The sequence below is a fragment of the Populus alba genome, chromosome 1, assembly GCF_005239225.2.
Source record: "Populus alba chromosome 1, ASM523922v2, whole genome shotgun sequence".
Taxonomy (NCBI): Eukaryota; Viridiplantae; Streptophyta; class Magnoliopsida; order Malpighiales; family Salicaceae; genus Populus; species Populus alba.
In genome coordinates this window covers 13043781-13115869 of record NC_133284.1, presented here as the reverse complement: position 1 = coordinate 13115869, position 72089 = coordinate 13043781, and the positions used below count along the sequence as shown (strand labels likewise).

General features: G+C 30.4%; 5 protein-coding genes, 1 long non-coding RNA gene and 2 other non-coding genes across 14 annotated transcripts; 4 read left to right on the top strand and 4 right to left on the bottom strand.

The window, feature by feature from the left end:
- Window positions 1-5281: 5281 nt before the first annotated feature.
- On the top strand, window positions 5282-6972 carry LOC118039272 (AT-hook motif nuclear-localized protein 23). The gene has a single exon (XM_035045933.2). It carries the CDS (start codon window positions 5605-5607, stop codon window positions 6499-6501), a length of 897 nt encoding a protein of 298 aa, XP_034901824.1. The 5' UTR covers window positions 5282-5604; the 3' UTR covers window positions 6502-6972.
- Window positions 6973-19171: 12199 nt separating this feature from the next.
- On the bottom strand, window positions 19172-19552 carry LOC118039179 (uncharacterized). Its single transcript, XM_035045797.1, has one exon. The coding sequence runs from the start codon at window positions 19550-19552 to the stop codon at window positions 19172-19174; it is 381 nt and encodes a 126-aa protein (XP_034901688.1).
- Window positions 19553-29484: 9932 nt separating this feature from the next.
- On the top strand, window positions 29485-32621 carry LOC118039270 (mitochondrial carnitine/acylcarnitine carrier-like protein). Of its 7 annotated transcripts, XM_035045929.2 has the most exons (5): window positions 29485-29503; window positions 29825-29937; window positions 30031-30115; window positions 30860-31251; window positions 31864-32621. In XM_035045929.2, the coding sequence occupies exons 4-5, from the start codon at window positions 30860-30862 to the stop codon at window positions 32360-32362; spliced, it is 891 nt and encodes a 296-aa protein (XP_034901820.1). In that variant the 5' UTR covers window positions 29485-29503; window positions 29825-29937; window positions 30031-30115; the 3' UTR covers window positions 32363-32621. The 7 variants fall into 7 exon arrangements, with proteins under 7 accessions (XP_034901820.1, XP_034901819.1, XP_034901817.1 ...); XM_035045928.2 differs by lacking the exon at window positions 29485-29503 and having other exon boundaries at window positions 29705-29937; window positions 30031-30110; window positions 30849-31251; XM_035045926.2 differs by lacking the exon at window positions 29485-29503 and having other exon boundaries at window positions 29705-29937; window positions 30849-31251.
- An 8357-nt stretch (window positions 32622-40978) lies between these two features.
- LOC118039269 (abscisic acid receptor PYR1) lies at window positions 40979-42257 on the top strand. The gene has a single exon (XM_035045924.2). The coding sequence runs from the start codon at window positions 41238-41240 to the stop codon at window positions 41853-41855; it is 618 nt and encodes a 205-aa protein (XP_034901815.1). The 5' UTR covers window positions 40979-41237; the 3' UTR covers window positions 41856-42257.
- Window positions 42258-50764: 8507 nt separating this feature from the next.
- Window positions 50765-54658, bottom strand: LOC140955065 (uncharacterized). Its single transcript, XR_012168758.1, has 2 exons — window positions 54152-54658; window positions 50765-51010 (listed from the first exon to the last, which is right to left on the bottom strand). It is a non-coding gene; the product is annotated as an uncharacterized lncRNA (long non-coding RNA).
- On the bottom strand, window positions 52392-54157 carry LOC118039267 (protein HAIKU1). The gene has a single exon (XM_035045923.2). The coding sequence runs from the start codon at window positions 53863-53865 to the stop codon at window positions 52888-52890; it is 978 nt and encodes a 325-aa protein (XP_034901814.1). The 5' UTR covers window positions 53866-54157; the 3' UTR covers window positions 52392-52887.
- Window positions 54659-65464: 10806 nt separating the features above from the next.
- On the bottom strand, window positions 65465-65549 carry TRNAM-CAU (transfer RNA methionine (anticodon CAU)). The gene is given in 2 exon segments: window positions 65465-65500; window positions 65512-65549. It is a non-coding gene; the product is annotated as a tRNA-Met (tRNA).
- Window positions 65550-65625: 76 nt separating this feature from the next.
- Window positions 65626-68187, top strand: LOC118039266 (uncharacterized). The gene is made up of 4 exons (XR_012170294.1): window positions 65626-65815; window positions 66738-66826; window positions 66967-67055; window positions 67150-68187. It is a non-coding gene; the product is annotated as an uncharacterized protein (transcript).
- Window positions 68188-72089: the final 3902 nt, after the last annotated feature.

Genomic DNA, 72089 nt, shown 5'->3' with positions numbered 1-72089 from the left:
AAGTGACGACTCCTCAAACAAACAAATAAAATGAAAAATCACCATAGACGTCGTGCAGGGGACATGTGACACTATCAATTCACTTTCTCTCTACAGATCATTGGATCTTCATATATTGGTCGAACAATTTCCATTCACGAGTCAAATTATTGAAAAAATTTGTTATAATATGGTTAATGGACATGTTTTAGGCCAAAATAAAAATGAGGTTCACTCACATTTAAAGTTAAGACTTTATTAAAAATATTCTCCAACATAAGTTTTATACATCAAATATTAACATTTTAAAAATTAATTATGGATGAATAAAAAATTAATTTTAAAAAACTTCTAATTAGCAAAATTCTCAAGACTAAAGCCATATCCCACATTGAAAGGTTATAAACATTTTTTGTAGCTTGTACATTGGTGTCTTTAAAAGTAAAAGCTAGACCTACAGGGTAATTAAATCTTTTTAGGGAAGAGGCTTAGGCAATGTGGGCTTTGTATAAATACATACAAGCTTTAGGCTCAGCTTGGAATTGGGTTAATTGTATAATAATTCTTGGGTTAGAAAATTATTTTTTATTTGTTTATAATTATTTACCTTTCCAAATTTATTAAACCTATCAAGATTATTGTTGTTTTTTTTTTTAAAAAAAAAAATGTTGTTGGATTAGTTTTATTTAATATGCCACGAATTTTTGGATAGTTTTTTTATTTTCAAATTTAAATTGAAAAATATGAAAGTGTAATAAATTGATTCTAATTAATTTAAATTATTTATGCATATATGACCTCTTTTATAAATAGCAGTGGGGACTTCATCATTTTGACATGGAAATCTTTGTATTCTCTGTCTTTTGCCTTCTTTTATTCTTTTGCTCTCGAGCTTTATGTCCTAAGAGAATAATTTGATAAAGATTCTTAGTTCGTAAGGCTTGATTAAAAGTGTATATATTATTTTAAAGTAGTATTGTTGGAATCTATAGGAATAGATGATATAATCCTTGATAAACAATTTTCTTTCCTGATTTGACCTGAAATTCTGTAAGTATTTGTTTTTTATCCATCGTTCTATATTTTTTATTTATTTCTTGTTTGGTACATGTATATGTTATATGTTTATAATTATGAAAAAATCTCGATTATACTAAACAATTCTAACAGGTTTATTATATCCAATGTAAACTAGCTCCTAAGAATACGAACTCAAGAAGAAGAAACAAAGCCTAAACCTTTTAAAAAATTGAAAGAAATATTAAAAACAGCTTAATTACTTCACCAAAACATTATACATATTCCGGATAAAAAAAAAACATTAGACATGCCCATTAAATAAAAATCTTAATTGTTAATCAAATAGTTTATTCTTTGCGAATCTTGAGATTGGATAATTGAGCACCCATTGTCATCCTTAATTTATTAGATTGAGTTTAATTGAGGTGTGAAGTTATATAAATCAAGATATCAAGGTCTTCATACAAATTGATTGGACTTTCTCTATTAAGTATTTTGGGTATGGCAAATATATACGAAATTACAGGATAGAACACATTTATCAAGTCAATTAATTATATAATATTAGTTATTATGCTGTGGTTTTTCTTTTGAAAGCATATTACTATGCCTTTTCATTAAAAATAAATAAGTTCTACTATAGTATCTCTCATAAATGAACCATGCATAATCTATTTGGAAATCATACTTCTCGAAACTAGAATTAAATTTATCCCTTGCACGCGCGTGCATACACACTCAAAGCTTCCAGGGCTGATAAAACACTCAATAAACCAATATTAAAAAAAAGCAAAATACATCCTAAACTCACTTATTACACCTTCATAGGCTTAAGCAGCTGATAAATGAGTTTGTTATTTAAATTATTATTCCAGATTCAAATAATAGAGGTTACCGGAATAAAAACGTGTATGCATTCTAATAAATGGCTAATGAAAAACAGCTTAATCTGTTCTCCAAAGGGTAATGTAAAAAGAATTTATAAAAATTATCAATTTATACCGACTCAAACATGATGTATGTTCTCTGAAAATAAAAAAAAATTGATATGTGTTGTCGCTCATGTGGCATTGAGCCAGTCAAAGAAGTTGGCCGCTGAAAGGAGAAGTAAGAGGGCCGTCCAGGTCAGGCAAGAGTGGGACCCACGCGCCGCAGCAAGGTCTCCCACTTGCCCACTCCCCTCTTATTTTTGTGCTTATTTTCCTTTTAAAAACAAAGTTATTTGTCTGTTTCCCAACGTACCCACGCCCGGTCAACTCTGTGCGTTAACCATAGTTAATTAGCTTAGCTAGCTTCACCATCAAAGTCCAAACCCCCATGACCAACAGGGCAACATCTGTCAGCTAACCCCACCCACACACTCTCCTCCATCTAGGGTTCGTTTGCTCAAATGTTTATATATCATATACAACATCAATTATATGCCATTCAAACATTCTTCGTATGTCGCGTGAAACACACGACCAATCATAGTGCTTTCTCTTTGAGCATTCGCATACCATCTTGCTTTTTGCGTATTTTTCTTTTCCCATCCAATTTTTATATTATTCTCCACCATTTGAGTTCATTCTCTAGTAAAACTTAGGATTTTTAAATCATAAGATTGCAGATTCAACATTTCTCGATACTCTTTAGTGGCTGCCACAAGGTTAAATGCGTATTTATTCAGCATGTAATTAGAATATGCCATAGACAACGAGGATAAGGATTAAGTCATACACATAAAAAAAATTAAACAGTTGAAGTTCAAATTGATTCCTTAATTATATATATATAAAAAACAACTCTATGTTGTACAAATAAGCTCTCAAAATTTTCAAGGGATCCATAGCTTAACGATTTCTTCTAAAGAGCTTGAAGTTTAAACTTTGTAAGGAATGAAGTATATTAAATTTGATAACTGAGATTAGATTTCATTTAAAAAACTTAGATTTTGTGATGGATGACTCATTATTATTATTTTATTTTCTTGTATTTCTTTTATATGAGATAGTTTCTATAAAATAGATTTAATAGAAAATTATAATAGAAAGAGTTTGGAAAATTTGTGACTTAATCAAGGACATCAAAACAATATTCTTCATATATATATATATATATATATATATGGGAAGTAGGATTTTACAAGCAATTGGAAGAGCACTGATGTAATTAAAATTTTCCAATCCAAAATTAAAAACCTTAAACGATGCCTTGTTCAGATTTAATAAAGAAAAGGTGAGTGGCACGTTGTTTGGTTGACTAGGCTCTGTTTTGATAATTTTGATTGATCGAGTTAACAACTTCAAACGATAAATATAGAGCTACAAACCTTAAAATTTAGCAAGGTTAAATCCAAATGAAAAGTGGACAGTCCCTCTACCAACTTCAAGTGGTCTCAGACGATGATGACGTTAAAATTGCTCCGACGAGGTCTTGAAAGTGAGCAACTCAATCAACTCCGACAATGCAACCATCATGCAAAACCTTATTTGTTTTTCATGTGTTCACACACAAAGGCTCCTCAATTGATTCTTATCAAGGATTTACAACACTTTCCTCAAGATTAAAAGGTCTGAAATGGATTCAATGCCTTCCAAAACCTTAACAAAACCCTATAAATACCCCCTTCGAGATTAAAAGAAAGGGTTGAAAGAAAAAAGAGAAATAAGGAAAAAATATTGACAAAAAAACTAAATGTAAAGGTTTAAGAGGCTAACATAAACTTTTCTCAAGTTTGTAAGAGACAAAACTTTCCTAATAAAAGAAAAGAGAGTGAAATGGCCATGTGTTCATATTAAGCTATTAGAGCGGTCAATAAGTCCTTAAACTCTGATAATTGATATTTGCACAGTTAAAATATAAAATTTATGAGTAAATGACTTATCAAGTGTTATCAATTCATTCTTATATGTTTTCTCATGACATAAATAAGCAAAAATTAATTATCCAAGGAATTGGTGCAGTTCCAATAGGCCTGAGTAAAGAGACATAATTTAGGTTATTGACATCAAAGCCAAGGTTTATTCTAGGGTTATCCAAATAGAACAAGAAGATAGCTTGATTATCAATCACATGAGATAATATATCAATAGATAAAGAGGTAATTCAAATACTCATTATTAGTTGATCTTGTTGAATCTAATGTAGGTAATTCAAGTTTGGTATGGTAATGGATTCATTTTTTATGATAAGAAGAGTAAGTGGACATGATTTTAATCTATTAACAAATCTATACAAGTCTTGCATAACGAGAAAAGACTTTATTTGAGTCTAATAGAACAAGTAATTTCGATTCATTTGTTTTAGATATATATAATGATAGGCATTCATGAAGTGGAAGCAATGGGAATGCTATTGTAGTTTTCTAGTCACTTAGGATGGAAAGAGTAAGCTATTGTTCTTGATTGCTAAAAGTGCAAGAGAGATTGTCTAAGAAAATCATAGAAGCTATTAGGCAATAGGTTTGATACAATATAAAATCAAGGAAAAGGAAAAGAAGAATGAGAATTTGATAGAAAATATTATATTGTTGCTGTGAGTTTTTATTATTAAATTCTACATTACGGTATGCGCGGGCGCGCTAACTCTAATACAAATTATAGAAATTTGATACAATTTAGAATCAAAAAAGTATATAACATGAAAATTATTTCTATATAATTTGTTGTATGGTTATGTAATCTTTACCTTTCATTAGTTTTGGACTCTAATAATCTAGACCAAAAAAAAAAAAAAAAGGATAATGATCAAATAATGCTATATTTAAAGTAGACAACCTTAAAGAAAATAAATGAGCAGACAATTCTTGAGTTGATAAAATAGCATGGACTCTCCTCATTCCTTTAACCTCCTCTCACTTATCTTGCATTTACTATATTTGTATTAAAATAGCATACATTTTTTTTAATATAATGCTAAAAAATTGAATTGAAGTTAAAAGAAAGAATCACCTTGATATATATTTGAAGGAAAAAAACGTATACACATTCTATTTTTAAAAGAGCAAAATGTGTATAAATAGTCTTTTTCATAATAGCTTAGATAATTTTTTTTTCATATATTTATTCGTATATAAAATATATAGTTAAGAGACATGCATGTCAACCAAAAAAAATTACTTTATGGATCTCATCCCACCCTTAGGAACGCTATTGCGTTTAATCCCACCCTTTTAGAGGAGAGTGAAACTTGAATCCACCATTCCCGTATACATTTCTTGAAAGAAAAAAAAAACATAAAAAATTCGTCAACAAACCATTATTCTATGCATATATTTAAACTTTAGGTTGTGAGAGAAATGACTGCGTTTTAAGTCTTTGTCCCCTCTTTCCTCCATCCTTCTTCCCTTTCCTTTCTCTGTGTTCTCTGTCTCTCTCTCCTGCCCTCTCCCGTTGCTGTTTATTGTTTCCAAAAAATACATTTAACTTCTCTCTATATATTCATATCTTTATCTTCGAGTCCCGGTGCTCCCCTTTCCCTTTCCTTTTCTATTTTCTTTATAATTTCCGCTCTCCTATATCCTGTTTCAATATTAAACAAAACCCAAAACAGTTTTTAATCATCTAAAATATTTATTTTTCTAAAAAAATCATTTCCTGTTTTTTGTTTGCTTTTGATGTTGGCATGGCCGGTTTAGATTTAGGCACTTCTTCTCGTTACGTACACCAGCTCCACCACAGACCTGACCTTCACCTCCAGCACCAGCCTGATCCTGAAGACCACGATTCCAATAGGGCTGGAGGCGGTCTTGGAGGTGGCAGTGGTGGTCACTTTTCTACTGACCACCACCACGATGATGGTTCGCACCAAGGTCTTGACCTTGTTGCTGCCGCGGCTAACTCCGGGCAAGAAGACTTAGTTGGCCGTAGGCCTCGAGGCCGTCCACCTGGTTCTAAAAACAAACCGAAGCCTCCTGTTATCATTACTCGCGAGAGTGCCAACACACTGCGTGCCCACATTCTTGAAGTAGGAAATGGGTGCGATGTATTCGAGTGCGTGGCTAACTACGCGCGTAGACGGCAGCGCGGGATTTGCATACTGAGCGGAGCAGGGACAGTAACAAATGTTAGCATCAGGCAACCAGCTGCAGCAGGAGCTATTGTGACTCTCCATGGCAGATTTGAGATCTTATCTCTGTCTGGATCTTTCTTGCCACCTCCAGCTCCACCTGGCGCAACGAGCCTCACAATCTTCCTTGCTGGGGGACAAGGCCAGGTGGTGGGAGGAAGCGTGGTAGGAGAGCTTACCGCAGCAGGGCCAGTTATAGTGATTGCAGCATCCTTCACAAACGTGGCATATGAGAGGCTGCCTTTGGATGAGGATGACCAATTGCAGATGCAGAGTGGTGGTGGGAGTGGAGGTGGTGCCGGTGGTGGTGGTGTTGGGAATAGTCCTTTTAATGAATCGGGAGCGCCTTCTGGGGGGCTGCCGTTCTTTAATTTGCCGCTTAATATGGCCGCTAACGTGCAGTTGCCAGTGGATGGATGGGGAGGGAACTCAGGCGGTAGGGTTCCCTTTTGAGAGAAATAATCAAATAGGTTGCTGGTGATTTCGTGATCTGTGATATTATGGAAGCCGAGTGAGGCAGTGTTGGATTGGAGCGGCTTGCTTTGGTTGGCATTAATGGGCTCGTTGAATCATAAAAGGTCAGAAAAATTCATGGATTATCAGTACTCGAGATCATGATCTTGTTACTTCTCCTTCTTCTTCTCCTTCTTGATCTTATGGTGATGTTTCTAGGGTATAACTTCTTTCTTTCTCAGTCATTTCTTCTCCTTTTCTTTTTCTTTTTTAGTTTCTGATGGTTCCTGAAAATAGTCTCCTTTTTCATTATGAAACTATCTTCTTCTTTATGAGAAATGGTTTGAGGATGTATTGACTATCTTAATTGAAAACTCCAACTTACTTAACTTTGGTGATGCTGATATACATCAACTAGGGTTTCTTTCGATTTTTCTCTTTTTATTTCAACTTCCTCTCGGATCTCAACTAGGTTCGTTTTGTTGGTTATATGGTAACATATACAACATGGTGTGTTTTTTTTTTTTTTTTTTTAACCACTTTGAGATAAATCTTGGATATTTGGTAACATGGGATTGTGTCTTTTGCATTGTTTTTAGGAGGGAATAAATATGTTAGTATTAAAAATAAAACAAGGGTTTTTAATTAAAACATGGATTCCTTTCATTGGATGTCCTTTTGTGGTTAACCCCCATGAGCTACATTAATTTTCTAGCTGACTTTCTTGAGCTAGTTAGTTCTCTTGGGAATAAGCTCTATATATAACTAATTTCCTGTAATAAATACAACTTTCCTGTCTTCAAAATCTTTTTGACATAAAGGACATAACAAAAATCCTGGAGCTTGTTTATTAGCAAGTTTGTAGTGCTAAAACTACTCCCCTTTGAGATATACATAAGTTTAGAGACAGCAACAGGGATTGGTGATTTATTAATCATATTTTATATGTTCTGCTACCAACAAGGGTTTTGTTTTTTAAGATAAAGCAACTCATTATAGCCCTTCTCCTGCAACTAGATTTACCCTTATATGGCTCGGATTCCCTGCCTAAATATATCTTTTATCAAGCCCATACGGATCTATTGGATGTGTTGAATATACACATACCTGCTGATGCAGTTTGTGTGTGTGTGTGTGTGTGTGTTCATCTCTCTAAATTCACAAAGATATTCAGATTGCAACAATGATCTTATGGTGAACTGCTCAGATTCTAATGCTCCTTTTATAGACAGCTTTAGACATCCGAGGCACCGCAAGATTTTTGCTTCTAAAATTGAAGGTTCTCGATCCATTGTTTTTTATTCCTCACACTTGGTAAACAACATACAAAGAGCTAGCAATCGGTCAAAAAAAGCTTTGTCTCTGCCACTGTAATCAAATTTCGATTTTTTGGTCATCTTATCCATGTCTGGTCTATAAGGAAGAACTTCAGTTTTCTTTCCCTAAAAACTAATACAGTTCGTCGAGATATAATTACTTGTGTTACAAAATATGTTGAATTATCTTGCAGCTCCTTACCCTCATGCTCCTTTTACATCTACATTGAATACCAGGCTACTTCACTTCCAAACTAGTTGCATGTCCCCCATATATTTGCGTGGTAATGATTATAATTTCCGAATCTTTTGTTTGGGATTTATTTGTATTTTCTTTTTATCTTGGGTTTTTTTTTCTTTTTAGTGATGCAAAACATTTTTTTAGGTATTGGTTACTTTAATCAGCCATTAAATTGGAAGGCTAAAAATTATAATTTCTTTTATAATGGCATGAAAGTTAGATGCATAATCAAAGTATGTGTACGTACAAAGTTTGACAAAACTTATTTTACTCTGATTCAAAGAAATACTGGAGCCTATTGTAAAAAAAGAAAGAAAAAAAAAAACAGAAACAAATTTGGTACACAAAAAAGATTTAGTGTTAAAAAAAACTTCACCATGCTCAGTTTGGACGTTTCCTAAAATCTCTTACAATTTATACCAAATTATAAAGGATCTAGTTAGAAATCTAGTTAACAGAAAATAGACAGTTAAATCATCTATCTTTCATAGATTTTTAGATTGAATGGCTCCTTGGATGAAAATTGGATTTTCAGTTCTCCTGTTCAATATTAAAACCACACAGATTAAGAAAAAAAAAAAACAATATCTTAATGCGTTTGATGTCTAGCATATATAGTTTATCATGTTACAAAAAGAAAAGTAGAAACAGATTTAATATAAAAAAATTCCTAGAAATTAAAAAATTCAATCTACTTAGTTTAGATCAAAGTTGTCAAAAACACTTTTTTTGACACAACGCGGAATATACAACATAAACTCGAATCATAAAATCGTAAGTAAAATATTTTAACTAATTATATATTAACAATTTCAATAAAGTAGTAATTAACAATATAACATGATTAAAATAAAAATAAAATAAATAATAGAAAAGTCCAAACACCTTTATTTTATTCACATTAATTCCTCTACTTCTTGGACAAATTGACCCACTTGTTTCGTTATTTACAAGAAATGAGTTCCTTCAAATTTGATAATCATTTAATATTAATTACGTTAAAGGTCAAGCATGTCAATTTATAACTTTTATTTTATATATTTGTCAGCTAAAACAAAGTAATATATCAATTGATATGTTAATAGTTTACATGAAAAATCATAAAGAATGAATAAGTATTATAATTTTACGGAAATAAAATCCACAAATAACTTTTATTGTTAAAAAAATTATAATAATTATAGTCTAAATTAAGCCCTTGATTATCAAATTGCACAAGTTTTGCAAGATATAAATTAAAAATAATAAAAATGTTAAGGTGTAGATTACCAAAATGCACAATATTATATTTTTTTCAACTCGTAAAATCGGTTCGATTTTACTAGTTTTTGAGTTTTGATCCGATTTAATGCTTAGATACATGTTTACTTGTAAAATTGTAAAATTTTAAAAGTCAACTCGTTTTTTTAACAACATTGATTTGGATGAAATATAAAATTTTTTCTAAATGATGGTATAATTTCCCCAAAATATAACGGATCTGGAAATGAAATTTATATAGAAGGAAAAGACATCCAAATATACTTAATTATAAAAAAATTATAATGAATGGCTTATTAGCTGCTAAGAATTATATTTATAAGCCCACATGCTTAACAAAATAAATCTATATAGAATATTCAAATTATAAAAATCATATAACATTAACAATAAAAAATATATTTTTATTTGATCAAAAGGAAAATGAATCCTGTATAGACTAGTTATTTCTGCATTGATCAAAATTTTGGATTTTTGAAACATATCTAATCTAATAAAAATGAGTTTTTCCTTTTAATTTTAAATGAACATTTGAAAACCTTTTAATTCAAAAATTGATTGCTGAGTTGATTATTCAAAACTCTCAACTCAATATATAGATCTCAGATATATGGATGGGAACATTATCAAAACTCACAAGGAGAAAGGGTATATATATATATGCATCATATACTTTGTATACAAAATTCCAGATTTGATAGAAAAGGCATAAGAGAATTCGCTATACAAAAGCCCCATTAATTAAAAAATTCAACCTGCTTATTTTTTAAAGTTAAATGAATAACTTTGAAAATAGACATTTAGGTCTATCTCTTACAAATTTTTTAGATCGACTGGCTTCTTTGATACTTGAAATCAAAATTTTAAACTCATCAAATGATAGAGACAAAACTAAAGTTGCTAGAATTAGGAGAGAAAGTTTCATCTTCTTCTTTTTTAGCTGAAGAGTGAGAGAGAGAGTCACGGAGAAAATACTGGTCTAAAAGAAAAACATCCACACACATAGAGTTTAAAGGTAACAATAATCTTTTAAGGTGATAGTGACACTATCCTAAAGAAAACAATACCTATTTATCTTCTTCTTCTTCTTTTCATTTTTTAGTTAATATCATAATCAATAGGGCTTTTGGTTTTTCTAACATCTGTACTTGGGTCATACGTTAATTGTTGCAAGTAAAATGTTTTAATTTCTATAATAAATAATATTAATTTATAGATTAGGATTTTGCTCCATTATGAAAATGAATCCACTCAATTATAAAAGACGAACATTTAATTTATATGAATCAATGTATATCTTTAAGGCACATGTTAATCGTAATAATTTTTTTTTCCTTACCAAGTTACCACATGTCATCAACTAGTTAATTCAAAGCCAAAATCCTCTAGTTTACAGGTTCATGATACACTATAGATCCAAATAAAAAGAAAATTAAACATAACAAAAGATATTCAATTTGTAGAGAATTATTTGGTATTTTTATTAAACTAATCCAATTGATCAATCTTCAAATCTCTCGATAAGATTTCTTACCTAACATAAGTTTACAATTAATTGTATGGGAGTTGTCCTTACATGACCCGGTTGACCGGTAAAAAAATTTTGAAGATAATATTGAGAAAAAAATAATGAAATTGATAAAAAAAAAAAAAAAATCAACTCAACCCCTTATCTAGCTTGATTTTAGAATTAAACTAAGTAGAAGTTGATCTAATATAATCAAGTCGACTTGATCGATTAAAAGGTAAAGAGAGTCTAGGGATGAAATTGAGAATAAAAAATAATGATATTGATAGAAAAAAAAAAATGTCATGATCCAGCTCATATATTTACCTAATATGGATTAAAACTAAACCGTGTGCGAGTTTTCTTAACATTATCCAATTAATTTAGCCGGTTAAAAAATAATCTGGATGAATATTAAAAGTAAATAAGAAGATGAAAATAAGAAAAAAAAAAAAAACAATGATGAAGTTGAAATAAAAAATTGGTTGGAGATGGAGAAAAAACCTAAATTGAAAAAAAAAATAGAAAGAGAGATTCACATGTTTTAGTAGAAAAAGATATAGACTATGTTGGTGGATATTTAACAATATATTTAGACAAATTAACTAATTTTCTAACTAGAGCTTTTTCTTTCTTTCCTTCCTATATAAATTTGTATTTGATTGATATTTCTTTTAATTTAAAAATTTGTATTGCAAGTATGCACCATGTTGTATTAAAATTCTAATTATAATTAGAAAAGCAAATAAGAGTGGTAGAGTTTCAATTGAAAACCATTTTGGTAATGAATAGGCTCATATACCATATTAGAGAGCTATTTATTTAAAATTTAGATTTGTCAAGTGAGTTCAAAAGATATAATTTTGTTACATTCACATATTTTTTAGTATTAGAGAAAATATCTCATATCCAACAATTAAAAAAAAAATAGCACTAAAAATATAAAATCGAGGAAGAGTCATATACTCCAAGACTTGAGTCATTTATATAAAAATCATACTAGATAATAACATTTAATATGATTTCATAATCTCAAAGAGATCCAATAGCCTAACAAAGATCTAGAGTGCAAGTTACTTGACAATACCAAAAGGATGAATTACAAGTGAAGGCGCGAATTGGAGAAACATATCCCAAATGGAATAGTTAAGCAAACTAACACTAAAAATATAAAATATCACGACGCCAAATGCCTTGCCATTGTAGCCTCCTGAAAAGACAGTAGTTCGCAAATTTCATGATTAGTAAATTAAATGAATATAAGATTGACCTTCAGCAGTTTCTTCATCAGTTGGGTTAATTTGCTTTAGGAAATTGACTTGAATATAATTGTGTGTGTGTGTGTGTAGATGTGATGTGTGAAAGACTTTATTCTCCATTGAAAATCTTGATGCTCGAGCTCCATGACGGATGAACTAGTGCTTGCCATATCCAATGAAACTCATATTGAACATTGGTGAAACGAATTCTCATAGTGCTTATCTATGGAGAATTAATTCATTAGATTCCTTAATGCACTTTAGTTTAGAATATGCCTCTAATAATCCTTTTAGTGCCTTTCTGGTCACCTCATGTTAGATTTTACGAGGCAGTGAAGACTGTGAGCGACGGAAGAATTTTTAAATATACAGAGTTATATAATATTAATGACTTGCTTATATATATATATAAACAAGTCATTAATATTATATCTGAGAAGCTGGTACAATGTTTTGATGCTTTCACCTATCTTATTTTAAAACAATTGCCCCTTCCCCTTGTTTTCAGTTGTAGATGATAAGATTAATTTATACATGATATTAAATTAATCTGTATTTGGTTGGGTCATCTAGCTGCTACTTAATTTGTCTGTATCCACGCCTTTGGAATCTTTGGACAATATAAAACCAGTCTTATTTTAGATAATCACGTACCGACGTAGTCCAAAACAATTATATCGCCAGTTAACCTGAATTACTTCAGCGGTACCATGAGATGGCAATATTGTGGGTTTTTTATTTCACTCAAAGAACTTGAAAGGAGTAAAAGGCAAAGTGTTTTGAAAAATTATTGGGCTGAAGTTTGGAGAATCTCATCAATTCGCATAAAAAATAAAAATAAAATATTTATAATATTGGTTTGAAAAACCACACATGAAGAAAAAGCCTGACTATTTATTACTACAAGTTTTAAGGTTATAACATAATTGATAAGACTTCAAGCATTGACCAATCATTATGGGAAAATGAGGTTACTTTTTTTTTTTTTTTTTCATTTTTAACTGTTACCTTTTATTGATATCGATGATCATGATAGTGAAAATTAGAAGCAATATTTACAAGGAGAAATTCTTTGATGATTTGAGAGGTAATTAGGACATGAAGTTCTAAATTAAAAAAAAAAACGGTGGGGGGGGGATTATTAACAAAACCCCTTGATTGAAACATGAGCTGACCGGATCTTTAGCTCACTTAATACAATATAATATGAAATTATATTTGATTCTAAGTTGTCATCTATACATACATACATATATATATAGGTAATCAAGAGTAGTTGAATTTCATAAGGCATCAAGAAAACATATTTTATTTTTATTTTTAATTGATTCATGTATAAAAAATAGCCAAATATGATAACAACTTGTTTGTGGTTGGTGTGCTGTGATCATGGCAGAGGCCACAACGATGATGATGACAATCTACCATTGAGATTGGTTTTCTTGAATGACTTTAGGGTTTAATTTTAAAATCATGTCTGACTGATCTTTTATCGTTCCTAATCAAGATATTCACATTTTTTAAATGTGCACACAGTGATCACAGTATCTATCCTTTTGCTCATTTTATGCAACCCATAATTAAGCACACACAAAAAAAAAAAAAAAAAAAATCACTAGATAGATGTTAACTATAATATTTCTAGCCTATGTGTCATGATCACGACATGAAAATGATTTTGAGATACATGTGTTAAGAGATTAATAATGTTGTTCAGACATCTTATAAACGGTACTTAATTAAAAGATCTAAAACCTACCATGATTAAAACAAAAGTGACTCAAAAGCATATGGCAATAATATAAAGCTAATAGACCAGATGAATCAATCAATCAAGGGAAAAATCTTGACAAATTAGCTGATGCAAGAAAGCAAAAACCACAGACCACGGATTCCTTTAATTCATGTGCTTAATGAATGCATCGATGGTCATCTCTTACAAAGGTGAATGTTTACTTCCAGTTAATGTTTTCTTCACATGGATATGAATCCTAGATCTTGTGATAATAGATCTCCTTATTATGTATTTGTTAAAAAATAATATAAATTATATTTTAAAATTTTATCTAATAGTTTAAATTATTAGATTAAAATGATTATTTAACATGGTATCAAAACTTTAATATCAAGTGATCACGAGTTTTAATCTTATCATTCTTATTTATTTGATAAAAATTAAACATAAAGTAAAATAAATCTATGCAAGTTTCAAGTCTAAAAAGTTTTCACTTGAAGAGATATGTTAAAAAATAATATAAATCATATCTTGAGACTTCACCTAACAATTAAAGCTATTGAATTAAGATGATTTTTTGATAATACCAATGATGACCGGTAAGAAGAGGTTCTCTGGAATGCATCTACTGAAAGAAATGTGCTAATTATTAATTGAGTTATGAAGTTTTAGGGAGGCAAAAATGAATTTGAACATAATTTGATCATTATGGAGCAGTGAATAAAGGGATGAAATTGTTTCATTGGCAAAGATAAATATAATATTTACTCATTCTCGTTTCAACTGATCCTTGATCAAACCCAACTCTTTCCAGGGAGGAGAAGAGTTAAAAGAAGAGGGATGCCGCTGAAATTTATAGAAGGGGAGTGTCATTAGCTGTTTTCTGGTTTTGCAAGCTCAGGGAAGGGCCTTTTGGCATCTCTTTATTATACCACAGGGAAACAAACAGTGGAACTGACCGGAATCGCAACACCATGGACTTCGTGTTTTAATGGGCTAATTATTGAACGTGTTCAAATTTATCTGAACTAGGCCCAGGTCCTTTTTCTGTTAAATTAAACAACCCATATACCACTAGTTTCTTGTGATTTTAATTAATATTATACAATAATTAATTAAGAGAATATCAGTAGGAGAGATAAGATTTCATGTTGAAACGCATAATTAGTTTAGGCAGGCAGTGCCATGAGGATTTTAGAGTCTCTTTTTAATCAAATCTATAAAATAACCATGGAAAATCAATTTTATTTTTATTTTTTTCATTGAGAGCTTAATAAACTAAGTTTGGGGTGGACGAGACCGTTACTCCTTTAGGACTTGGGACCTCTGTCTACCCATCGTCGACACCGATCCAGTCCAAAGGCAGCCTTTCAAGATCCCTATCAAAAGTTTGGATTGTCACCAAATTTATTTTTTATTTTTGTTTTTTTAATTATTATTTTATTTATCTTAAATCATTTTATATAATTATTTTTTTAAAATTCTATCTTTGATGTTTTCTTTTATATATAATAATCTGAGTCACGTGTTTAAAAAGTTAAGGTTAGTTGATTTTTTTTTTTCTGGTTTTGTTTTTTTTTTTTTTCATTATTTAACATTTTTTTTTAAAAGGATTCTCTTTGTGCTTTTCTTCAAAAACATTTCTATTTGGGTTTTTCTAATTTCATAATATGAACCATAGGTTTTACAAGTTAACTTAGGTTGATTTATCCCTTTATTACCTAGGTTATATTTATCGCGCTACCTCAAGTTGACTCAATTGATTTTTTCTTGTCTTTTGATCTGATTTTATACTTAGAAAGGCTTTTTTACAAGTTATTTGGATTATTTTTTTTAAAAAAAAGAAAAAATTGTTCATTTACTATTATTGTTTATTTTTTTATTATCTAATTAAAAAAAACCAATTTATTAAACTTAATCAGGACTATGATCCAAGTTGTTTGTTTTTGTTATTTCTTTGAAACGTGCTTGTGGCGTCTAAACTATTTTGCCTTTTTCTTATTTTTTATTTAAATTTTGGTTTTTGTTTAATTGATACTTTTTTAATGATTTTTTTAATATTTTGTATTTTATGTTTCAATTAATAGCCCTCCTCCATGATTTATTTATTTTGCTTATTTAACCTTTTTTTTAATTAAATATTTTAAAAATTATTTTATATGTATTTAATTTCTGAAGATATTATTCTTACTCATTTATAATTTTTTTATATTCGATATAGATAGAATTTATTTTTAAAAAAATAAAAAATATTTATTTTTAGATAATATTTCTAATATATGTAGCCTTGCATAATATTTGTTTTTTTCTTTTTATTTTTTAATTAATTTCATGTGTGTGTCTATTTTTATTATCATTTGTTTAAATAAAAAATTGATTTTAATTGACAAATTCAGTAAATATAAATAGGTAAATATCTTATGTTAGGAAATCAAATATTTTTATCTACTTCTGTCTCTTAATTTTTTTTATTTTCTTTGTAGTTATCTTAATGACTTTATTTATTTATTTATTTATACATATAATTCTTGATTTATTTAATTAGATATTTATATAAACTTTTCAATTTACACAAATATCTAAAAATACATGTTAGGAAAAAGATACGATCTGGAGCACGGATAAAATAACTAGTTAAGTAATACTTTAAAAGGCTATAGCTTTCACACGCCTTTTACTTTCCTTTCTTTAATATTTACTTATTAATATATATATTATATAATTATAATTATAATTATATAATTGTTTTTTTCTTTTTTTTCTTTTTAATTTTTTTTTGTTTTTTTAATGAATTTTTTTTTTTGATTTAGTTTGTTATTGTTAATTTTTTTTTTATTTAGTTATCAGATTTTCATAATACGAATCTCGAGTTTAATGAGTTAACCTGATTTGACAAGTTAACTTGGGTTTTTTTTAATTATTTTTTTCATTTAGTTTAGTTTGTTAAAGTTAATTTTTTTTCTATTTAATTATTAAACTTTCATGACATGTATCTTGGGCTTAACGGGTTAACTTGGTTTGATGGATTAACCTAGTTAATTTTGGGTAAACCCGTTATTTTTTTTTCTATTTAGTTATCAAACTTTCATGACACGAATCCTAGGTTTTACGGGATAACCTGGTTTAAAGGGTTAACCCAATTAATTCAATTTTTTTATTAGTTTTTTTCCTTCCTGTTGATTTTTTTCTTTGTTTTTTTTAATTAATCTATTTAATTATTATATTTTTATGACACGACCTTATAGCCAGACCCACATCTAATATTCTTGGATCCGATGTTGCAATCAAGCTCACTTAAACTTGTGTTATGCAAGTTTAATATTATTATTAATATTATAAAATATTACTCTTAGGTCAGACGTTGCAACCAAACTAAAATTCTTGGGTATAGCTTTGTAAAAAAATTCAAGATTTTTAAATCTTAATTTTTTTTATAAAAAAAAATAATCCGTGGCATCGTACAGGTCATATAACCAGTGTATAACTATAACTCGTCACCTGAAATCCTTTTTGTTTTAAATGAAGGCAGATCCTGAAAGCAAGGTTATAAAACTAAAAGCCTTTTTTTTTCGATATTTTTGCTTTCAGTTCCAGAATTTAGAACGAGTAAGTGCACATGATTTTCAAAATATAGCAAAAAGGAAGCTTTTAACAATTGGTTATTAGAGAACTTTTTAACAAAATTATTCAAAGAATAACCATTGCCACTTAAAGGTAGTTTTTAGCCAACTTTTGCACAATTAGAATAATTTACTTTAAGGTTGGTTTGATATTTAAGGAGATTTCTTCTCTGTTTAGATTTAGATTTTGGAGTCAATACCCAAGGTATATAATTATTATATTTCTATGAAAGCACCAGCCGACATGAGGTGCGCCATTAAATTTATTTTGAAATGAACTTACTCTTAGTTAACAAATAAGCTAATCTAAAAATACCTTTATAGTGTGTGTATCTTATTGGCTTTTGATGGGCTCTTAAAAGAACATCTAGCAGACTAGCACCATGCTCCTTTTTTATATTGCTACTGAAATAACTTTTAAAAAATCTAAAAGGAAAATAATGCTTTTTTTTTTCTTTTTTGGAAAGAAGAAATAATGATAAACATATGGGTTCATTGAGTAATAAACTCACAACAACACTGTAAATTCATTGATAATTAAGAGCAAAAAAAAAAAACAGTAACATCTTAAATCTCAGTGGATTGTTTCTCCATTTATATGAAGGTATAACCCTACGTATTTATTGATCTCACTTTCATTCATGTAAGTGGTAAATATTGAATGAGCTCTCCGAGGTTTTCTATCTAAGGTTATCGCCGTCCAAGATGATGGGCTTCTCCTTTGCCACCATCTTGTTAATTCAGAAAGGCCCTTTTGCAAGGTGGGCACTGGGTAAGCCCAAACAACAGAATGACTGAAATTGAAGTCCACCTGCAATTCCTCTTTTTGCATCTGGGAACGTTTGTCAGCAAGAAACAATCTCGCTCGTAGCAATATTTCCTGTCAATCTTTCTCCAATGTCACCGACTTGATAAGGGCGAGATAAATTTATGTAACCTAACCAGGTTCTTCTGAAAGCAACATTGCAGCAAAAATAAAACTAGAATATCAACTGATACTTGATATCTTTCGCTCCAAATCTCTCTTTTGTGACCACAGCGAAAAATTCGTGTTCTTAGCATTATTTTGTTTTGTGATTTTGAATTTGCAACTTCATGTCATTGCATGAGATTGATGGTCCGCATTTAGTGTAATCGATTAGGGATTAGGGATAGATAGAAAGCTTCATAGAATATGAAAAATGAAACAGATATCAAAGTCAATAACGTGAATTACTTGCTTGGTATAGTTAGAGGTGGATTACAAAAGTTTTTTGACGATAAGGTGGATTAGAACTAAGCTAATTGTATTGATAGTGATAGATGAAAAAACTTCATAAATTTGCTGCCAATATAAGACTTGGATTTATAGGCAATTGCATATTGATATATTTTTATTTTCCGCGGCATCGATCTTGTATCATATTTGACTCTTTCAAAGTGAGCATGGTAAAAGAAATGACCTCTGGTACGCTGTCAAGACACACCAAAGAAGTCTCTCAACAACGTATAATATATTATTCATTAATAAAACTCATGCTTTTCATAGCGTAAATATTATCCAATATCATTGATATTGATCAACACAAAATTACATTGATACGAAGAAAAAGGAACAAAAATAAAATGCACGCAGCAGGACAAGATATGAAAACAATTAGAATTATTAGTGACTTGGGAAAAAAAAATCCATGCAATAAAATCTGTGAGCTATATATATGGTATACCTTTCCCTTGTTTTATTCATTTCTCTCTAACGATCTTGAGCATAGAAGTCAATAATCTCCTTGAGATTAAGCTGAAACAAAGAAGAAGAATCGTTGTACATCAACCACAGCATATGCTCGAACAAAATGGCGTCCACATCCACAAAAATCACTTTCTTCTCCTCCCTTGATCTACTCGTAACATCATAAAAAATATTATCCTTTCTGACTGTTTCTATCAAAACCCGAAAGGGGCTCTCTTCTAGTACAAACGGATCGACCAAGAACTCTTTCTTCTCTTTTCCCACCACCACAGTCACCGGACTGTCCAAATCGCTGAACCCATCTTCAGTTAATGGCCGATACCCTGGTCGTGACCTCGTGCAGCACTTTCTCAACATTGATACAGGCAGGACCAAGCAATCCATTGCTTTTAATCAGAGAGTTTTTAGTAACAGAACTGGTGTGAGACTACAAGGGATATAATGTTATGATGATTGTGTCTGTCTAGATATACAGGCAAGACCAGGCATAACTTGTATTATATAAATGGAAGTGAAAGCAAAGGATCAAAGACAGATGAGAAAAAAGGGTAGAGAGGTGCAGGTTGATTTGGCCTTCAACCACTTAGAGAGAGAATAATTAGTTTTTAGTAAGAGAACTGTAGTTGTAAGCAAAGAAAACGGTGTATTTGTATTTGTATGTACTAATTTTCTGTGGTTGTTGAACAGCATAATAAGATTTTATGGCAATAAAAATAGCCGTTGAGTGGGATAGAGATTGAATCTCTTGGAAGGTGGAATCATAATTAATACGTCGTCCAGTGACGACTGGAGTCGTGATGAAGACTCACATTATGCTGCCGCGTTGGGCGCGCCCGGCGCGTTGAAATTCAAAGGACTAAAAATTCAAATCTTATTAGGACTTGGCTGCAAATTTGATGATGGAAGAGATGGAATCATCCCATATGGACTAGTTATTGGGGCAGATTTTTCAAATCTCTAATTTCTTAATTGTGCCGTTTCTGGGCTAAAATAGTATTTTGATGTTGTTGGAAGTGTGGTAGTGTTGGTGATTTAAAATGTATTTTATTTGGAAATACATTAAAATAATATATTTTTTTATTTTTTAAAAAATTATTTTTAATATCAAAATAATTTAAAAATATAAAAAAATTTAAATTTAAATTTTTAAAAAATATCATTTCAATAATGTTCCAAAACACTGCAAAGAAAAGAAAAACCTTGATCAATTTGGTTAATTTACTCCTTTGGTTCATTTGTAGTCACCTTGATTTTTTTTAACAAATCGCAAACTTTCATTAAATTAATAAAGGCAGGATTGGCATAAAAATGAACAAAATAAATGTAAATAAAATTAAATTAGGGTTAATTATACTAAATCTCCTGCAGTTTGCTTTTTCTTCTTTTTTTTAGCTTTGTTTCTGTTTTTTTTTTTTCAAAAAATATGCTTTACACCTTGAAATTTATATATTCATGACATTTTACATTCTCATGCTGGCAAAAACAAATCAACAAAAAAATCATATTATTTACAGCTTTATCATTATAATTCATATAATAACTAAAGAATCCATGTTGTGTTAAAATAACAAAATGCCATTAAAGTTGTTGTTTTTCAATGCCTCTATAATCATAAAAATACCATCATTTTCATGTTTTTAATACCCCTTAACCTTCACCATTTTAAGCCATATAAACATCAAAATCTTCATTTTTTAACACAATTTTCTTAATAATTCTTTACCTTTCCAGCAAACAAGAATCCACAGTTATATTATCAACATAAACACATTGATCCCAAAATTCACCCAATTTTCTAAAAAAATAAACATGGCCACAAATCCAACAAACATATTGTCTAAAAATTAAGCAAACACAACCAATAGTTAATAGAAAAAACATAACCTAATTTCCAGCGAACACCACTTTCAAAAATCTAGCAAACACAACCAGCATTTCTAGCAAAAACAAATACCAATTTCTGACTTAGACAAAACTAACAACAATCCAAAATTTGCAACACATTTACTACCAACAAAAAGTCATATACATTTACAACACGTTGTTATATTTATCAAATGCTAATAACCTACAAACTTGCAATAACTTGGAGCTAGTGGGAACATAAATATTGTGAATCATTATTGTTGTTATGACATGTTTAAACTATGAATTTTACTTTATTTATTATGCATGCTTTTCCTATATTTGATATTGATTTTCATTCATTTTGTTTACTATGGAATACATATATTTCATTTTATTTGTTCATGTTGAACAATATCATAGTTAGAAGCATTAACATTACAGACACTAAATAAGCTATCAACAACAACTTTATACTTGCAAAGATAGCCTTCATATTGTGATTTTTGATCCTAACTCTATGAATTCTGTCTTTCACTTCATATAGTATTTGATCGATATCATTAGCATATTTTTTATTTTTTATAGTTAATTAAATTTTATTAATAGATTTACAACAATTAATGAATGTATTGTCGCATCACCTATCATCATATTTATAGAATAGTTTACTTTTACTCAATTCTATTTTTTGATATCCTAACAATTTCTTTTTTTCACATTTCATGCACTTTTTATTCTTAAAATTTAATCCATCCAAGTTATTGTAAATTTATAAGCTATTAGCATTTAATGAATATTATGACATATTGATAATGTGTGTGCTTTTTATTAACAATAAATATGCTTCAAGTTTTAGGCCATTGATAGTGTGTGTTTTAGGTTGTTGTTGGTTTTATCTAAGCTAGAAAATGGTATGTGTTTTTTATACAAATACTAGTTATGTTTGTTGGATTTTTGGAAGTGGTGTTTGCTAGATATTGGGGTTTCTTATACTGGAAAATATCAATTGCATTTGATTGAATTTCAGACAATGTGTTTGTTGAATTTATGACAACATTTTACTAAGAATGTAGGTGAGTTTTGTGCTTAAATAATGTGTTTATGTTGATAATATAGTAGCTCAAAAGAAAATCTATTTAATGGTTCTTCTATATCCTTCAATCAATATAGTTAGATTGGGTTGAATGTTGAAAGGAGAAAGTACCAGCATCAATCTATAATTTTAAAGAACAATGATTATTAATAGAACAATCATTTAAGTAAATGAAACATCATGTATCTTTAAGAGACTCATATGTGTTTGTGTTAAGGATTGAAATGAGGATGGACTAGTCTCCCATTACCTCTGTTAGCTTTCCAACCTATATTATCTTTTCAAACCCGTGATCTAAATCATTAAACCCAAAACACCCTATCTAGAAAAACATTGAAGCTTAATTCACAATTAATCAAATATTAAAAATGAAATTAAAAAAAAAATTAATTATACAAAAGAATTTAAAGTAGAAATAGCAATTAAAAGAATAAAGATCAAAATTGAAATATAAAATAAATTTTATTTTTGATTGACTGGTGAAATTGAAAAGAAAAATTAGTTTAGCAAAATAACCAAAAAAAAAAATCTAAAGAATATGAATCAAAATTGACATAAAAAAATAAAAATAAAATTTTGATTGAAGTGTGAAATTGAAAATAAAAATAACTTTAACAAAATAAAAAAGGAAATAAAAAGAAAAAGGACCAAATTGGTAAAAATAATATACCATAAAATTTGGTTGAAAGATGAAATTGAAAATAAATAAAAGTTTTTATAAAATAGCTAAGAAAAAAAATTAGAAATCAAAACAATGAGGATCAAATTGAAAAAAATAATACAATAAATTTGAATTAAATGATGAAATTGAAAACCAATTAAGGTTTTTCCATAAGGGCCAAGAAAAAAAATTAGAAATGAAAAAAATAAGGATTGAGATTTAAATACCAAAATAAAAAATAATAATAAAAAAAAAAACCAAGTTGTAATTTTCAAGGGAGGAAAGAGAAAAGAAGAAGAATTAAAAAAAAAAAAAAGATTTGCTAGTGACAAACCACCTCTCCACCATTGACATGTGTCACACCAATAAAAAAAGAACATGATGACGTTTTTAATGACACAATGAAAGGGAATCTTTGACCATCATGAGGTGTCGCCTAAGCTATCCAAACTGCGCGAACACCTCTCACGTACCAATGAGTGCCCTACACACGCCAACTATATTTTTTTTTAAAAAAAAAAATTCTTTATTAAAAGACTCAATTGCTCCTTAGCTAATATGGTAATAACAAAAAAAAAAAATCATTATGAAAAAACATATAAAAAAAACATAACAAAAAACCATTGAGGTCATTTTTAATTTATTTTTTTTGTTTTGCTGGAATTTTAGTCATTTTACTGTGCACTTTATTTTCTTAATATTTTTTTTTGCATCATCAAATGCCAAATTGCCCCTCATGTTACATGATAATTACATCAAAACCATTATGAAAATATAAATTGTCCATTAACTCTAGTTTTAAAATTTTTAATTCTAAAGATATATTAGTCGTTTCATTGTGGTATTAAAGTGAAAAAAAAAATTATTTACTCACAAATAATTTAGTAATGACTAATGTATCTTGTGAAAAGACTTTGTTGCCCCTAATAACCAGTATTAATTTTTCTTATGTGGGGGGCAAATTGTCATTGAACTATTCCAATTAATAATGCAAATAAATATCGGTGAATAATATTTTTCAAAAATGGTTTAGCTTTTGTCAATTTGTGGTTTGACCTCCTTTTTTTCACATCAATGAGGAACATTTCTTTGCAAAAAAAAAAGTAAGAAAAAAAGTTTTTGTATGGAATATTAATTAATTTGGTTTTCAAGTGAGGAGTGTATGAGAAATTATTATTATTGTTGTTGTTGGGTATGATAGGAGTTATATTCCATCTTTTGTAAGAACTTGAAACCAATTATAAATAATTTATTAAAGGAAAGAGTACTTTTTGTTGCAATTCTTCATAGTAGGGAAGAAAAAAAGAATTAAAAAATTGGTTAAATTTAGAAAATAAAAAACATTAACTGAAAACAATAAATTGAGAAAAAAAAATTGAATAGGTCCAATTCAGTTTTAATTTAAGGCTTCTAAAATTAATTAAACCGAACCAAACAAGTTCAACCAAGAAATCAAAATTTGCGCTACCTTAATAGGGGTATAAATACAAAACTATCTTCTAAAGACTCAACCCTACAAATTCTTTGTCACAACTGTCTATCCTCTTCCACCTCTCCAAGTTTCTCTCTAGATCTCCTCAATGGCTCTACCCATAGTCTACATTTACGATTTTCATCTTTTTATTAAAACATGAAGTTCATTGTTTCTAACATATAAAAGAGAACAAGTCCTATGTTTAGATATGTTTTACTTGCAACAAACTTTTATGATTACACACACACATATATTGTTTGGGTAAGTAATTTTATTTTTTTACTTTTTTTTGTGATTACATTTATAGATTTTGTTGAGTATATGTAATTATCTGGTTTGTTTTATCAATTTATTGTGGTTTTGCTTCTTATTTTATATAAATCAATCGAATTTGGCCATAAAAACCCTAAAAAAACCCACTAAAAAACCAACAAGCTATATTGATTTTTGTTTTAAAAAAATCAAACCAAACCAAACCTAGTGAGTGTGAAATATTTTATAGTGAGGTTTGGTTATATATATAAATCTTGATTTGGTTGGTTTTTTAATCAAAAACCAAATCAAACTAAAAATGCTTATCCTACCTCTTAATTTAGAAGAGGATCCAAATAATTAGAGAAAAAAAGTTAAGAAACTCTTGGAATATGAATTTATTATACTTTTCAAAGAATTTAATTATGATTGGCGCAAAATAAAATCATCCACGTAAAAAAATACCAATTTTAAAAAAAAACAAAATCATTAAAAATTAATAATTGTAAAAAGCCATGTAGATTATTTTCTTAAACTTCCATTAAAGTTGCCACTGTCATCCAAAAGTATTAGACATAATTTGTTAGAAATTTTAATTTATCATAACAAGAGCATTCTAAACAAGAAAAGTCTAGTGTTTGTCATAACCCAATTTTTGAACAAATAATAAAAATTAAATATAATTGACAATGGGGTTAAGACAATAAATTTTGAAGTTTGGAGATGTAATTTGAGAGTTAATTGATCAATTTTGAAAGAATTAAAAGTTAAAAATTTAATTAAAGGTCAAATTGAATAATCCAGGAATTAAGGACTGTTTTGTAAACAGTGTACCAACTTAGGGATTTAATTGAAATTTATCAAAAAAGGGGGGCAAAATTAAACGAAACTTTTAATTGTTTAGGTCTAATTGCCGAATTTCCAAAGTCCAGGGGTCAAATTGAAAATGTCCGTGGCTGCTTGAAACGTCGCCGTTACTGTTGGAATCCATTGCTGCCGAAACGTCATCGTTGCTGGTGGAACAGCCGTGTTCGTCTTCTGCATCCCGATTCAACAGGCTGAAGATCTGCAACGAAGTTGATCCAATCGTGGACCATGTCTATCGCCCACGATCTCGTCGGGGAAGAGAAGAGTCCTGCAAAGACAGGACTAGTTAAAAAAGAGGGGCTGGGGAGTCTGTAAAAGGAAGCAGAAAACCTAGTCACCAGAGGAGCAAAAAAACCTAGAAAAAGCAGAGTTAAGAACAAAGAGGAAGCAAGAAATCAACCCAGAAAAGCAAGAAATCAGACCAAAAAAATAGAGAAAACAAAACACAACCCAAAAATACTGAGTCAAAAGAAGAAAAACAACCCAAAACAGAGGAACTCACAGCACAGAAACAGAGCATAAAAAACCCAAAAAAAATATACAGAGAAGGGGAAGAAAGGCAGAGTAGAGTCACAGATCAGCCCACGGCCTTCGTCCCTGCAGAAAAAGAACAAGCCAAGAACCGGAGAAAAACAGACGAACATAAGCAGAAGACATCCACCGTGACCAGAACCATTGTTGTTGCTGCCTTCGGTGTATCCAGAGCCAGGTAAGTAAGTTTCTCTTTCACCGCTTTTCATTTTAATTCACTTCCTACTGTACATTCTCAATTTAATTCTCTTTAGCAGCTAATGCACGCGTGATTTCGTTCACGTGTGCTTCATATTGCCCAGCCGAGTCACTGGCCATGTGGGCTGAGCTGGGCCCAGCCCCCACAAAAAAATTATGCTGGGCTGGACTGGGCCCGGCCCGGCCCAGTTCAAAAAAATAAAAAATAAAAAATAAAATAAAGGACAGAAAAAATAAAAATAAAAAAAATATGTATGCATGGAAAAAAAATAATATAAATTTATTGGTTTATTCACTGACGCCAGAGTCGGGAATAAAATACTGGTTTAATTTATATTATTCATTGTATTTTATTTTTATTTAACAAAAAAAATATGCATGCTTAAAAAATAAATTTATTTTATTTGTTTATTCACTGACGCCAGAGTCAGGAATAAAAAAAATAAATTTGTTTTGTTTTTTTTATAACTGCATAATATTTATCAACGCCAGAGTTGGAAATATTCGTTGTTAAATATTCACTGGCGCCAGAGTCAGGAATATTATAAACAAATTTTCATAACATAAAGTAATAAACATTTAGCAATTTAAGACGAAACCAGCAATGCAGCCTGCCTCAGGCAGGACATTTAAGGGGTGATAATATCTTCCCTTTTACGTAACCAGTCTCGAACCATAGAATCTCTGTTGACCAGTTAGGGTTCCTAGTGACCATAATACTAGGTGGCGACTCCTTAAACAAGATACTTCCTCATTAAAGAACAGGATGCCAGAAATCCATTCTTTCAAAGATAAGATTTAAATTTTTAAAGCCGCCGCGATGTCGGGTGCGACAGTGTTAATACATATTGAAACCATAAGCATGTAATTCTATATGTAATGACGAACTTGCAAACAATATAAAACATATAAAGAATCTAATATGCATACTATACGTATAGCATAAAAGATTAAAATGCAATCCTAGCATGCATATTAATGTATTAGATTAAATTAAATAAAATGGAGGTAGTTACTTATTGAAGCAGATTAAATCTAATTAAGCTTTGTTGTTATCAAGGATGAATCATTTGTTCCTAAAACTTTATCACTCCTCACTTGGTGCAAATGATGTTTGCAATAAGTCTCTCAAGATTCTAACAACACCATCTTATTTAGATGCACTTACAAATAAAGTCAATGAACTAAAGATACTTTAACTTAAGTATATCTCAAAAAGATTGAATCTAAACTTTAGATTTGGAAGGAAAATAAAGTTCTAAATATAAGAGAAAACACTCGAAATTAAGATGAGAAAGATTATGTAAAATCTAAAAAAATAGTACAGAAAACTCTTCCCATAACCTCTTTTTTATTGTGAATTTTGAAACAAAAACTAATAAAAATTAATTCTGATTATTACCAGAATAAATTCCCTCTATAATTAGCCTTGATTACGTCATAAAACTATAATTAAACCTAAAAGTTATTGTTTTTAAAGACCTACAAAAACTATTCAAAATTTGACTAGGTTATGAAGAATTAGTTACGAAAAAAAGAAATTGAATAAACTCATTAGACTTAATCCATAAGTTGGATAAAATAATGGGCTAGAAAGAATAATCCTCCACGAACCAAAATGATGTTTGGTGTTAATCCAACGAAATTTTAAATTGTGACCATATGCAGAAAAATGTTATAAAGATTTTTTTTTCTATAAAAACATGAGATGTGATTAATAGGTAGAGTGGAAATAACTATCACCCTTTATTTGGTAAGATGGTATACCTAACAATTTGTTTGAAATCCTTGAAATTGAATTCAATTCCAATAGTTAAACCAATTCTTATATTTAGAATTCTTTTATTGATATTAATTTGAATTTTAATTCAAATTCAAATCATAAAAAATAACAAAATTAAATCAGAGGGAGAACCTCTGATTTGCAAATCAATTCCTCTTAAAATTAACATTTAAAACACTATTCTAAAAATACCCTTTTTCTTTTTTTCAACAAAAAACTTTCTTTTACTTTAAATTGTGCATCTATGCTACATTCTCCTACCTAATAATATGATTTTCCAGACACCTATTTACATTGTATTTAATAGATAACCACTCCTGTATTTGAGGAAAACAATTTTTCTCTATTAGGAAATGAAGAATGGTGGATGCTTTGATAATTAACATGGATAATTGCAAGTCCTTTTCTTTTTCTATATTTTATCTATTTACTCCATAGAATCTCTTTTTCTCCGCTAAAGGAAGAAGATCTCATTGAGAGAGAGAGAGAGAGAAGAACATTCTTTGTAATACAAAATATAAACAAATAATCTTACAATCCTGTTGAATATAAGTTAAGGGCATGGCTTGGAAAGAGCTTCATGCTGAAGGACAACATGAAAGAGCTTAACGTAATATTTTGTTTATAAACAAAATATTAATTGAGAAGATGTATCATGCAATCTTGAATTACGGGTAAAATAGTCAAGATTTCTAATTCAATGCCATAAATATTCCAAACAGTATAATTAAATTCAATTATGTGATTTAATATTTTATTTCAAATATAAAAATTATAATAAATTATCAATTGAATTAAAACTATATGTGAAATTGAATTCAATTATGCAAATAATTTGGTTTAAACAAGCTGTTAGAGTATTTGATATAATTTCTATGTATATGAAATCTGATTTATTAGGTGGAGAAAATCATATGAATTTGAAAAAACCTCAAATTATTAGCCAGACTATAAATTAAATCCTAATTGAGTTGTCAAAATTGTTTTTCTTCCCGTTAGCTCTCTATTTTATTTTTATTTAAAAAATAATTCTTAATTGAATGTTGTGGCCAACCCTTCACAAGTGTTAACAAAAAAACATAATGTCAATTATCTAATAGGTGGTTTAATTTTAAAATTTTGGGATTAAAAGATTTGCTTCTTATGTAATTTCAGATTCGAACCTTGTGATTGCTTATATAATAGCCACTGAAAGCTTACATGGTCATTAATTTCAGAGCCCATAGAATTAATCGAGGTACGCAGAAGCTGGCTCTGACACCCATATTAATAATAAAAAAAATATAACATCTATATTAACGATGTTATTTTTTTTAAGAAAAAAATCTTAGAGTTTAGATGGAATTCATTAATGAATATAGGCAGAGGACTCAATTAAAAATTCCTGAATCGTTTATACTTTTTGGAAACCAAATTGTAGCAAAAATCATTTGAGTTCTCAATTAAGAATTTCTTATAAACTTGAGGGACTTATTTTGTGGTTTGCCCAAATAAATTTCCATCACTCCTGCTCTTCTCCACTACCCAAAAACTCATCCGCAATCACTTGGTGGAGAAGCGGAACGCAACAGGGGCTTTAAAAAACAAGATTGGATTTTGTTCTCCAAGAGAACCATCACAGCCACACGGTACACATCCCTCTGTTTCACCGTTTTGTGTGCGGTTGAAATGTACTTTTCTGAATCTTTAAATTATTTTTTTTGAAAAGGTTTTAGATTATTATTTTAATGTATTAATATTAAAAATAAAAAAAATATTATTTTAATATATTTTTAAATAAAAATAATATTTTAAAAAGCAAACTACCATGTATTTCTAGGTTTCTCTCACGTGGCTCTTAACTTGATGACTCTCAAGATGATTTTTGTTTATAATGGAAAGCGATTCCATCGGTTTTTTGACCCCTCTGGTTAATTTAATTTCAAGATTCCTCCTACCTAAAATTACAGGACTTCTCTATTCACCCAGAATTCTTAAATCTCACCAGCTCCCTTCCCCCTCTTACCACCACCTTTTTGCATCCGCCAGCAAGGGGGCATTAACACCTTTGTTTCTTCCCATGGTAATTCAATAATCTCCCTCCATGATGTACATATGACTGATATTATACAACCCATTTTTTGTTTATAATGTTTTCCAAATTATTTTTTTTCAGATTTAAGTCATCTGGGGTGAGGTTAAGTTCTGGGCTTTGGATTCGGTTTTGCTCTCTTTGCGGCCTGCGCATCAAATCAAGTTTGGTTTGATTCTTAAACTTATTCGGTTTGCAGAGCGTATCTGAATCATTTGTAGGCTTTGCAAATTTATTTGTTTCACTCGCTATTATTTTTTACACCTTGATACTTATGCTTACCCGTCACCTCCTATATCCATGGACTGTGTATAAACTGCATTTGGGTTTTTGTTTTCTTTTTCACTCTATTTCTTATTGCTGATTCAATCCTCAAGATCAAGTTGATGTTGCTTTGGGGTTGGAAATGGGTTAGGAGTGAAAATTTGAGAAGAGAATATATATATATAATTTTTAATAAAAAAATCAAATTTTTGAGAAACATGATTTCAACTGCGTTCTCAAACACTGTTTTAGAACATGTGCAGCTGAAGGTAGATAGAAACATTAGTTGGCGAGTTCATCTTTACTGGTATATGTCTTGCTGTGTTTTATTCAAATCTGGAATATGTCCACACTCACACATTGTGTGTGACAACTGTTAATTCTCTTACTCCTGTATTTTGTGAGGCTTCTTTACCTCTGTTAACCTGCGTGACCATGTGTTTGGATGATGCGATTTTTTTTGACTTCTTTATCTGGCACTTCAACTATATTTCATCTGAAATATTTTTGGGTGGAAAATAAATAAGCAAACAATACTTCTACTGCTATTGTTTCCATTGGCTTAAAATCAAACATTTTGAAGCTAATTCAAGTCTTTCACTTTTATCCCTTCAATGACTTGAATTCATATTTCCAAGGTCTCTTGCAGATGGGGGAAGTAGCAAAGGACTTGACTGCCGGGACAGTCGGGGGTGCTGCACAATTGATAGTTGGGCACCCCTTTGACACCATCAAGGTCAAGCTCCAGAGCCAGCCTGCTCCACTCCCTGGCCAAGCTCCAAAGTATGCTGGTGCAGTAGATGCTGTCAAGCAGACTTTAGCTGCTGAAGGCCCAAGGGGGTTATACAAAGGTATGGGAGCTCCACTTGCTACTGTGGCAGCCTTCAATGCTGTTCTTTTCTCAGTGAGGGGACAAATGGAGACATTGTTGAGGTCTCAACCTGGTGCCCCTCTTACTGTTAACCAGCAAGTTGTTGCTGGTGCGGGCGCTGGAGTTGCTGTTTCTTTTCTTGCTTGTCCCACTGAATTGATAAAGTGCAGGTCAGTGCAATCTTCCTCCACCCTCGCAACCATTCCCGACCTTGCAACCTGATTTTCTTATTTCTTGAACTGCTGCATTATTTTGCAAAGCCTTCACATTTTTGTTTATACCTTTGTGTTGAGCTTTTCGCCTAATTGTATTATATTTCTTGTAACTCATTGGATTTGACTGTGCTATGAGAACTCGATGGTTTTAGGAAGTTTCTGCCTTACCTGTCATGTCCTGAATTCTTCTAAATTGCACAGTAAAAATGTACATGTTTTCCTTTACCCTTGAGGAAGTAGTGCTTTTGTGGTTCACCCCTGACATTTTAAGTCTATATATATATATAGATAGATAGTCTCCAAAATTATCAGGCAAGGGGAAAATCATATTGTGAATATGGCATAGTTTCTTAAATACTCTTAAACAACCGGAACACAATCCTCTCTCTCATTTCTCCAATAACTAAGCGGTGGTCATGCCAGTATTTTTTAAGTATCTCTCAATCCTGGCAACTAATAGTTTTAACTTCTTCATTTTCCATCTGTTTCTATCCTATTTTTGGTTAAATACCTGTCAGATCTTTGAAATCTACCCCCTAATTGATTGGGTCTTCCTGGTGGGAACAGGTTGCAAGCACAAAGTGCATTGGCAAGTTCAGACTCAGCAGTGGTGGCAGTGAAGTATGGAGGGCCAATGGATGTGGCCAGGCATGTTCTCAAATCAGGTGGTGTGAGTGGTCTCTTCAAGGGCTTGGTTCCTACTATGGCACGTGAAATTCCTGGAAATGCTGCTATGTTTGGTGTCTATGAATTGTTGAAGCAGTCCTTTGCAGGAGGCCAGGATACTTCTCATTTGGGAAGGGGCCATTTGATTGTGGCCGGAGGCTTAGCTGGCGCTTCCTTTTGGGCATCTGTCTACCCCACTGATGTCGTCAAAAGTGTCATTCAGGTTGATGATTACAAAAATCCCAAGTTCTCGGGCTCCATCGATGCTTTTAGGAAGATCCTGGCGTCTGAAGGTATCAAAGGCTTGTACAAGGGTTTTGGCCCTGCCATGGCTCGAAGTGTCCCTGCAAATGCAGCCTGCTTCTTGGCATATGAGGTGACAAGGTCTAGCCTGGGGTGATTGGCTTCATCGGTTGCCTGGCAGATATCTGGACTAATCTTCACCATTGTTATCATATTGCTTATCTCTTTAAGTCGTCATCAATCATTGAATCAAAGAGCTCTTCCAAGTAATTGTTTAGCAATATGATAACAGGTTATTTGTCAAAAGAACATGCTATTCATCCTTCAAAATTCATGTACTCGGGTGATGGAAGAAACACTTGCCAGTTACCATCAATTTAACATGCAATGGTTGCCTCTCTTTTTCTTGCTGAAAATCTCAGGTTCTGATTCTAAGGAGAAAAGTACAAGGCAGGACAAAGCCTCAATCATCATGGTCAGTCAGATCAGAAGCCTTAATCAATAATTTAGTTCTTTTTAAGGTGCAGTCACCCTTGGTTCTAAGGACAGGAAATGTGCCAAATGGCTCTGTTTAACAAAATCAATTAACCTACCTGTTCTTATGCGAGGTTTGAATTTCTAGGTTGCAAGGATCTTCTTACAGCTTTTTCTATACATGTTGTGAAATTGGATCTTACATGCGTCGGCTCGTGTGTGACGTCCTATCTCAAATTATACTAGGGCATGACAATTGTACTCATTTCATGGAAATCCATCTCCATTTGCTTAAATGGAGGCGGCGGCTATAGACGAATTTTTGTTTTTGTGTATATGAAGGTAAAGCAAAACAATTAAATTTTTTCGTATAAATGATGGTGTTATGAATAGATCTATTGTTATGTCATTTGAATTAAAATAACTATAGAACACATAAACCTATTTAATCCAATTGTTATTTTTAAATTTAAAATATTTTTTATACTTATATTAAATTCAATTTAAAATCCCTAAAAAATAACTTATTTGTATGCCAAATTCAATTTTTTCTCATATCATTCTCATTTTTTAGTAGTCTATTACTTTTAATAATAAACACACATATATTAGTTTTCACACATTTATTAGTTTTCACAAATTCTTAGCATGTATGCATAATTAATATATTTTCTCATTAAAAACAAACACCAAATAACTTAGTTTAAGTAGAATGTATAGAGTGATTATTATCTTTTCTATTATATAACTAATTTTTTATTTAGAACATCTGAAAAACCAATTATAATTTTCTAGTTACTACAAAACTATGTAGCAACTTTTTTTTTTAATTTTATTTCTATCAATTCTATCAGCTCATCAAGATGTTCTATACAACAATAATAATGTCTACTTTTATGATAACATTTTTATAATAAAAAATCAATGACTCTACTTTTGTGTTTTTATTTTAAATAAATAGTCTTTCATCTAGATGCATCTCCTCGTGCTTTTAGAAATAAAATCTAAAATACTTTATAAATAAAATCATCATTCACTCATTAAAGTTAAAAAACAAAGCTTAAAGTTTCTTACCAATATTTATTTAAAACCTTTAGCTAGTTTATTTAAATAAAAAAAAAACACAAAATCTAGAAACATAAGGAAGTAAACAAACTTTTAAAGAAACTAAAGCAGCTCAATACTATTTCATAAAAGTAAAAGGAAGAGATTTATTCTAGCACACAATTTTCAATGCATCAATGACATGTATTTTATTACAACAAAACTAAAGAGTGTGGGAAACACAACTATAAACATTGTTGATTACAACTAATCCATAGTCTTTTGTAAAAAGAAATTTGTGTGTTTTGATCCTGATTTTTTTTCTTTGCTTCTGTTATTGAATTTTTAATATTTTTAATTTAGTTCTTACATTATGTATTTATTTAGATTTAGAGTTAATATTTTTTTATTTATTTATCTTTTATATGATTATCGTGTTATCAAAAAACAAATTTCAGCACTAGGCTGGTACTAGAGTTTGTGAGATATTGTTCATGGGGATGGTAGGGTACCTTTTTTCTTATTTTTTTTAATTCAGCTCGATTTCATGATCATTTAATTTTTTATCATATATTTTTTTAAAAAACCATGTTATTAAACTTTAAAGTCTATAGACTTGTTTACGAGTTTGGAAGGTTGGACCAATTTGCAGGTTTGGAAGGTTTAACTTTTCTTTTTAATTTTTTTTTATTTCATCATTTGATATTGGATTAGTTGAGAATTAAGTTTCATAATTTATTTTGTTTCGCTTTCTAAAAGGTTATCATGGTTTTTAAAAAATCTTGATATAGGGTTAATGCTTGATTTATTTTTGTTGTCATATATATAAATAAATAAATAGTTTTAAAAAACAAGTTATTAATCATAGTGGAGTTCATGACCTGACTCATGATTTTGACGTGTTGTCACGACTCGAATCTCAGGTCCATGACTGGCAACACAAAAGTAATGTTGTAAGGACACTCCATCTATGTTAAGTCTCAGAACATACATATTATAAAAAAAAATTATATAAAAATTTCACAGCATTTCAATATCTTTCAAAATATTATATTCTTCAAAACTAATAAGATCAAATAACACTTCAAAAACTCTCATAATCAAATAAAGCAAAATAAATAATTCATAATACTTATTATATAATCAAAATCTAAACTTAATTAAAATAATGGAATGTTTAAGACATCGAATCAAAAACTAAAAGGAAATAGCTTAGAAACCAAAATGTAATTATAAAGCCGGGTTGATTCACCAAATTGATCTTCAACATAACCCAAATTGATTGAATGTAACATACCTGATTAACCCTAGCTTGAAACAAAACCTTAAGTTCAACACTGATTTTTTTGGTGTTTTTAGAGGAAAAAAATAAAGAATGCTCCAACTACTTTTTCTTTAAATACCTAGGTTAGTTGGGTTGGGTTTAGGTTGAGCTTTGGGCTAGGTTGGGCTAACAATATAGGTTTTACATGTGTTGACCCGGGTTCCCTGATTCACAGGTTTGATTAGTTTACTCATCGCACCTAATATAGTTTGTTTAGTTTTTGGTCTTTTATTTTTTTTATTTCATCATTTAATAGTAGACTAGTTAAGAAATAGACTTCATAGTTTATTTTTGTCGAGTTTTTATAAGGTTATTATAGTCTCAAATAAAACGTTTATTTTAGGATTAGTGCTCGATTTTATGAGCATATATTTTTTACCATATAATTAAATAAAAATAGTTTTTTTTTTAAATAAAGTTATTAAATCAAGTGAAGTTCATGACTCAAGTTGCATGGTGAATAGAGTCAATTCAATATGGTGTTGTTTCAATATTTTTTTTAAAAAAAAAAGTTATTAGCTTGAAAATTTTTTAAAAATTAACTCATGTTTTTACTTGTCTCTAGGTTGTTTTTTGAACTCGTTTAATTGGAAACTTGAACTAGAAAACAAATCGGATATTTTTTTTTAAAATCGATCTCTTTAGCTAGCTTTAATGACAATGTTAAAAATTTCCTTATGATCTTAACATTTTTCTAAGGGTGCGTTTGTTTTCTAGAAAGTGATTTTTGAAAAATCACTTTTCAACTTTCCTGTATTTGTTTGTCATTAGAAAAGTTGGTTAACGAAAAACACTTTCCAGTCAATGAAAAACATTTTTCAGTCAAAGAAAAATTTGATTTAGTTTTCAGGACAGTGTTTTCCTTTTATTTTGGGCGAAAAACACTTTCTAGAAGTTGTGAAAAATTAAAAAATATCATATTATTTGCTGATTATATCAAATTTGATCCTCAAACTTCTGATTATTATATATTTTTTGTTTTGAATATTTATTTTTCAATTTTATCCCTTAGAATTTAATTTTTTATATTAACTTTGGTCCTCATTTTTATAATTGTTATTTGCTTTTTCCTTATCAGTTTTTAATTGAAATTTTTTGTCTATCAAATTCGGTCCTCATTCTTTTGATTGTTACTTATTTTATTTGAAATAATTTATGAAATATTAATTATTATTATTTTAATTTCTTCATATTTTAATTTTTTAATTTTTTAAATTTGATCTCTATTATTTTGATTATAATTTATTTTATTTGAGACAATTTATGAAATTATATATTTTTTTTCAATTTCATTCTCATTCAACTTTTTAATTTGTAAGATTTATTCCTTATTATTTTAATAAACTTGAAAAAAATAAAATATTAATAAGTTATTTTTCAACTCATTTTCCATGACATACCCAAACATTGGAAAGCGTTTTTTAACTTATTTTTCATTACATCACTAAACATCGAAACTAATTTAATTTCTCGAAATTCACTTTCCAAAAAATACTACTTTCTAGTAAATAAACAAGACATAAGTTTGATACAAAAAAGTAGTATGTGCCACGGAGGAGAATGTGACAATGGACTACTTGACACTAAGCCATGTATTATAGATAAATAGATTGCTATTAATGTATGCTAAAATAAATAGAGACTATATAGATTAGCTATACATAGGGAAAAAAACCCTAAAATTAGGCCCTGTGAAAAATATGTTGTCAATTGTTACCTGCATTTTTATAACCCACTCAATTCATTTAAATATACCAAATTGCATTAAATTATATAAATATTATCAATTAAAAGTATAAAAATAATAAATTAAAAAACAAGAATTATTGAAAATTATTGAATTATAAAAACTATTAATTTCTTAAAACAAATAGATTTTGAAATATTTTAAGCAGTAAAAAAATTTTCTAAAAATATTCATTATAAGTAAAAAAATTATTTTTGTTTAAAAGACTTAAACTATTGTATTCTTGAAGAATTAAAAGAAAATCAAGTTTTTAAGAAATTATCAATCATTAAATTATTTTAACGTTTCTATAAATAAAAATAAAACTTTTCAGAAAACGTTGAAGAAGTTCTTATTAAAAAAAAAAATTATTTTTTAAAAAAAATATCATGAAATTATAAATGCTCAAAAATTAAATTATTAAGATTTTTAATAAAATGAACTATCAAATACATAAAGAAGAGGGTTAATTAATGGCGGTCACGCATTATAGGATTTCGAAAGGTTCTAGGATACTCTCCGAATCGCTTTCTTTATGTCCTAAAGTCTTTTTTTTCATTTATTAAACGGCAACCTAATTATACGAATAATCTGGAGACAATAGTTGAACCCTGAACCCAGAGAAAAAAAAATGAAGCCATCATGGGCATTAAGAAATTGAATATATATATATATATATATATATATATATATATATATATATATATATATATATATATATAAACAATTTGCACAAACTCCTTGCAGTCACAAGCACGTGAAGGGGAGAGAGAGAAACGACTTGCTGGATGCCTGATGTCCACGGAAAAAAGTTGACTTGAATTTAAGTATTATATTTCTAAGGGGCTTGAATTGATCACTTCATATAATCAATGAGGACAGAGAAATTAATAAAATAAAAAATGTTTGTTCCTCAGTTGCCTAATCAATGGATGTGCATATAAAAAGGCAACGGTTTGCTTAGCTGGATCAGATTTGTTTATTTAAAAAACAGAAGGGAACCTCGCTACGCGAGCTCGAAATCCTTCATTTTGGTCACTAAAGTTTTTTTTGTTTCATTTCCATCCTCTTATGTTATGTCCAGACAATCTTAAGACTAATAATTTATTTTGATTCACGTACAATGTTGTATTCGCAATATAAGAAAAACATAGGTTGATCGCTATAGTTTTAATTTCTTTTTATTTTTTTTTAGTCCTTAGTTTGTGTGGGTTTCATATTTCATTGATAAACTTTATTTGTTTTATATTTTAGCTCTTATATTTTGAGAGGAGAGAGAGAGTCTCGTTTAAAAATAATAGAGGAGAAAAAAAATAGTTAATCGGTTATACTCTGACCACTAAAAAAACCAAACTTTTGGTCAATGAATTATTCTTGACAAAGAAAAAATTCATTAAGGTGTTTTTACCATTCATGTTATTGGAAAAGTAGATTGGGCCTTAACAAATATAAAGGTGTTCCAGGGTTGTAAATAAGTTTATTATGGTCATTAGGATTTTTTTTTTATGTTTTAAGTTATAATTTGAGTTTTTTTAGTTTCTTAACTCAAATTTAAAAATTTAGATCACTGTAGGTGGCTTATGATAACTGAAAAAACAACATGCTGATGATGCGTCATCAACTATGTTTTTATAAAAAACAAATATGAATGGATGATGTGTCATACACCCATAAAAAATAATGAAGCAAGCACGTGGGTTTAACATTATAGGCTAATGCAAACTTGGCATGTTTTTCTAAAGCCAATCTCTTTTGGGATGGAAAGCCTATGATTTTCTAATTAGTATTTAATGGGAATAGAATATTTATTTTTTATTATATTTTTTTGGAATTTATTATTCTTGAGCTTCTTCATATAAGAGTCTATAAATGATTTTTTAAAAAAAAAATTAATTGACTCTTGCTCTCACGATCATAATAAGTTTTTTATTAAGAAACAATATTTCTCATAAAAAAATGATGCTAATAAGAAAACTGATTTTGTTGTGAAAATAAAAAAATATATGTTAATCAGAAAAACAAGTTTGACAATGAAAATAATATTTTTTCTTCATAATTTTATCTGTTGTTTTTTTCTATGAATGTTTTTTTTTTTATTATTATTTACAATTACATAGAAAATAGATTTTGAAAAGCAAAGTTATTAAGCTTTGTCGGGCCCACGATCCAAATCAAGGATTTAATGGGTCAATTCTCATTAGTTAAGCCCTAGTCAGTAACTTTTATATTAAGTGTCTCTTCATAATTATCAACTAGATTCACAATAAAAATTACCAACACTACTACTTCATGAAGCAATAGCGTTTTTGCTGGACTTAGACTTGTTTCTTCTTGAATATATAATACATAAAAGAAAACAATTAACACAATTCAAAAATTAAAACATATTATAAAATACAAACTCAATTATTTATTACAAATAAATCACAATGAACCTACTTGATAACATTGATTAACAACCTCCAAGTTTTATAAATAAAAAATCGCTACTCATGTTATAGCAAAAAAGAATGAGAATGGAACTCAAAGAAACCATTAACCACCACCAATTTTGAAGTAGAAAACAGATTAAACTCAATCTCAATTAGAAAAAGGAATAATTTTTCTTAATGGGCACCTATGAAATCTCTCCAATCAACCCCGTCCACTGTCTTCTTCAAAGGAATTTAAGAAACTCAAAACTAAGAATTAGGTTATCTTCAAAACTCATTCCCTGACATTAGTTTTTCTTATAGAAGAAAAACATAGTAATGTCATTATCTTATCCACTACATTCATCACTTTCTTTTTGTATACTTTAATTACCTCTCTTATCTCTCAAATCTATTTTTTGTAGACTCTACCTTCGTCAGCCCTTGTAGTATACTCCATGATCTCATCTATGTTTTTTTTTTTTTTTGTTAGTGGCATGCTTTTCTCAAATGAAGTTATGGGGGTATGCTTGAGCAATTTAATCACTTAAAACAAAAAATATAGACAATTTAACCGATCAAATGCAAGAAACTCCACAACTGTCAGTTTATATATTTATGTATCTTTGTCATATCATGAGCTTGTCAAAGAATTGAGACACCAGCATATATCGTATTGTATCCATGCTTATACGAGCTACATACTTAGAATGGCTATCATATCAAAGATGAAGCTAAATACCTTAACAAACACTAGCATATGCATCACCTTTTTCACTATAAATCAAATTCAAATCTGATTCTTTTTTTTATTATTATTCATACATCAAGGAAAAAAGATTTTCCACTCACCCAATTTTGCCCAAAGTTGAAAAAAAGTCCTAAAAACATAAAACAATACAAAAACCCTTAAATCTTGACATGCCAATTTGTGCATATACATCACAAACGCCCAGTAATAAACTCAACACCTCCCATAATAACATAGAATCAACGTGTAAGAATAGCAACACCAAGAAACCCAATACAAACTCCATGAAAAATATCTCTTCAAAGCACAATCATGGATCTCAATTACTTTAAAACTCTCAAAAAATTGACTTCAAAAGAATAGAACTCAATTTTTTTAATGTACCCAATAAAGCTAATTACTTTAGAACTAATAGAATGTTGAAGAGAAAATAATCTAGACTTGGACAAGTTTTCCAAATTTCCCAGCAAATCAAGCATTGTCTCCTCAGATTCTAGTGTTTGCTAAAACCCTAACAAAAAGCTAAGGTTATTAAACAAAAAATCAAACATGAGATAGGGAGAGTACATGTATTTTTGGCATTAGATTTGTGAGGGGTTTGTATTTTTGGCATTAGATAGGGAGAGTACATGTACAATCAACACATAAGGTTATTTTAAAATTACTAATGAAATTTTTGTTAATAATTTGATATGTTAGTGATGAAATTACCGATATTTTTTTTTAATTTTGTTGTTTTTTTCATTAGAAATTACCTACAAAACCTTTAACTATCTATAGTAATTTTCATTGATAAATAGCAATAAAATATTTTCAATTGAAGTTTTTATTTTTATTTTCTAATAGAGTGCAGTAGATAAAAAACCTATATAAACCTAATAGGCCAATCTAAAATTAACAAAAAAAGAGAACCTATAGATTCATCAGAGAGGAAAATCATGATGATAGAGAGAGAGAGAGAGAAGCAAAAATATAATTAAAAAAAGAGAGCAAAAATCAGCATAAGAAATATTAAATAGGTGGTCTTAGGAGCTTAGTTTAGACAGGTTGACATGTCAAGCAACTAACATGAAACCCATTTAGTTCCACCCCCCACCTGTCGTCCTCAGCCACTTATTCCTACCTTTCCTTCACCATCATAAATTAATACCCGCTTCATTTGTTTCTCTACTCCCTCCCTGAATCAAAGTATCCCCCCTCTCCAAAACAGAAACCCCACTCTTATCATTTCTCTCCTTCCAAAGTTCGAACGCCCGGAATCTTTCTTTTCTTTTCCTTTTGTGTTCTAGAAAGTCGAAAGACATGACTGACCCAGCACAACAAGAACCAACAACCTACACCACCCACCACGTCACAATCCCACCTGGTTTAACTCAGTCCGAATTCGACGAGTTAAACCCTCTCATAACTGAGTTTCACAACTATAGAATCAGCCCAGGCCAATGCTCCTCTCTCCTAGCACAGCGCATAAACGCGCCAAACGACCTCGTGTGGTCAATTGCCCGCCGTTTCGACAAGCCACAGACGTACAAGCACTTCATCAAGAGCTGCAGCGTGGCCCCAGGTTTCACAATGACCGTGGGATCCACACGTGACGTGAACGTGATCTCTGGCTTGCCTGCTGCAACAAGCACAGAGAGGCTTGATATACTGGACGATGAACGGCAGGTCACGGGGTTTAGTATTATTGGAGGAGAACATAGGTTGAAGAACTACAGGTCGGCAACGACAGTGCATGGGTTCGAACGTGCAGGGAAGATCTGGACGGTTGTTTTGGAATCGTATGTCGTTGATGTACCGGGAGGGAATACCGAGGAAGACACACGGCTGTTTGCTGATACTGTTGTCAAACTGAATCTCCAAAAACTTGCGTCTGTTGCTGAAGGCTTGGCTCGTGACGGTGACGGTGACGGTAAATAATAACCCAAAAATAATAAACCCAAAGAGCCAAAGACTCACTCGGCGAAAGTACCTTTATTTTATCCCCGAAGTTTTTATTTTTAAAGTTTTGTGAGTATGTTTTTCCTTCTCTTTTTTATTTCGGGCAGTTAATTGGTGTATTTGGGGAAATGAAAACATGCTTTTGTCGGAATATAGATTGGTTATTGATGCCCCTTGAATTTACCATCGAGGGGTTGTGTTGCTTTGGGCTTTACTTCTTACCAATGTGATGATAATGCTCTGTTTGAATTGGGAGTGGAAGAGGAAGGTAAGGGCATTAGAGTCAATGCACGTGTACAGTCAGAGATCTTGAGTCTTGGGAATATCAATGTCTTTTAATTTTTCGTGAAGATTAAGAAATTGGTGTGCTGTTTCGCTTTATCTGTTTTGTCTCTCTTTCTGTTGTTTACATTACATTAATTCTTTACTTATTTCAGATGATGTTCATCCTGGCTGGCTGGTTGGGTTCACACAACACAAATAACAAAGATGCATGAAATGGAAGATAAGGGCTTCATTAAATTCGCAATTAGCTTAGATATTGTTGAAAGAAAGATAGGAGTGGTAGAAAATAAAAAATAATAATGGAAGAATAAAAAGAAGATCGAGAGGAAAGAATATTTTTATTAAAAGTTTTTTTAGCTATTTCCTTTTTTTATATTTATTTATAATATTGAATTACAAGTTTTTTTTTAAAAAAATAAATTTAAAACAATTAAGAAATTAAATTAATACAATTTTTTTTTTTAATATAAACACAAAATGTATTTGTAGACTGAATTGATTGATAAATTCAATGTATTGAGGCCAATAAACTGGTTCTTCTGCTATTTTTCAGAATTGATATTTAGTTTATTTTCAACATTTATTGGATTATGAATTTGCTAAACATACGCTTAGCAAACTAGTATATGAACAGAGGAAACGGAAAAGCAAAGCACACTCCACACTTGACGTCGCGTCACCTTGCCGCATCCTGAATTTATTTTTCTTTGTTGACCCTTTTTTTCTTCTTCTTTTTCGAGAAGGAATAGTGGAATACGTAATTAAAACATATATTAACATCAATATTAACTGCCAGTAGAAGAAGGTGGTCTGGATCCATAGATAGAGCAGCAGCAATCTGGACCTCAGTTCAAGGCAAGAATCTTTAAGAGGAAACTGTTTTGTCATGGGGATGGACCATTCTAACACATACGGGGGGGAGGGGAGATCGATCACCTGTTGTGACAGGTAAAAGGAGTGAATTTTCCAGATGGGAAGAATCTCTCTCTCTGTGTCTGATACTGCGCTTGCATGCCTTTGAATCTCCTGTAAGTTATGGATAGGTAAAGTAGAGTGGAATGGAAACACCAAAATCTTAAAGAGCAGCAAGTTCCGTAGTCAGCTGAAGGCATTATGGAATGCTTTTTTTTTTTTTTTTTTTTAACCAAAGATTGATTGATTGCCCGCTAGATTATTTAGGTTATAAAGTACTCATAACCAGAGGCGAGGCCGCATGCACGATCACTACCTGATCATCTAGGAGTGTCTGTAATTTATGGATAAATAATACATGTGGAAAGTCGAATTTTCCAAAATTTCCTTCCTTCTTTCTTTCCCCTTTTATTTTTATTGTAGGGAAATGGGATGGTATGTATTTGCAATTAGACTGAGTGGGTTGTGTATATTTTGTTATGTATTCATTCTTATTACCAGTTTGGTTATTCATATTCATATTGTTTTCTATTTGCTATATCAGTCTTAATTCTATATATAGAGTATGACAAAAATATTATTAGTATTTTTAATTTTTGTTATTTGTACATGGCTAAATCATTATAACTCTATTCACAAAACAATATTAATAAAAATTAAGTTTGGAAAGTTAAACCGAGTTCTTTCTTTATTTTTTTTGTTTTTTTAATTGGACTTTGTAATTAATTTTGATTTGCTTTTCTAGGGATTATCCTAATCTCCTAACTGGGGTTGCAGGTTTGACAAATATTTCTAGGTAAACTAGGTTCTTTTTTAATTGAGTAATTTTTTTTATTTCATAATGTAAAATATTAGGTTGTTTATGAATTGTACTTCGTAATTTTGTTTTAAAAAAAATTTCTGTGGAGTTATCCCGGTCTCATGAATTTAGTTTTTTTTCTTGATTTCAACCTTTAACATTAGATATCTTGGAAATAGAGCTTTGCAATTTTTTTTATTTTTTTATTATTAAGTTATCTCAATGTCATGATCAAAATCACAAGTTTAACAGATTAACTCATGTTGACTTTTGTTTTTTTTTTTTTTTTTAATTGTTATTTTTTATTTCATCATTCAACATCAGATTGATTGAAAATTGAGCTTCGTAATTGTTTTTTATTTGCTTTTTATAGGGTTATATTGATAAGTCATGACTTGGGTCATTATTTTGACAAGTTAACTCGAGTTGACTTTGATAGTTTTTTTGTTTCTTTTTTAATTTAATATTTCTTTTCAAATTTTTTTTCTTCATTATTGGGTTGATTAGGAATTAATTTTTATAATTAATTTTGATATATTTTTTATAAAGTTATTATAATCTCATGACTCAAATTATAGATTTGACAAGTTAATCTTGATTAATCTAATATGTTTTTATTTTAATATTTGAAGAAAAAAAAAGTTATCTAATATATCACAATATCAATATTTTAAAAAGATATTATCCAATAAGTATCATATTTTAAGACTATCATTAATTTTTTTTATTAAAAAACATGTTAGCAATGAGAAAATATTTTTTTATGTTAAAAAATAGTAATTGGATTCCCCAAACAACACAATATGGTCAACAACGATGTAGTTTAAACAAATAACTTCTTCCATGTTAGGAGTTAAACTAATAACTTCTTCCATGTTAGTTTGAGCTCGTGACTTTGGATTATTAGGCTTGCTTTTTTTGCTCATTTATTAGCTCGATAAACTTAAAATGGTTGACATGGAACCGCCTAACTTTGAGCCAAGTCTCGATCTGTGGGTTGAGGTGCTAAGTACTTAACGAGCTGCAATTTAGGATCATGGTTAGATTGCTTGTGTGTAGCTGGCTGGGTGGCTTAAATTCTTACCACCATTTATATTCGAGGAAAATGGTGCGGCTTGTAAAGTCAGGGCAAAGTCAAAAGGTCGGCGAAGAAGAATTTGAGCCTCTACCCTGCAGTTCCCTTGAAATTAGGCGGTTAAAACAGAGGTACCTATTAAAAAAAATAAAAATCAATCAAATTCGATCTGCCTTTGCCGCTGTGTTTTGAGAAAAGAACCATTATTATCAAACTATCGTCGAAAAAAACCTTTAATATGAAATCTGACTGTTTTAATCATCAAAACCATGAAAACCAACAGTTTTTTTAGGTGTTTTTCAACATCTCTCTTTCTATGGATCCCAAATTAATGGAGATCGAAACAAATAAAACGAGTTGATGAGTAAAGAACAACCAGGTTACATTAGAACAGAAACTTCTCTCATCATTAATAAATATATTTTTCAAAGAACATCATCACTGTTTTCTTGCGATAGTAATGCAATTGTGAAATGATTGACTGGAAACTAGAAAGCATGTTGCGACGTCATAATCTTCAAGGGGATTGGATAAAACAGTGGGGGCAACGATGCTGCTTCATTGAATGGTTATTTTCCACGTAAAAGGTGTACGGACGGAAGACACGGCATGCAAAGACACCATCCAAACTCTCTTGTTTCTTTCCTAACATATTTTAACCACCGCTAATTGGACGGATGGGATAGCTCGATGGTCACTGATTGATGGTATATGTTTATCTTTGATTGCCTGGACCATGTTGAGAGCACTGTCCTGGTGACGGGAAAGTCTTCAGATTGCGACTTGCCTCTTTATGGCAGGGGAGTGAGGTTGCAAGTTGCCAACTTGGCTAAAAAGAAACAAAGACAGAGGGGGGCGATTTGTAGCCGTAGGAGTTGCAGAGCCCAGTTTTAGAGAGGGAAATGCTCCGTGGGGTTCATCGGAGAATATCTCTGCCTGAATTTAGGTATTTTCTTTAGTTATTTACTGGCTCCTTTTCTCTTGAGAAAAGTAGTGGCTACGCTAAATTATGGAGAAAAAGGCCTTAAAAGCCGATCAACGAGAAGCCATTACCTTTCAGTGTCATGCGCCAAAAACAATTATTTTATCGTATTTTTTAATTAAAAAAAGCTTTAAAAAACACCATTATTGTACTTTCAAACACTTCGTCAATCTCTCTTTTTATGGATTGCATCGATTTAATCCCACCGTGACAATACCCCATTTTAGCTGAAAGAATGAAAGATTAACAGCTTCAATTTCCTGTTAATTGGTGCTTCTTCTACGCGAAGTGGAAACAGAGGCAAACTGGTATACCTTTTCAATTTTTCCAACTGCTTTAATTAGTTCGTTATTCAGCTTGACGTGTGCGGGCACACATAAATATAGAAATAGCGGCAGCTAGTTGGGCAGCCAACTGTTGTCCTAAGTGACCTGGAGAGTTGCATTGCAATTTGCGTGGTGTCGCAAGAAATGTGATTCAGTGTCCCACCGCTTGATTCCTTGGAAATTATGTTTGTTTTTAATCATTTCTATGGTTTTATTTTTTACTCTATAGAAGCCAAATTAAATAGCTATGAAAGTTTGGTTTTCATTGTCAAGAGAGATCATTCGTTATTGTCATGTCGTGGGTCTCGTCACAAATATTGTCATCAAGAAATCTCACCTCTGCGACCTTTAATATTGAGTTGTCTACCTCGCAGAGAAAAAGTGATTGTTATATGATACTTAATAATGTGGTAATGATTATCATTAAGGTGTTTTTTTATAAAAATATATTAAAATAATATTTTTTATTTTTAAAATTAATACATATCTAAAAAAAAAAAATTAATTAAATTTTAATGAAATACCTTTTTGAACATAATTCCAAACAACTCCTAGAATGATATGTATTTACAAGCAGATATAATTTATTTACAAGTATATTTGATAAAACAAAATAATATTTTTATTTAAATAAAAAAATGTTTTATTTAAAAGTTATAGTTTGTAACTTAAAAAACTTACTTTGTCAAAAAATTTTTTATCAAATATACTTCTATTTAATTTATTTTTATTATAAATTATTTTTTAAAAATAGTTTCTAAATCACTATTCAAAGTTAAAGTCACTTTACCCAAATCATGCCACAACCCGTGTTATTTATACTCCAAAGGTTCATATTTTTTAGTATGTGAAAAAAATAAAACAAAGAAACCAACTTCAAATAAAATAAACACCGATATAGTGTGTTTTGGTGAAAGGTATGGTGGTTTTTTTTCAATGATAAACATATATTTTTACTTTTAGAAGATGTGATTTATACTTTAAAAGAACTATTAAAAAAAATTAATTACACCTCTTACCCAAACACACTATAGCATGCTTGCAAGAACACACCCATGCCAGGAGAGTACTCAACATCTCCATAACTTTCTCTTGAGTGCTCCCACCTTAGCTAACATTTTAGCCAAAAATTGCCCTTGCCCTCCCTCAAGGTATGCATAATGTGTCATTAATATTATTTAAAAAGAAAAAAAGGTGTGAGAAAAGTTATAAATTATAGTTATTTTTAATTAATATTAAAAAAAACATTTTTAATAGAATCCATACAAAATTATTATATTTTATTAACCAAATGAGATTGAATAAGTTGTTGGCAGCCTCAATCACATAATCAGACAAGCTTTTAAAGCAATTCTTCATATTATTTTTGAGAATCTGGATCAAAACAATTAAGGACGTGAAGCGCTGCATTCCTTTTTGATACACTGAATTGCTTCAGTAGAATCAAATTCAATTTCCAACCTTTCACACTGCATAATATCAAATGAAACTAAATGTTCGTAAGCACAAACCCTTCATGAGCCTTTAATTAACTATTATAACCCTAATACAATATTAACGTTATAAAACACCTCAATACCAATATATAAATCGCAACCCACTACAAAAAGAAGAAGAAGATGTTTTAGAAAATTATTGAATTCCTAAAAAATACGTCAATCACGTTTTTCGTTATCTTTTATTTATATTACCACCCAAAAGAAAAAAAAAAATATGAAAAAAAAATACTTAAATCACTTGTAATTTATACAGTAAACAACAAACGACTTATGAGAAAGGTTAAAAGAGGACGTTGTTAAAAGAAAACGTAAAACTTCACTAAACTATGGGCTTGCCACAATGTCGTAGACTTGCTACCAAATTCAGGCTTAAGCTAAGGCAGCCCATCTCAAGAATGAAGCAATTTTTTTTAGGGCGAGCTTTTTCCTTCCATCTTATGTCATCGAGTTTGGCTTTTTTTATTATTATTTTTATTATTATTATTAATAATGTGGATATTCGGGTTATCTTACGTTCATTTCTAATTAATTTTATAGGTCTTGAAGTTAATGAATATGTAAGTTTCTAGTGACTCTGAAATTTATGAGACTCGAACTGATGAGATCTAGAAAGCAAATTTAAAACCTGACCAGTTGAATAACACACTTCGAAATTCTTTGTTATTAATTCTTGTGATCTCAATATGAAAAAAAATGAGAATTTGGAAGGCAACTGTGGGAAAAAGAGAGAGGCTAGATTGGATATGTTCGATTAAAATATATGGTTGGTGAGCTTTTTAAAAAATGGAGAAAAACACCAAATTTGAAGTGGGCTCTGTTTTACAATAAAATAGCTTTCAGAATGGTCATCAGACTAAAAAAAAATCTGATTGCGATATGAAATCAATACATAATCAATTCATGGATTAATCTTATTATATCAAATTAATATACCGGACAATCAAAGTAAGACAATATCTTAATGAATCTGAATGGTGGTGTTGGGTTTAAATTGTTGTTTTCCTGACGGTGGTGACCAGCTGACCACCATGATGTGCTGACGATTGAGAAGAGAGACATGTTAGGGAACAACTTCCAATTACGAGACCCGTTGACTCGAGATTAGCCCAAGTTAAGTGACAAGCAAAAGTGCATTAACAATTTTCTAACATCTCAGACCAACTTGAAAGCTAATTATAAATACAGTTAAAAAACATGTGATGGTTTAACTGATCTTATATATTTGTTTAGTTGTTTGGTTGATAACTTCATGTTGTAGCTTTAATGGTTATCGCATGGAAATATTGTTGATATCGTGGGTTTGATTTGTAGTGAAATAAATTTATTTTTGCTCCATAGACAACAAAAAATAAAACCTAATTCAGGCGTCTGGATCTCTTTTATACCCACGTATCTTTTTAAAACAAGTCCATGAATTTTTTTTATTAATTATTTGATTTTTTTATTCAATTTATTTTGGGTTGTTATTGAGTTTTATAATTTGATATTAGGTTAATTGTAAATTAATTTTTATTTTTTTATCATATAATAAAATAAAAAAAGTTATTAAACTTTATAGAATTCATAACTCAGTTTACAGGTTTAATAAATTAATTATGAGTGAACTTGACCCTTTTTTTTCTTTGAAAAGTACTTAATTGATAAGGTTATGTCAAAGTAATTTTCATGATTTGATTTAAAAACTAGGCTAAATTAAGATTTTGGTTAAGATTTTTTTTTTTGAATTTATATCTAGTTTAATAATAATATTAAAAATTTCTAACAATCATTTAGATATTATTGTTTTTATCTTTCAGAAAATCTAGGACCAACTACAGCGAAAACATAGGCTAAATTAAAAGGAATGCCTTGCTGGAGAAAAGAAAAAACATCAAATGGATATAAAACTGTCGTTCAACCCATTATTCAAAATCCACAAAAGCCATAAGCCCACGTTAGCTATGAAGAAATGTAAAACGTCTGCTTTGAGCGAGCTTTGCAAGGGACAAGATTGGTGGCTGTGATACGGGCCATATTAATTTTTTTTAATATAAAAAAATATTCAAGTATTGGTAATATGTTTTGAAGAACTTTGAGAAATTTTGTTTCTTGACATTACAAGTAGCCAATACAGCAAAACAAATAACAAAACCTAATTGCAAATTAATCTAATATACAAGGATCAAATCATAAAAAACAATTGACCAAAAAAAATAAATGGACTAAAAACAAAGAAGAATCATGGTGTGAATCCATAATGTTTCCTGCCACAATACAAGCTAATACCGTTTGTTTTTGTATTTAAAATTATGATTAAGTATATTTTAAAAATATATTTGACTTGAAAAATATCAAATTAATATTTTTTATGATGTGTTAACATTAAAAAAAATTATTTTAATACATTTTCAAATAAAAATTAATTTTTTGAATCTCATATCTTTTTTTTTGTTTTTTTCTTATTAGAGACGGATACGGGTCCATGACAGATTTAAAAGCAAAGCTTAAGCCCTTCTATTTAGGACGGGAATAACATGATAACATCAATCGACAAATTATATTACAGGGAAAGAAATAGGAAGGTAAAAGATGTACGAGATCGTCATCCAGTTATGACCCCTTCGAAATGTGCCAAAAATGAGAGGAGAAAACAGGCACCCCCTCCTCTGAAGTCAACCAAATTTGACATCTCAGTTTCCGCGTTTCTGCAAAGCAATACCACTTCTTTGACCCACAAACTTTGACCCGTCTAAATAAATCCTACACGGCTATGTCCGTGGACCATTTCCACTTTCCAACAAAGAAAATTCAAGGTGAAGGTGGCACCATTCTCAAAAACCATGGATGAACTATAACTAAAGCAAGCATCTTAAGAAGCGAGTGCATCAAGATCTACTGGATGCATGCATCTTAACAAAGTAGACCGACATCAATGTATGTTTGTTCAAATTGACCAAGCATTAACTAAGACTTTTCACAAATACAAAGTTAGTGATTAACAAGATCATACGAAAGAAAGCATGCAACTTGCTAAATTCAAAGGGTTATAGCTAGATTTGGTAAATATGAAAGGCAAAGCTCACAATCCAAGAATCAAATACATCAATGAAAAAGAGAAAAAGAAAGTTATCAAATAGAGCATAATAATATTAATATTGCAAATCCAACTGAAAAATTTAACGTACAAGGCAAATAATCAGATCCTGCAGTGAAAAACCAACGCTGTTACATTCTAGGAATTTGACCTCTCATGCAATGAGTTGTTGCTGCAAGGCAACTGCAAAAGATTGAGAGAGATTTATATGAGCAAGGAGAGGCAGTGATCAAAGCTACTGGAGATGTGAACAATGTTTGAGACTTTCTTTTAGATATTCATAAGCTGCAGATAACTAGTTAGCCCCACCAACAAATGGACTTGTAATTACCAACCCTGCCACAACCACACATGTAAAAGTAAATGTTCAAATTGTGTCCCCAGAGAGTTGTTATGATACAAGCGTGTTACCGGCTCATGTACACTCTCCAAAGATTAAGAAACTATTTCATCGAGGCAGAACAGACCGAAGAACAAAGACAGGACAATAATTAAAAAGGTAGAAGTTAAAAAGAACACCAGTATCAATTCAATGCGCGCGCGCACCTGACTTAAACCGGGCTTTTTATTCCAGAAACTAGTTCAATTCAATGGTGTGATCCTCTCTCTGATCAACCGTTCTGTATTCTGGAAAGATGTCTATTGCACTAACATACTTTTAATTTTACAAGTTTCCATCTTCCACCATTTCCAGATATTCAAAAAATCAAATTAAAACCTCGGTTCCGAAGTTTAAAATATCACATTTTGGCTACCTTAGACCGAGCTTGAACGTGGGGCTGTTCCAAGTCTTCCTAGAGTGGTAAGAGTATTATAGCCAAGCAACACCAAGACTTCAAGCAACTAGACGTGATTCATGACAATGAGATGCTATTCTTTTGTTTAACCTCACCCCTCCAATTTTAAACAAAAACTGTTTCAAAATCAATTAGGTCTTGAAAGCACAAGACGGATGGTTCCAAGCTGGCATTCAATCACAATCATAAGGTATTATGAAATAGCAATACAGGGCATGGAGTCCACATCAAACAATGGTAGACTCAGAAATGCTGGCCAAACATTTTAAAAAGGTCAAGTCTGTGAGGAAAAGTGGCTTAAACCTTGTCCGTAATTTGCAAGATGAAAACATGCACCAAAACCTATACCTTTCCATGCTTAAACATGAAATGTTCTTGAGCATGAATTATATGAAAATAATAACACAAGGAAATAATGAAGTCAGGCTGATGAGACTAAACAGCATGAAACAAATCGGTGATGTACTTGTAATGCAAACAAAACTTGGAAGGTGCTCTTCAAGTTCCAACCCCTTGAACAAACTTAAGGATAGCATATGTTTCCATAGCACAGCTACAATCAGAAGAACAAATCATATTTATCTTCTTGGAAAGCAGGTATGAAAATGAAGTAGACAGAACATTCAAAACTAATTGCTACGACAAGATAGCCGATAATGAAATACAACCAGCATTTCGCAACAACCAAAACATCATTATCAACAATTGAAACAGTTGAACAAAATGAATTGTTCATTGTATAGGATATGGAACAAAGAACGAAAAAATAAAAATAAAACCTGATGCATTAGAATTCCTTATCTGAGAAGAATCGAACTTCAAAGCAACTAAGGTGTAATCCAGAAAAGTACAAGTACATTAGAATTCTCTGCTACAAAACCTACATGCTAAATTTTGGTGCCTGTAAGCCTACCTCCTTTCATGATACAGCAGTCTTATATGTTACAGCTCCTGTTCAGGTGTCCAGTCAACTTGGGTCTGAACTTCGCTACATCACCCAATTAACACTCATCCAAGAAACTAAAAATAATTGAAGTTACAGATTCTAATCTCAGCACAAGCTGGAAAACTAGTATCAACTATCAACAAAACAAAATGACAACAAAAACAAAGAGAAACTTTTCAGAGGACCACTTACACAAGCCGTATACTTGAACATTTTCACAACTGAAGTTCCTGCCAATCACATATGAGCCTCCACAAAGAATGTACCAGCTCCTTATCAAACACAGAACTCCGCAAACAAGAACGTTATCTCATGGACTATTGATCCCTCCATCTTGGACTTGAGAAGGGGAAAAAACCTGAAGGTGATAATGGAAAAAAACCTGGAGAAAGTGGTGGTTGAGGCCCTGAACCTAAAACCCCTGACTGGGCCATTGGTGAAAATGCAAAATTTGGTGTCAGTGGACGAAACTGAATCCCGGGAGAAAGTAGAGGGTATGGTGACCTGGGAGACAATAAATTCATGTAACCAGTAGGAGAGGGCAAAAAAAATTGAGATGTTGGCGAGGGCAAAAGAGGAGGACCATTCATTCGCGGGGAAGGGAGATTGGGCATATATGGGACAGGACCATTCGCTCCAGGTGTGGGTACTGGAGGCAGATGTGGATTCGGAAGCAGACCACCAGAAGGCGGTTGAAGTTGAGGCTGAATTTGCCCTGGACCTTGTGGTGGTGGTGGATGGGGTTGTCGTGGAGGTTGAGCTTGGTTTCCCCAAGAACCCGGGTCTATAATTGAATTCTGAAGGTAACGCATGTATGCCGAGATAGGAGACTCTGCTGTGTTTGCCCAACCTGAGTCTCCAGGTGTCAATGGTGGCATCATCATTGTTGGAGAAGGTAGCCCAAATTGGCTAGGCGGGGGCAGCATCCCTGGCCTAACAAACGCATTATGATAAGGAACCGGAGGTGGAGCCACTGCTGGAGCTGGGAATGGAGGAGGAACATGAGGTCGATTAACAGGTGTTAAAGGAGGCGGTCTAATCTTTTGCAACCGCATACTTTGAGGCTTAGGTGGATTATTGGGAGGTCTAGGCAAGGGTTCTTGTGATGGGGAACCGGTTAGTTGCTGAACAATGTTCCTAAAGTCATTCTTGCTTATGTTGTAGACCTGAGGTTGAGGCTGTTGCCGATTGGGATTGTTAGCAAAATTGGGTTGGTGCAAAGGACTCTTCTTTATATTCTTGCCTATCTTGTTCACGCCCAGATGATCACTCTGCCTGTTTTTCGAGTTATCCATTGTTTTTTTTTAAAAAAAAAAAAAATCAATCCAAGCTTACTTCAAGAAACCCAGTACCAATTTTATGATATAACCACAAAATCAAACCATGAAAGGCCTCAAAACAATACCCACAACTCCAAAATTTATGCTTGAATATGCTAGATTCTAATTATTCTGATTATACTCACAGTTTAAGGGTATCACCATAACTCCAAAACGAAGCTCAAAAAACCCCTAATAGCTCAAATCATGTCAAAAGAGCACGAAAAATAAGGATTCAAAGCTGATATTAAAGAGAGCATACCCTTTTAGTCTTGTCTATCCAATTCTAAAATCTTCAAAATGGACAGAATCAGCTGGAAAGCTAGACACCTCAAAATTCAAATCCCTGGATAAACAAGGAAGCTACAAAATCCAAATCTCCGAAAAAAACTTAAACCCGAAAAAGACGAAACTCAACAGAAGAGATCAAAAGACAAATAGAAATTCAGAAATTCAGAGTACGCCCCCCCCTAGTTTCCTTGGTCAATACAAGAAAGAAAGAAAGAAAGAAGGGGGAAATAACAAGTAAACGCAGAAGAAGGCAGGACGGGAGGGAGCAGGCTTGACTTGAAAAACAGGAGAGAAGAATCCGTACGGGTGGAACACTTACGAATATCCAGAAAGCAAGCAAGCAAAGAGAGAAACTTAAGAAAGAAACCCTAAGAATCACGACGTGGTAGAGGGAGCAGCGGGTCAAATTCAATGGTGGACAAAATTGAAAACAAAGAAAGAATGTAAATTGGGATTGAATTATGTAGGTTGGTGAGAGAGAGAGAGAGTGATTGGGTGTGGGTCTTTTAAACCCACAAACTAATAAGTTACGTACAGTACAGTACAATTGGACTTGGTTGTTGTAATTTTATTTTATTTTATCTTATCTTATCTTATCTGTGCTCTGGCCCAGGTTGTCTCAACCCCCGGCCGGGTTTAATAACTATGGTGAAAACTCGTTCTGGATTAGGACTTTTAGAAATAGGGGTATTTTGTAATTCTAACGCATTTTAACAAAAGTTTCGAGTAAATAACCTTTATGAAAAAAATATTTGAAAAATAATACAATTTAAATATAATTATTATTGAAAAGTGATTTAAAAAATATATATATTACATTTTTTAGTGGATTTTTTTGATAAAATTAATTTTATTTTTAAAGAAGAGGAAATATCACTACATAATTATTATTCTCAATAGTAATTATATATAAAATTAATATTAAAAATCATGATTGTGTTTAACAGATATTTTTAATAATAATTTTATATAGAATTAATATTGAAAAAATACAGTTGTATTCAAACTGTTATATTTTATAAATACTTTTTGAATATATATTATTTTTCTAAAACTTTTACTAAATTATGTTATTTCAAAAAAAAAACAATCCAAGAACTAGACTAATAAGGTATTTGAGATTATGGTGAAAATAATTGTTTTATTTTGAAATATATTTTAAAATGATATATATTAAAAACATTAGAAAAAATAATTTGAATAAAAAAAATATTTTTTAAAAAATACAACTAAAACACAAACAAACATAGCCTAGATGATTAGTTTGCAAGTCAGGTCGACTTAGTATTTTTTTAACATAAGAAAAATTAGAAACGTTATTAATGTATTCTTTAATATAAACATTTCTTAAAGTCATATACAAGTATCTTGTACACCAAATCAAATATCACAAGTCTCGCGAGGAATATTTTACGAAATGTAATATTAAATTAAAATAAATTTAAAAGATTCATTGTTTGTTACTATTAATAATCTCATGTACTATTGGTTAACTATTTTTTTTAGCTCTTAAAAGTTTTTTTAAAAATTTTATAGTCAATTTATTTATTAATTTTATCCTTGTATTATTTCAAATTTTGACCCAAGAATTTTGTTTTCAATTACGTTGCTATGAGATTCTCGTAGCGTAAAAACAAATTCTCTTATTTAGTTAATGTTTAATTTTACAAAAAAAAAAAAATTCAGTTCTTGATTGAGAATATAAGGACCCAAATTGAAATTATTGGTAAAACAAAGGTTTTTTAACTATTCGAAATGTGCCTTTTTTTGCCAAAAGATTGTGTCAAACTTTTTTATATCCCTTTAGTTTGAAAATTATTCGTTTTGATCTAAAACTCTCTATGTTTGAGACAGGAAAGAGTCGTCAAAAAACAACAGATAAAAAAAAACATTTGATTGGCCATATTCCAGCAACCAAAATAATAATCTTAGTATCAACAAGTTTCATTTAATAAAAGTAGATTGAAACTAATAGTATTTTCTATAAATATATTTGAAAAGGTAGTTCAGACTCCATTTAAGATATTTTTTTATTTGGTTAATTTTTTTTATAGTGATTTTGGAGGTGTTAGGGTTGATAAATCTTTTACAGAGATTTTTATGGTATTTTTTATTATAAATGACTTGAAAACTTGATTTTAGATTTATAAACTTGAATCTTGATTTTTCAATTACCAAAAATAATTGAAAAACAAAATAATAGGTAAGAAGTCATCCGACACCACATGTCATTGTTGCCTATTAAAAAAAAGCAACTCTTGAGAAAAAAACATATTTTAAAAAAAAAAAACTCGCACACCTAGCTTGATTTTTTTAATTAATTAAAAATATTAGTTTATTGAATATTTAAATTAGTTAAGAATATATTTTAGATATTATTTTATTAAATACCATTCAATCTTTACTTTATTTTTAAATAAAATTATAACAGACTTTTTATAATACCAACAAGCTTATTTTAAAGCTTATCATCATGAATTTTTTTAGCTTTTTTAATAGCATAATTTTTTATTGTTATATAATTAAATAACAATTGTTTAATAACAATAATGTTTTTAAGTTATCTAGGTCCCTACTCCAAGCCATAGTTTGGATGAATTAGTTAAGGTTAGTCTAAGTCAATTTAAAATGTTATCACCTTCTTATTTAAAAAATATTTACTTTGAATAAATCAAATTTTCAGTTCATAATCAAAATTTTACTTTTAAATAAAAAAGACAGACATTAGCAACTCCTGCATAGTTGTTTTGCATTGAAACAAAATTGGCTGACTAATAGTGAAGCATGGTATTGCCCAATAAATCTAAACAATCAGTAAAACAGTGTTTTTTTTAAAAAAAAAGCACTAGTTTTTTTTTTTTAATTTGGTTTCTACTAATATCCCCTCTCTCATTTGTTTTTGAATTATTTAGGTTAAAAAAATAGCAATCAATCTTCTGAATTATTTTATAATTTTATAATACATTTAGAAGATTCTTGTAATTTATTTTTAATTTTTTTATAGTTAAATTTAAAATAGATCATTTTTGTTTGTATTATGCATTTATATATAAAAAAATTATATGTATTTAGCAACTATAGTAAATCTTTAAAATAAATAATATATAAAATAAAAAGGAGAACCAATATAAAATATTTGCATTTATATAAATCTTTTCCTCAATGCTAGGAAAATTAACTACCCATTTTAGTGTTTAATTAGCATTCACAATTTTTTTTTTTCAATTATTAGTTGTTATATTTTTTTTTAACTTATTGTATTATACATAAAATTATCTTTTTTATTTCTCAATTAATAAATTTTATAATATTAAAAAACACATTTATAATACCAATTCTTTATTTTTGCATTCAAAATTAACTTAAAATCTTTTCCACAACAGTGTAACGCATCTACGTTGACTAGTGAATATCTAAGCATTGCTGAAGAAATCTTGATATTTGGTAACGAGAAAGGTTACATTTATACAAATGTGTACAATTTAGTCACGTTCCCTTCATTAATTATGTCAAATTAGCTCTCTCTTTATTATAATTATAATATCATTAAAATACACTAAAAGAGAAGTGAATTTTGTATTTACATCTCCCTGAAGCATCACTTAAACAACACTTTGTTGGTTTGTTTGTTTTTTTTTTTTTTTTTAAATTCATCTTTTCAAATATTATTATTTAATATTAGATTTAAAAGGAATCAAGATTTATAATTTATTTTTATCTTTTTTATAAATTTATCTTGATCCAATGATCCGAGTTATAAGTTTGATTGGTTAACGTCTTGAGTTGATTCTAGTTTTTTGTAAAATATAAATTATTATTTTTTTAATTTCATCCTTAAATATTAAGTTGATTGAGAATTATATTTTATAATTTGTTTTAATTTACTTTATAAAATTATTTTTTTATAATATTAGCTATTGTTTTTTTTTTTAGCCTTCTACAATGAGTTTTACTCACAATAAAATAAAATTGGCTCACAATATTTTTTTTTTCTTACTAACATTGTTAATAACTATAATTTTTTAGCTATTTTTTTATAATACCAATATTAAAGTGCAAATCAATAAACTAGTAAAAGTATATTCAACGACCCAAGAGGTGGTGAAGTCAAGGTTTTTTTTTTAAATCAAATGGGATTTATATCCAACGAGTTCACTAGACTAAATAATAAGAATACATATGCAGCATTGTATCACGATCTGAAAGAGGGACTTGATTATGGGTTCAACTGATCCAACATTCCATAAATAGTTTTTAAAATTATTTTTATTAATGTTTAGCATTATTCCTAACTGATCCTAGCTACTTAAATGTCAAGGTAATCTCATTAAATTCTCAAGTGAAATTACTTATATAATGACATATGTTATGAGTTGAGAAAACACAAGTTGGGATTATAAGAGCTTAATTTTATGGCGAAAAAATAAAGATGAGAAAAGATGAGGTTTTTAGATTCAAATACTGGAGAAAAACTTGCTCTATCATGCGATTTTGGTCTAGTCCAAAACTGAACGAGAAATAAGTTCATAATTTCTTTGTAATCTAATGATTCTAATCCGGGAGTGATACGTAAGGACCCACATTATTATAACTGGATACAGGAAATTAAGAGACCGCAATTGAAGTTAGGCAAATTATTTGAAAATTTAGGGTCCCAGGCTTCAGCGGCCACCTTTTTCAACCTAAACATGATTCTAAGGTATATTTGTATTTATGTTTTAAAAATATTTTTAAAAAATATTAATTTTTTTTATTTTTATTTTAAATTAAAATTTTTAATATTTTCATATATTTTGATACATTAATATAAAAATAATTTTTAAAAAATAAAAAATATTATTTTAATATATTTTTAAATAAAAAAAATATGAAAAACAACTGCTAGAGACTTCTAAACACCCCCAAACATATATGGTGTATAGTTCATATATAAAAGGTTGTTTAAAAGTAATGTGGTTGATCAATTTTTCCCGTCCTTATTTCTTGATTGAGAATTTCAGATGATCATCAACGTGAGAGATACTTGCATAGTGCTATTGTGCCTAATAAAATGTTTGCAGATAACCTCTATTTAGACAAAGGATAGATTCTTTATTTCCCCAGCCATCGTCGCTTGTCAGGCGAGCGCCAACGACGGCCACGAAACATTAGAGGAGGCTATATATAAAGCTTTATTTTAGGCGGCTGCTAAAGGATCGGTAGAGTATACGTTTCGTCTTCGTAGCTGATATTGTTTGGAAGATAAATTCTACAATGTCTTTGTACTAGGGATGGAAAAAAAAAAACTGATTAAATTGAGATAATAAAAAAATAACTAAAAAAACTAAATGGTAAAAACAAATCAATTAAAAATAATAAAAAAAATAATTCAGTTCGGTCCAATTTTAGTTTTAAAATGTTGAAACCGAATAAACCGAACCAAACCGATTCAAATATAAATAAAAAACCAGTAATAGTATGGCACTATAAATAGCTTTCCAGACCCATCTACATTTTAATTTCTTCTTCTAACCCTAGCAAACCCACCCCACCCTCCATCCCACCCACCACACATACTCCCTTTTGTTCATCTCTTTATCATAATCCAGAAAAAACCTTATCTGGATCTTAGCCGCCACCCCCTCCACAGAGGCGCACACATACTTACTAGACGAACCTCACAGACTCATTCTCAACCTTTTCTTCTTCATCATCGAACTCGAACACACTAAATTTCCGACTCGAACGAGCCATAACTCACTTGTAAGGAGCTTTTTTAGTTGCTATTAAAGCTTTCTTGGGAAAGAAGACGAAAGAAGACAAGCTTATAACCCCAACAGTTGATGGGGACAGTTATTATTAAATGGAATACTCCACCATAACAAGAAGAGATGTTGCGACAACAAAAAAACGAGACAGTCCTCTACTTGCAAAAGCTTGTGCCATGGTTGATGTGTTAAGGAACTCAATTTATGGCATTGTGTCTACTTTTCATTGTGTCTACTTTTCATGATAAGATGCTCATGAGCACTCAAGCAGGTTTTCTTGAGAAGGATTGGGTTCCCAAAAGCAACCCTTTTTTTGGAACCTATGGGCTGCTTGTACAGAAACTGCATCATTTCCTAGATTTCCAAGCTAGCTAGTGAATTGAACCGAACTGGTTTGGAAGGGAAAAAACAGAACCAAATTGAAATTGGTCAATTCAAACTGGTTTTCGATTTGATTCAAAAACTAGATTTTTTTATTTGGCTATTTATTTTAATCCAAAACCAGATCGAACAAAAAATGTCAAGTCCCACTTTGTATTTCCTTTACTCATGTTGTTTTTCAATATAATTATATTTTTCTAAACGCTTCATGAATTCTTGAAATGAATATATATTTCTTGAGATAACTAATGTTGGAAAAATTGATATTGTATGATTAATGAGTTATACTCTTATTAATATTATCATAATATTATCTTAATTTTAGCTACAATGAATTTATTTAAAATTAAAAAAATAATAAAACTAAACAAAATATGCACTTAAAAAGAGGCAGTAGCTTGGGCTTGCATACCTGTCACAAGAATAAAAAATAAAAAGCCCTATTATGCCTAGCTTGCTTCCTTTGGTTTATTTTTTAATGGGCATATGATGTATCCTCCAATAACGCATTTTTATACCACCTTTAATTACTAGAAAGTTAGGGTCCAAGTTTTTGGGATTTTGAAACCCAAATTTCAACTTATTGTTTTTTAAAAAAAATATCTCAAAAACATCTTAAAAACCTCAATAAACCCATTTTTTACCCGATAGTCACTATAACAACAAAAATTCAAATCAAGTCCGAAAACATCTTCATAGGACCTGATCTATTTTTTATGACATGTTTTGAAGGGGAAAAACTCTGCCATTGAACTCCTCTCTTTAACACAAACCTATTGACATAAAGATTGGCTTTTCCTAATTGAAATGTGACTGACAAATGTTTTCTCTCTCCTCTCTATTTTCAGATGAATTTCCATCTCATCTCTCAACATCTAAGGATGAAACATAAAAAAATATAAAGTTTATAATCAAAACATAAAATTCTAAAACAACAAGAACCAAATAAATATGAAAATTAAAACTTCAAGAACCAAACTAATTTATTGGTGCATTTTTAACAATAAAAATGAAAAATATATTTTTTTTTTGTTAATTGTTTTCCTTGTTATTTTATGTTTTCTAAACTATAAAATAACATTCTATTTTATAACATTGATTTTTAATTTAACACTAGAATATTCGAAGACACTTTGAATATGAGATAACACGTAATGAAAAAACGAACCCTAACAAATAAAAGAATGTCAATATAATGAAATAATTTGTTTAAGTATAGTGATTCCCTCTTTACTCTAGAATAATCATTACGTTGTGATTATAATATTGCTCTTCAACATGAAGAATTTCTTTAGTTCTAAAAATCAAAAGAGTTGTAGGTTAGACATAGTGATAGGAATACTGATTTTTTTCATGCCTGGATGACTGTATAAAGAAGAAGGATCCAAAAGAATATGTTGTTTCTTTTAGATGGGGTTTGGTTTACTAACGATTGATGATACTAAGTTGCTTGAGGAAACCCTTCAATCTTATAATAATTTGTTTTGTTCAAAGGAAATTGTTACTACTCATTATATAGAGTTAGTGTCGTTGCCTAAATTATCTCAACAATGTATTTCGAATTTAAATAAACCTATTTTTAAGGAGGAGGTTTATGTTGTGTTAATGAGTATGGGTTTTTTTAAGGCTTCAAGTAAGGATGGCTTCCATCTTTTTTCTTTAAAACATATTAGCAGGTAATGGGTGATGATATCCGACATCTAGCCAGATTAGCCTTTATGAATGGTTATTTTGATGCAAAATTGGTTGAGACTCTAATAGTTTTAACCCATAAGAAAGAGAGGTCCACAAGTTTTAAGCAATTTTTCCCTATTAGCCTTTGTAATGTCATTTACAAACTCATTACAAAAGTGCTAGTAAACAGGTTGCAACCACACTTAGATGAACTAATTAGCCCCTTTTAGAGCAATTTTATTCTTGGACGCAACAGTACTAAAAATGCATTAGTGGCTTAAATGATGCACTATCTGCATCATTCCAAAAGCAAGTGTGGTACCTTAGTTGCGAAGATTGACTTTTTAAAATTGATTTTTTTTTTATTTCATCCTTCAACATTGTGGTGCTTAGAAATTAAGCTTCGTAATTTTTTTTTTATGAGGTTATCTTAATCTCATGACCTCGATTATAAGTTTGGCAGGTTGACCTAAATTGATTCTGTTTATTTTTTTAAGCCCTTTTTTTAATTTAGTATTTTTTAAATTGGGCTTTATAATATATTTTTTTTATTTTTTTTCTATTGGATTATCATGATCTCATAATCTAAGTGGTGGGTTTGAAAAGTTCACCAAGGTCAACCTTGTTTTTTTTTTTTTCTTTTTTAATTGAATTTTGTTTTTCAATTTCACACTTCAACAACTCAATCTTCTTCTTCTTTTTTATTTATTTTGTTTTTCAAATTTCATCATTTAATATTAATTTGTTTAGGAATTGGGTTTCATATTTGTTTTTAATTTATTTTTTGTAGAGTTATCCTGATCTTATGGATTTAGTTTTTTCCCCCTCAATTTCAACTTTAAACATTCGATCTGTTGGAAATGAAGCTTTGGTTTTTTAAAAAAGTTATCATGATCTCATTTGGGTCATAGGTCTAATAGGTTAGCTCAATTGACTTGAGATGTTTTTTTCTTTTATTTTTTCATTTCATCTTTCAGTATTGAGTTGACTATAATTTGGGCTTAATAATTGTTTTTTTTATTTTCTTTTCATGAGGTTATCCTAATCTAATGACCCAAGTTGACTCTGGTTGATTAAGAGTTGACCTTTATAATTTATTATGATTTTCTTTCTATAGTGTTACCATGGTCTCATGATCGAAGTTAAAGATTTGACTAGATAACTCAAGTCGATCCAATATGTCATTGTCTCAATATTTAAAAAAAAACATCATTTAATATATTTTCATAGCAATATTTAAGAAACATGTTATCCAATATGAATCATATTTGGAGTTCACAAAAAACAATATCATAAAGTACATTAGTAATGCTTAAACATTTTTTTTACGTTAAAAAACATTGATCTAATCCACAACATAAAACAAACCAATCTTATTAGAAGCTAAAAAAACTGATTTTTAAGAGTACTCATATGAGTTTTTCTTAATTAAGCATAGATAAAGTTATGTGATTAAGCTTCACGGTATATAAGTGTTAGAATAAAAATGAAAAGGAAGATCTCCTAAGGAACCCAAAAAAATAATTAACAAATCCAAAGACTTAAAAATACAAATCAAATACAAAAATTCATATATAATAACCAAGATACATATGTTACACAATTAATAGTTGACTCGCCAATACTTTACCAACTAGCTAAACCCGACCACTAAACCACCCAACCCAACTTATTCTAGCACTACATCATAACATCTCAGCCACCATTATGGACTAAAAAACAACTAAAACAGTATCTAGAAGCACAAACCCATCCTCTACCCTTTCCTTTCTTATGTTTGTTGCAATTACTTTCTTTTCTCGTTACCAATTTGAAGAGAAGAACAATCCTCACTATATATAGTCAGTACTGTTCACAAGGGTAGAATAAAGAGTCATGAGAAGCAACAATGTTGCATATAAATATTATATTTGCTATTATTATAACTAAGGAGTCCTATTAGAGAGCATAAATATGGATGCTGTAAGATTTGAGGTTGAAATGACAAGTCATTAGTTTAGGTCAGATGGGCAATCCGGATGAAAGCTAAAATTCAACGGAAGAATCCATGGTTTTGAATGAGAACTTCTTAGTTAAATCCTAAATTAAGAGAGAATTCCAGTTGTTAAATTGATAGAAATATTCAATTAACATTCCAAGGCTTAGAAATTCAAATTCCTAGGAAAGATGGTGTGAAAATAACTTTCGTATAAAGCCATGAAGATTTATGAAGGATTGTGCATATAAATCAATAAAAACTAATTGAGGTCCTTGAATTCCTTTCATTTTTTATTGTTGTAGAGAATTCAGGTTTTCGCTTAAGATCCCAGTTTAAATGGATTTATTTTCAGGTGGAGGGTAATGATATTTTCAAATAGCAAGCATACATATTGGCAGGTGATGGGTAACAATATCTACCATCAGGCATCTAGCCCGATCAGCTTTTATGAATGGTTATTTTGATGTAGAATTGATTGAGACTCTGATAGTTTTGATCCTTAAAGAAAAGAGGTCTACAAGTTTTAAGCAATTTTTCCTTATTAGCCTTTGTAACGTCATTTACAAACGCATTAAGTGAACATGTTGCGACCACACTTAGATGAACTAATTGGCCTTTTTTAGAGCAATTTTGTTCTTAGATGCATCAATATTAATAATGCATTAGTGGTTCAAGAAGTGATGTACTGTATGCATCAGTCTAAAAGCAAGTGTGGTACCTTAGCTGCGAAGATTGACCTTTTCAAATTGACTTTATTTTTTTTTAATTTAATCCTTCAAGTTTCTTGAAAGTTGAGTTTCATAATTATCTTTTTAACATTTTTTTTTATAAGGTTATCTTGATCTTATAACCCGGATCACGAGTTTAATAAGTTGACTCTATTTATTTTTTGGACCCTTTTTTAATTTAGTATTTTTTAAAATTAAGCTTCAGATTTTTTTTGTTTATTAACGTGGGCATCTAGGCCAGCTTGCGCGCACCTCAACTAATCCCATGGGCCCTGAAGTTAACGACCATATAAACCTCCAGTGGCCCTGAGGTTTGTAAGACTCAAATTAGTGACCTCTAAAAAGCAAACTCGGGGCTTGACCAATTGAGTTACACCCCTCAAAGTTTTTTTTATATAGGGTTATTTTGATCTCATAATCCAAGTAATAGATTTGACAAATTAAACCAAGTTGACTTGGTCTTTTTTTATTTTATATTTTAATTAATTTTTTTTTTAATTTCACATTTTAACAACTCAATCTTCTTTTTCTTTTTTATTTTTTTAAAATTTTATTTTTTAATATTGGTAATTCAAATATACCGTGAAGCATTATGATTAAGCATAAATATGGATGCTTTATGATTTGAAGTTGAAATGACGAGTTGTTGATTTGGGTCAGATGGACAATATGGATGAAAACTAAAATTCAGATGGGGGTCCAAGTCCAACACCAGGGCATGCATACCTTGGATGGTGAGTTTCTGTAACGGAAAGGATAACAAAAGAGAAAAGAAATGGGGTGAGAGAGGCTCGAACTCTCGACCTCAGGATAACTCAGAAGCTATGAGACCTACGCGCTAGCCAACTGCGCCACCACCCCATCATGGCATTCTCTAGTATTTTCCTAGTAAATAAACTTAAAGAAGATAGGGCGAGCCGATGAATTTATTCTTCATTGTTTCTCGGTAGCAGCAAAGTTTGGATTCCTAAAGAGCCTCGAATACAAGGCCCTCGCTGTTTCGTTCCGAAATCCGACAGTGACCGGTTACACACCGCGTAGCAGACAACCTCCACTCGTCTCTCTCGCTCTCTATTCAAATCACAATCCACAAACTCTATCTTAGCCAACTGCTGCATTTTGAAGAGGTAATGTTTAATTTCTCTCTTTCACCAAATTTAATTTTTTCTTGAGCTTAGATTACCGATCCCTTGCTATTATATTAATCCAATCATCTTTTACTTGTTTTCTTTTTTAAAAAAAGAAGGAAAAAAACCTCTTTCTTGCCTTTGAATGCTAAAATGTTTGCTTTAATGCCTTTTTCTTTAACTTTTCATGGTTGATTCGCTGTTTCCTATAGAAATGGTTCTACAGGGTATGCCTGCTTGTGGTTGTATGACATAAGTTATTTCTGTTCGATTAAATGACAACCCATTATAGGTTTTCAAGCTTTGCTTAGGAAGTTTATGATGGATTTTTTATGTGTGTGTTTGATGAGTGTTTAAGTCGCTGACTTGCCATAAAACTGACTATCCGAAATTAACCTACTGCGTGTGTAAATGAGGTTGGATGTCTAAAATTATGCAAGATGGATGGATAGAATCTCTTAAGATTCAATGAAAATGGGGGGAAAATATTGATGAATTGTTTGCTAGAATCATTATGTTACATGATGTGCAACCACTGAGTATACGTGACAATATGTCAAGCATTAAGAAGCTATTGCTGTGCTTGTGTTTTAAAGTTGAATCGTTCACTACTTTGCTTGCCTGCTAATATGTATTATAAATATCCTTGTGCTTTTGTAATTCAAAAGTTTTAGTGAGATGAATGTCTATTATGCATAGTTTTAGCGTGATGAAGATGTATTATCAATGTTTATAAGGTATCTAAGGACCTAGTGTCATGCTGTGAAGTAAATTGTTAATAACTTTTATTGAATGCTTTTGTTTATGATTTTTATTTTTATTTTAGTTTTTTTTGTGATCGAAAAGTCATTGTATGATGGACAAGTATCGTGTGTATAGGGTTGTAAAACTAAAGTGGTGTCTCGTGTTTAAAATCTCCCAGGGCATAGTCTTCTAAAATTTGAAGTCATTTTTGGGAAACATATCTTGGATGCAGTGCTCCTATCAATTTGGATTGATGCTGAGGAAAAGGCAAGTTTTTCTCCAAGTAACAGGCAAATGAGATCACTGAAATTGAGTTCTCTTTGCTCAAATGTTTGAATGTTGATAGGTTTTAAGAAGTTTACAGTGTTGCATTCCTCCGGTTGAATAGTGTGGCGTTGCTTGCACAGATATTGCAATCTTTCTCCATTTGTTGACTAAATAGATAATGGAACAATAAGCACTTGGATATTGCATGAACCAGAAAGCTAAATCACTGGTAGGAAACGTGAATTTCTTCTGAAAAATTATGAATAGAGCCGTAGTTTGATTCCCTTTTCTGTTTTAATCTTTCTTTTCATTTCTTTTGATAGCTGTTATACAAAATGGAGAATGGGAAAATCATTAATCCTTCTATAATACAAGATGGTTTCATGACAAAGACTCATGATGAAGAAGAGCTCTCCAAAAGCCATAATGACACTACTAAACGACTGAAGAACCGTGAACGGCAACGTAGATACAGGGCCCGAAAACGCCGTGAAGCAGATACAAAGAAGGCCTCCATGACAAGCCAACCAACACCACCACGAGTAGAAGTGGAACTGAATGGGCATCATAATAATAACATAACCCCTAATCCTTGTAAAAGAAATTGGAAAAAAGATGCAAGAAGAGCTCATGCATGTAAGAATCTGGAAGAAACACATAACGCTGCTGTTATTACTGCATTGCCCTTTAATATTAAAAGCCAGACTGTCTGCTCAGCCCCTGGAATAATGACAGGGCCATCACAAGAGAGGGAAACTCATTCCAAGAATTCTGTTAGCTTGTGGATTAGTGAAACAGATAAGACCAAGTTTGGTCGAAGAGATTGGAAGGCAGAGGCAAGAAGTAATAAAAAGTAGTAGTGGTTGATGGGTTTAATGAATTTGCAGAGACATCTTGATCAGCAGATAATGATTGTGGAGAATAGTGAATTCTGTTGGCCCCACTAAATTATACTGGCGTGGGTAGTGCACATTGTTTGAACATGGGGTAGAATGTTTTACTTTTTTTCCATTTGGTAACTTTTGCAGCTTCTGCTACAGATAGGATGGGAGGGCATCAGGGCTACAGTCAATTAAGTTTAACAATTGCTTACCATCAGTTTTGTTGCAGGAAGAATATGAAATACCAGAAGCTTAGCCATGAATCTTGCCTTAATTTGAAGGTCAGGTCAGTGTTCAGGAATTATTGTAATATATGATCACTCTAATGTAAAGTGCATATCATTGTGTATAAAGTGTGAGATTGCTATATACGCTCCACTGTGGAACATGAAACATAAAATCTTGGCTCGTGTAAGGGCAATTCTTCTGTGTTTTATTGCCTTTATATATGGGAATAGGAAGATGAGTCTTTGTCCGAAATCTCGCTCTTTTTCTTCTTTTTTTCTAGTAATAGTGTGCAAGATAGTTGGAATTTGTACTCGCTTATGATTCAAGAACCTTCTGTGTTTTATGGCTCGTAAAAGAGTCCCATGATCATGAACCTCGCATTCCATTAATATGGTTTATATCAGATGTGGGTCTGATCTTTTCTTTTAAAGTGAATCCTGGAGAGAATTGCTAATGCAATTGTGTGGTTTATAGATGAGCCTAAGGCTAGACGAACAAAGTTTTCATATAGTTTGATTTCAACGGTGTTTGGTATTGTGGTAATTTTTATGGTTGTGGTTTAAAAAAAATTATTTTATAAAAAGAATTTTTAGTTGATATTGGTTTGATATTTATATATGTTTGGTTAAAACTATGGTTAAAATTGAGGTTAAATAAAAAGTAGTTTAATGTGTTTGGTTAAGAATATTTTTCTAATTAAGGTTATAAAATAATTAAAAAAGATATATATTAATATTGATGATTTTTAATTTAAATAATATAGATTTAGCTACTGCTATTATATCTTGAAATAAATAATATTTTATATAAAATATTTTTTATTATTCCATTAAACTATCTACAATTCTATCTTGTACAAATTCATTTGACAAGAACTAAAGTTTTCATAGTTTTTTTAGCATACAACAAAATCAAATAAAATATCATCAGGAACAAAATTAGGATTACGATCAAATTCTGAAAATATTATACCATCATGCGATCTTCTTCTAAATTATGTAGTTTCATTAAATAATGTTAAATACTAGTTTTTTTTTTAATAAAACACAATTAAAAATAAAATAAAATAATTTGATTTTTTTTTTTTACTATGTCGGACCTGATCCAATACATTTAGGTTCGGACTGAACCCGGTCTGACCGTGAGCAGTGGAGACTGTTCACGGGATTCACTATGCATTGTTTACTTTACAAAAATCAACCGTTCATAGTGAAATTTCTCTGCACTTTTCGTGAAGCAGTTTGGAGTTGCTTTTAATTCACATGCGTTTCCAATGCAAAATTAACTGGGACCCATGATAGTAAACAACATTTTATCTTTTACCAAACATGTATTTTTTGTGGTTTTCTTCAAACACTGAAGCAACCACGGAAACAAACATCCTCTAACTAGAATGGTTTTTGAGTTATTTTGGAGTCTGTATTATTTTTCAAATGAAATATTTAAGTGTTTCTAATATATATTTTTTTAAAAAAAAATCAATAACTCAAGTTATAATTTTAACCAATTAAATAAGTTGATTTTATTTGAATCATTTGAAAAAAAAAATAAAGGCAATAATAGCAAATATATATATATATATATATATATATATAGAGAGAGAGAGAGAGAGAGAGAGAATCACGATAACATGAGTAATTTGCATGGTTATGTTTAATAGATTTATTTATTAAAATTAATTTGTAATAGAATCAACACACGTAAAGTTTATTGAAGAAAATAAAAGGAAAAAAATATTAAGTAAGGTTACATATATTAAAAATATCATGAAAAAATTAATATTTAATCTATATAAAATATTTTAAAAAATTTACACATGAATCATATTAACCTCTTAAAAACTTTAACACATTCAATATTATTAATTTTAAATTAATGGTGCGGACAACATATCATTCACCCCATTCTTTGACAAAAAAATAGATGGCGCATCAGTCATTTATAATTCTTCAAATTTAAGCAACTATAATGGTTAAAAAAATAAAATTTTTGTTTTTTTCATTCAAAAACTTATTTTCAACTTATTGTTTCCCAAAACACATAGAAAATACCCTTGAAACCTTGTTAAACCAATCCTTGGTCTCCAAGAACACAAAAAAAACCACCCCAAACTCCATAATTAATCAAAAATTAAAAAAAAAATCTTCTTGAGCTCCAATTTGTTTTTTTATATGCTTTTAAGGTAATAAAAACACGTAATCTTAATTACTTTCATCATTGAAACTATTTGACATAGAAATCTTCAGTAGTCAAAATTGTTTCCAATAAAATCTTTTTCTTTTTGCAACGGAATTTAGCGACCCCTCTTTTTAAAAAAGAACTGAAAAATAAAATTTGATATTAAAATTGAATTTTTGAAAACTAGAGGGACTAGTTAAATCTAGTAGCTAAAAAAGATGGAGGACTGAAATAAACTTTTCAAACAAATTTCAAAGCCACTATCTATTTTACCCGTCATTTTCACTTCAATCCTATATCTTTTAATTCAACCCTTCCTCTCAAAAAATATGCAATTGAGTCTTAATTTGTGCTCTAAAGGACTCAATTATACAAAATAAAAGTTCAAGGATCAAATTGAAATTTTTTAAAAAATCCCTATTGAAATCTCTATTGATATGTGAGCGGAAGAACAGTAAAATAGCTACAGAAAACTTCTATATCTTTTAGTTTATACTATAATAATTTCACATATGCAAGACCAGTTCCGTTTGAATTCTTGGTAATGCATTTATCATCTGGCCTTTGTTTAAATTCAAGGTATTATTCCCCTTCCTTTTGGCAGAAGTGCAAACTGCATATACGAGCAGCTCTATCCATACATGCTATTTTGAAAACAAAATGCTGTCTTTAAACTCCATTTATCCTACTCTATTTTGAAGTTTTCTTTGAGAATTCCTTTTCTTTTCTTTGGAATTGAGCTAGCTTCTCTGTTTTGTTACTTGCCACACGTACCTCTGCAATACGAATTCTTATGAAAACGTTTTAGCAAGTAATCCTTCAAACCGTCCAGTTAACTTTGATGATAATCTATGTGAAAAAGTACATATAGTCTTCGTAGTAACGTGCAAAGTGGTGTATTTTATCTACTGGTATAAAGAAGGTTGATGATGGTGGCTATATCGCAAGTTGTAGCTGCAGCCTGCAGAAGTCCGTCCTCCCTGCCAGAACTTTGATGGTGGTTCATGCTTTTCCTATGCCTGAGATCACTGTTTTCCAGGATTAATTATAAGTTTGGTATTATCTCTTTCTTTTTTAGCCCAGTAAATTAGACACGTTTCTAGGGTCGAACAGTCCAGCACAATTCATCAGCTCTGTGTGTCCCAGCAGGTTGTGATGAACTTTCAGTGTGAGCTAGAAACCAAATTGATTAATATGAGTATCGAATTTTGTCTTCGCTGATCCAAAACACCTGGAAACGGGCCCAAAAGATGCAAGAGGAAGATCTTCTTTACATATCCAAATCCCAAATGGCGAGGAAGATGGAAGTCTTGATCTACAAGATCCAAGTTATAAATTTGTTGTCTGACCAGGACAGCCAGACGGTGATTTGAACCAATTTATGCACAGCATCAGCAGAAAACCTATATTTGGGCACTGATGATTGAGGATATTCCATAAGGGGAAATCTGGGTTCTTCTTAGCTCCACCATGCAACCTCCATAACTCCCCTATTTACAATACGTTCTAATAGCGACTTTTTTTCGTTTTTGTTCTTACAAAAATAATAATTGCTTAAATGATATTAAGGCAGCACATCACCTGGGGTAATAGTTGGTAAGCAAAATATAATGGCCAACCTTTTCATCATGTCACCTCGCTTCTTCAGCATTTCGCCTGTAAATAATAATCCTCCAAACTCCCACCCTCCTAATGCAATATGTGAATGAACTTTTACCTCCTTAATAATTTCGTACATGGAGAAATCCTTGATGAAAATCCTCATAAAAATGTCAATGCAATGTAAATTAAGTAGTTATCAACAAAATTCACAAAAATTATATATAAAAAAAAAACCTTGGCTGAAGAAGCCGACATGGTTGATATGGTTGAGGCTATGCAATTAGCAAGCCTATATATATATATTTACATGTTAATAATTTATTTTACATGGTTTCCTTAAATTCTCAAAGCTCCAATCCCTTCTCATTCCAGAG

Excerpts from the sequence above, each read along its gene's own strand:
- LOC118039272 (XM_035045933.2), top strand. The coding sequence starts at position 5,605 with ATGGCCGGTTTAGATTTAGGCACTTCTTCTCGTTACGTACACCAGCTC.
- LOC118039179 (XM_035045797.1), bottom strand. The coding sequence starts at position 19,552 with ATGGATTGCTTGGTCCTGCCTGTATCAATGTTGAGAAAGTGCTGCACG.
- LOC118039270 (XM_035045929.2), top strand. The coding sequence starts at position 30,860 with ATGGGGGAAGTAGCAAAGGACTTGACTGCCGGGACAGTCGGGGGTGCT. Across the intron at positions 31,252-31,863 it reads ACTGAATTGATAAAGTGCAG|GTTGCAAGCACAAAGTGCAT; the intron begins GTCAGTGCAATC and ends TGGTGGGAACAG.
- LOC118039269 (XM_035045924.2), top strand. The coding sequence starts at position 41,238 with ATGACTGACCCAGCACAACAAGAACCAACAACCTACACCACCCACCAC.
- LOC118039267 (XM_035045923.2), bottom strand. The coding sequence starts at position 53,865 with ATGGATAACTCGAAAAACAGGCAGAGTGATCATCTGGGCGTGAACAAG.